We start from the raw sequence: 72,089 nt of genomic DNA, 5'->3' as shown, positions 1-72,089 counted from the left end.
GCACAAACAGGTATGATTTCTGTTTCACAACCTATAGGGTTTGAATGGCTAGGCTTAGAAGCTAGGGTTTATGGTTCTAATGGCTAATTGATGTTCAGTTTATGTTAATTGATGTTCAATTTGGTTGAATCTTGTTTTTTTTATTGACAATTTGGTTGATTTATGTTGACTTACAACATGTTTACAAACTACAATTATTATATAGGTAAATATTTGTTGACTTGGTGAACTATTTTTAAGATGTACTTTGGTTGGTTAGAATGAAAGTTTGGCCATTCAGCTTAGTTTAAAAGCTCTGACTAAGCAGATATATTTCAGTAAACACGAAATAGTTCAGAGGGGTAAAATAGTCATTCTGCACAGTCATTCAGAAGTCCAACCAAACAACACTTACTGGTTCAACACTTAATAATTCAGCATCTACCAAACAGCCCCTAAATGAAATAAGCAAAAAGCCCATTCCTTAATGTTCTGGGCCTATTGCAGGCCTTTTCCTCCTCCTTTTAAGTTGTATCTGTCTAATTAGAATACCAAATTAGGGTTGTTCACGAACCGAGCCGACCTGAGCGAATGCTTGCTCGTTTATAACCGAAGCGAACAGCTGAAATTCGAACTGAGCGAAAAACAAAACGAGCCAAAATTGAATCGAGCATTTTTCAATCAAACATCGTGTGATTTCGAGCATTATTTTTTTTTTTCACTTTAAAATTTTTAATAAGAAACAAGTTTAAAGGCTATAATAGGTTGTAAATATTTAGTTTATGTAAACTTTTAGTATTTTGAAAACTTGAATCAAACTAATAAAACTATAAAATTGACGGAATAGGAAAAAGTTAAAAGGGTTTAAAAAATTGTATATTTATATTTTGTGTGTTTCTATATATTTATATATTTGTTCATATATAATTATATATAAAATAAATTAAAAATATTTGAGCCGAACCTAACCGAGCAGAGCGGCTCGTTTACAAAATCGAGCAAAAAAATGAGCGAACATTTTCTGAGCAGTTTCCAAACGAGTGACGAACAAATTCGAGCGACGAGCAATTTGGACGGCCTTAAGACAAATAATCAAATTGCCAATACTATGAAGGATATATGAACTTTGACCAACAATCATCACAAACTTAACATCTTTTTTATAAAGTATATGCATTAAGAGATTATATATGTCTATATCATGTATTTGCAAGTATACCTTCATTAAAAACACTATCAAATCAATCATCTTTGGTATTACCATAACCTTGAAGAGCATCACCAGTAAGCCTACAAACCCTAAACTCCTTCATAACATTAGCCCCCATTTGCTCATAAAACTTGATGGCATTCACATTCCAATCCGACACCACCCACTCGACCCGCCCGAGCCCCATCGCCACCGCCTGTTTCGCCACGGCCGCCAACATCAACTTCCCCAACCCCTTCCTCCTATAACATTCCCTCACAAACAAATCCTCAACGTAAAACCCCGGTTTCGTCAAAAGCGTTGAGTAATTAGGGAAAAACAAGATGAAACCAGCTACGATAACCGCGTCCTCATTGGTTGATGATTTGAATATGTCTGATTCAGGATCGGAGATTGGGGAACCGAGATTTAGAGTTTTGTGAACGGGTGTGAATTTGGGGTGGTGGGTGATGGACGTCGAAGAGAATGGTTTTGTCGAGGTTTCGATTAGGAAGACGGTGAAGGATTCGAAGGGGGTGTCTTTGGAGAAGAGGGTGGCGGAGAGGAAGGGTTCAGTGGCGGATAATTGGTCGGTGAAGCGTTCGAAAACCGCCATTTGGAGGATCATTTTGTGGATGACGGGGACGTCGGGGTTGCCGGCAAGGCGGATTCTGGTGAAGAGATGGTGGTTGGCGGTGGTGGTGGCCATTTATTTTTTTTTCTTTGTAATTTTTTTTTGTGTTTTATTTTTACTTTTTACGTTTCTATACAACGCATGCAAGAGAAAATCTAGAGAGCTATATATAATGTACTGTCACGTGCATGAACTTGGTTAAAACTTAAAAGTGGACTTCTGTTCTCACGTGTGCATGTAGTTGGCTGTTTTTTGTGTTGACTCGTGTTTGTTTAATTCCATTAGAACATCTCTAAGAGCGTTCGCTATGGGTGGGTTGGAGGCAGGTTTGAGATTTCTCTGGTAAATGGATATTAAACTACAGAGAGGTGTTATGGAAAGAGGCAACAAATCTATGTGGCGATGACATGGCAATAATATGGCACTATGAAGGAACATTAAAGCCCCCTCCATAATGAACAGCCTAATAAGGCGTTTTTAGGGAGTGCTTTTAGACTTTTGTTTACTTCACTCGTTTTAGCTTATTGTGGATGTAGTTTTTAGCAAACATTTTTTAGTGGAATTTTTCCACAAGTACAAAAGACGTACCTTTTTTTGCAGGTGGGGGGTTGGGGTTGGGTCATGAATTAAAAATAATAATATAAAAGGTATTGATAATGTGACAAAGTTTTGTTTTTTTTGTTTTTAGTGTGTTTTTAGGATTCCTTATTGGGCTTAGGGTTTGGGTGTTTTAAAAAAAATGATGTTTTTATGATATGACGGGTGATTAGGCATGTATTTTTGTGTTTTTTGAAGTCCTTATTGTGGATGCTCTTATTTACCACCAGAGTTGTAAATAAACCGAGCACCGGACCGTTTGACAGAAAGTTAATTTATGTTTGTTCGTTTAATAAATTAAAGAGCATGAGCAACAAAACTTTGTTTGTTTAATCGAACGTATATGAATAAAGGTTGCGTTCGTTCATTCGTGTTTGTTAACGTTTAGTAATGTGTTTATTTATGACCGTTTACATTTGTTTGTTTATATTTTTAAAGCATTTTAATTGTAATAACAACCCAACATTTAAATTTTATATTTTTATATTATTTATGTTCAATTCGTTTCGTTAGTGGTTTATTTTATGAAGTCACACTTTAACTAACAACAAATCTAATTTGTGCTTCGTTGACATTATCAGAATAAAACCGTCGATTGGGGATGGTTATGTTTTTTTTATTATTATCTTGAATTATTGTCTCAAGTCCTTTGATTTTATATTTAATGTTTTGGATTAAGAGTGCTGTTTTTTTCTTAAATAGTGCATGTTCGTTTGCGTTTGTGAACACGTTCAATTTCTTATATACCGAATATAAATACGATTTTTCGTTCATTTAGCATTTATGAACCATTCATGAACAACCCTATTTTATAATTTAGTAAAAATACTAGGGTAGTGTTTGGTATGCAGAAATGACAGTATGAATGGAATGATTCATTACGTGGGAATGGAAAAAGTGGTGTTTGGTTGCTCAATAGAATGGAATCATTCATTACACATGGAATCCTATTCCATCAAAATCATTCCTTCCAACCCCCTTCTTTTTTCATTTCATTCCTCTTTCACCATACTTTCTCAACAACATTACCACTTAACAACCACCACCACCACTACCATTGGCACCACCACCAACTCCGCCGCCACAACCACCGCCACCGCCACCACCATTTTCGTCGCCGAAGCTACCACCGTCACCATCGTAGGTTTTTTTTTTGTTAAAAAGTATTTTGAGATATGAGTGTTTTTATTATTTCTATTTCATTTCTATAATTTTTTTGGATACCAAACAATAAAAATTAATAATTGATTTCATTCATATAGGTTAACCAAACAAGACAAATGAATGGTAATGATCCATTTCATTCCCTTGTCCATTCCATTCCTTCTCCCATTCCATTCCCCCTTCATTCAATTACCTCCAACCAAACATACTCTATGATAGTGGCCCGTGTTACACACGGGTGGAAAAAATTTCAAACGTCATATATATATATATATATAGCTATCATAAGAATTCTTTACATTGTTTTCTGCAAAGGAAAAATATATAGGAAAAATATATGTAGCTATCATAAAAATTCTTTAATTAGTTGAAAATAATTAATTGTAGTCAAAATCGGTTTTTAAATCATTTAGAAGAAAATAGTTGGTTATGATTCTAGAAAACATTAATTAGTGAAGTTAAGATTCTAGAAAATATTAATTAAGGAATTATGTTGTAATTCTAGAGATGGAAACCTTTTAAGCTTATGTGGACGTCCTATTTGATGGTCAGTTGGATATCTTGTTTTGCTTTAATAGTATAGTAAGAAGATTAGCATTAGGATTAAAATTAATTGATTAATTATGTGAAAATTATAAGTATGAAAAGTGGATAACATGAAACATTAGGTGGACACCCTAGAAGAAAGACAAGTGAACTAATTGGTTTTGCTTTAATATATTAGTTAGATATATAAATGGCTATTTGGTATTTTATAAACAAGGTTTTCACTTTATCATGTTTATTGTTTATGCAATTTCACGGCTCTGATTAATTGGAAGTTATAAATAAAGAACAGAAGCACACAAAATATTCCTATTGGAATTAAACGTGAGACAAGATGCACGTTTAATATCAAGTTATCGTAAAAACCTTGCGCATAAAGTTTATAAAATATTTATAAGGAAGTTTATGAGAAAAAGACGTATTATATATGTATGAAATTAGAAAAAGATAACTCAGCGTCAATTTCATCTTATCGAACGCACTACTGGTCACTAGTGGATGGTGAAGTGTAAAGTTTGAATCGTGACTTATATATGACTATGATGTTCGAACTAAAAATCTTTAATTGGTGTAACATTCGTGGCGAAACTTGGGCTTCGTCACGGTGGTGACCGAAGTCACTAACCCAAAAATTTTCGGGTTGATGATTCGGTTCGGGTCGGTGGTTCGGTTCGGATCGGATCAAACAACATGACATCTATATATCTAATTTTTTTTTCATTCATTCAAAAACGATTGTTCTTATAATTACAAAAAACCAGACCTAAAATATTCATAATAATATGAGAGCAGAGATGAGGAATGAGTACCTTAGAAGAAGAAATACAGAGCAGCTTGACGACCTTTAAGATTTTTGAATTCCTCAATTATGGATTCCGAATCAAACGTTTACTTGTTTTTTCATGATTTACCTAATTAAGAAGATTCAATAGAGTGAGTTAAAGTAAAATTTCACCATACAATACCAATTACAAGCTTAGTTGATTAATTTCTTCAAATCCCCAATTCACAATTACAAACCTTAATTTTATAATCCTTGAACATAAAGATGAACAGTGTTTAACAACACAAAGATAGAACTATTACCTTGCTAAAAGGTCTGAGTAAAGAGCGCAGGTGGTCAAGCAGTGGACAGTCGGCGATGAGCAAATGAGAACAGAAGGGGCGCAGATTGGGGAAGAGCAAAAAATCGGTATGGTACCGATTTGGTACCGACGGTATAAAAAGTATTATTTAATTAAACAGGAGAGAGGAAAAACAGTAAATTTTAGTGTATTATATATATATATATGCGGCAGAGAATGAGTTGGGAATGCTCTAAGAGCATTCTCATCCGGTTCTCTATCCCTATCTCTATAATTACACTAAAAACACTACATTTTTTTCTTCTGTTTAATTAAATAATATTATTTTGTACTTTAATTATTACAGTTTTCTCTCACCACCTTATAATTTACAAAAAATCACTGCCCTTTCCCTAAATTTACAAACAATCACTACATTTTCTCTTTCCACCATATAATTTACACTCAGAATCACTTAAAACCTCATCCTATAATTTACAAAATCCACTCACAGGAACCTGATGAGAATGCTCTAATAAAACCAAACTTCAAATCATCCAAGGAACTGAACTTGGAGTTATGTTATACAAACTAGGATTAACAGTTTACATTAAGGCCTTAACTAAAGTGTCAAATTCTAGCAACACTCATCAATTTAGTACCCAATAATCGTTTTTTAAATCGTTTTTTCATTACGTTCGTTACGGTAGTAGAACTAAAACAAAATGTGGTAAGTTTATGCAAATTTGGTCGGTTTCGTCACGCTCGTTACGATACCAGAACTAAAACAAAACAAAAACAAAATTTATTTTCGGTCGATTTTTGTCACATACGTTACAAACCGGAACTAAAATAAATATAAAATACCACTGATAATGTGTCGCAAAGTGGCCTAGTAGGTACTTTGCGGCACCAAAGTTCTAAAATATTCTATATAATAATTTTTAGCTAGTTAGCTAATTGTTAAATTTAGTATTTTAATTAATTAAACTTAACATTTATAAGATAGTTGTTACTCTTCAGTGAATTCGTAAGCAGTGGTTTGATTAAAGGCCAAACATACTGAGGTTTGATATAAAATATCTTTGTATGTCAACATCAATAATTAATTGAGAAGGGAGTGAGTGAACTAAAGAAAGGGGTTATCCCACGTGTTCAGGTTAGTGTGCATTAAAAGTTTATACATGATGCATTAAAAAGACTATGAGTACAATAGTGTACAAATGTAAGTAAAGAGAAATCTCACATTAATATATATATATATATAGAGTAGGGTTAGATTAAAATAAAAACTCACTTAAGTTGTGAAAACTGTAGAAACTTATTCTCAACAACATGTTTTTAATTAAAGTTTGAATCATGTGGTCCACAATTAAAGTTAATAAAAAATATAAACATAAATATAACATAAAAAAATTAGTAAAAAAATGTTAAAAAATAACAAAACATTTTTTTTATGTTTCGATATTTTGTATTAAATGTTACATATATTACGTATGCAAAGAAAAAAAAAACGTTGTTACATAGGGTTTTCACGGGTTTTCACAAGTTTTCATTCTATACTTCTCCTATATATATATATATATATATAATTTATTAGTTAAACATTTAGTAATAGGGGCAAAATGACAATTCACAATATCCACTCGGGATGGATGATTTAGCACCAATTGTTAATAAATGGCCAAACCACAAAAACAATGAGGTGATCGCTAGTTTCTTCCGCTTCGTCACAAAGTCAGCAACCCTGCGAGCCCACATGAACGTTTCTTTTTGATAAACCACAAGTGTCTAAACCCTTTCCATTTTCGCCTTTCAAAAAAAAAAATGTTGATTTTATACAAGAGGGACTATTTGAATTCAAGGTAAACGAGACAAATAAATAAATAAAATAAAACTTGTTTTTATTAACAATGGAAGGCTTATATAATCTAATCTAATCTAATGTAACTAATATATTAAACAACTAGTTTTTAGAGCCCGTGTCACACACGGGATAATTCAAATTATAAAATTATTTTTTAATGAACTTAATAAAAAAACTGCGGGTGCAAAATCGTACCCGAGAATGCTTCTTTCTATTGAAAAATTCATTCTCGGTGTAATATATGTATAATTGAAAGAATTTTGGTTATGAACCAATTTCAAAATTAAAACTTCTCATACGATAGTAGCTCTAACCACTCAGCCTAAATACAAAAGAGGCGCTATCTTTATTGATATATTTATTAATTTACCACCCATCAAAGGAAAGTAGGATATTAAATTGTAGTAATGGATGTTATTCAAGAACTATGTTTCTCTGATCTACACCATAAAAATTTTTTTGATAAGTTTCAGAGGGCTTCTCGACTTTGTCATAATGACAACATAAAAAATAACATGCTAACCCATTCAATTCTGTAAATATTTTATTTCATTTGAGCATAGTTTTGGATGACATGCTTCTCATACAACGTTCTGATCACCATTGAAGGAAAAATTAATGTTGCCATAAATATTTCAAATTTGATAAAAGTTAGAAGCATTGATAGGCATGGGTGTGGCATGTTGAAAGTGTTCGCAATCTTTCCTTAAATTTTAATAGTTGAGGGAAAAACAATCAATTTGCCAAATCCAGAACATTTTGATTATTTCAAAAAATTTCCTTAAAAATAAACTTGAAACCTGAATCATGTTTAAAATTCTAACTTTCATACTTTTGACATTTTAAAGTCAACACTTTGAACCCATAACAAATTTGACGATAAATCTATTTTGCATTCTCAAACTTTTAAAAATACTCAAAATTTTTATTTTTGACCCGTAACAAATTTTGACCTAAATGTAGTTAACTTGTACCAAACAATCTATTTACCAACTTTTGACCCATAAAATCAAATTTAACTTTCATAAAAAACCCGAAACAATTTTTATTTGAGAAATATGATTTGTTGTTGATTTTTAAAATTCACTAAGTATTTTGAAATATATAGTAAAATAATATGTTAATATTTATATTTATAAAAATATATAGATATTATATAAATATAGTGTAAAAGGAAAGTGAATAATTATTGATTTATTACATATATTAGGGTATATCAGTTTTGGAGAGAAAAAATTATAAGAATTAACCAAAACATTACAAGTGTCCACATTTATTTTTATTTTATTACAATAGGTAGATACATGTTACACATGGCTTTCAAATATGCCATCCACATGGGATGCCAACTAATCAATTTCCATTTATACATATTCCACCTAATTAACTAATTTTTTAATTACCATTCATTCAATCATTAATAATTTTTTTATGTTAAATGATATAACAATTAATAAATTTATTACTATTTAATATTAATTAACTCAATTAAACCAATTATTACTTTCTTAAAATTATATTATTAACAATTTCTAATAATAAAATTATAATTGTTACTAAATTATTTGGCATTATGGATTTTTTTAAATAATTATAATTGTTTTATATGTTTGATTTCACTTTTAACTTGTATCAAATATGTAAATATTTCACTACTAGAAAACTAGGCATTTGAGACCATCTTTCCGGTCACAAAACGGTCGTAATTGCCCTGTTGCGACCGTTTTGCTACTAAAAATGCTGTGGGAAAAATGCAGGTCGGAATTACTCTGTTGCGACCATTTTCCGACTGCTATTACATTTTGCGATCAACAACTAAAGCGGTTGTAAAACATGCAACCACCGCTGTGGTCGGAATTCTTGCAACTACCGATGCGGTCGGAATTCTTGCAACCACCTGTCACACCCCGACCAAGACGGAAACGTCGGGGCGCAACCGATTGTTCATCGCACACGACACTATTAAGTGACAATGTTTAATCAACTCATTTAAATTCATAAAAACACAAAGAGTCACATAACTTGTTCATACAATAACCGAATTCAAATCATAGTAAATAATATATTGTTCGTTTTGCTAATATCCTAATAGTCTTGATAACGTTTTTTCTTCAAGTCCTCGAGTCAACCTAAAGTCAAACTTGTAACATTGCATAAATAGAATTTGTCAACACAAAGGTTGGTGAGCAATTTCATAGTTTTTGAACAATAGATATATAATATGAAATTCCACAACTTGTATACAAAACAATAAATACTAGCAACAATTTAGATAAATGAAATCGTTAATAAGAATACATTAACGACACCTTTCTATAAGGGGATGCCAAATATATTCGGATTTTGTATGAAATCGTTAATAAGAATACATTAACGACACCTTTCTATAAGGGGATGCCAGATATACTCGGATTTTGTGAATCAACCATCCAAAAGTGGTAAACACAACTTAAGCATATAAGCATATAACACCAAATCGAGCATTTATTTAAGTAAAGTATACAATAAAGTTTGTGGTTTAAGACTCAAGTATAAATCATTTGGATTTGAATAAGTTTGCAATGTCACCCCCAAAATATAAAAGAGTGAGAACGGGGGATGAAAGTACTCACGTTAAAGTTTTGATGATTTGGAGATTAACCGGAACGATGAGTTTAACGAACGAAGCCTAAAGGAGAAGAAGTCTTGTATTAGAAAAGTTGTCTTGGAAGTCTTTAAATGAAAATAAATGATAAGAAATGTAAACAATTTAAAGTTTAAGGTTTAAAATGAAAATATTTAAGAAATTATAATAATAGTCATTTAAAAATGTAAGTTTGCTCGAAACCGGGTTAAAGTATCTAGCCCTTAATTTTACTCAACCTATGTTAAGTAATAAGGTGGGTAAAAATGCAAGAAAGCAAGTCCCTTTATAATATAGATACTAAAACGGGTTTTAACGAGTGTTCGGACGGTTGGTTCGGGTCTTGGTGACTTGACCAAACCCAGGGTCAACTTTCCCAAAATAATAAATGTATGAGATAACTCAATAAATCTTAAAGAGACTTAACCAAGTATGTAGTTCTATTGTTTTAGAACTAACAACGTTCGTTAAGCGAGTGTTCGGTTTAATCGGTCCAAACTTTGTTCTAAGATCAAGTTGGATTCAACATTCCGAGTACTTTGTGAAAATAATTAAAATCAGTATATAAAGTATTTTTAAAGAAATATATAAGCTTTAATGGTTAAAAACACACTTGTGTGTCTTAAGCAAGTAAACTTGGTTTAGTTCGGTTTGGTTCGGTTTTTATCTTGGAATAAGGCCAAGAATGGTTACCACATGTCCAAACATCATAGAACTTGTAAAATAATGTATAAATAATAATACCAAAGTTTTACATACAAAAGTCAACAACAAAGTCTTTAAACGGAAGTTCGGTTTCCGGTTCGGATCTTGTTTCGGGATAAGACCGAGGTTAGATTCTACAAACACATAACCATGGAACTAATTAAAATGATTTAAGAAACTCAAATCTTACATAAAACATGTTTATACAACTATTTAAACAAACTAGTAAACAAGAGTTCGGCTTCCGGTTTGGAGCTATTTACGGAATAACTGAGGCTAGTCTCTACAAACCCATAACCATGGAACTCAAAATGTAAAATAGAACTAGGATGAGCAGAAGTTAAACAAGTATAACAAGTTAGATGGTTAGATGCGAAAAATATATAATCAAGGACTGCTACGTGTCCTCCATGTAGCTTTGTCTTATGGGGACACTTAACCGACCGAGACCAGGGAAATGCCTGCTGAAGGTACAAAGGTTGCTATTATATATATGTTGTATAACAATCTTCAAGTATTAATAAGTGTTAACAAGTTGATTATAATTAAGACTATGGTCAGTTTGATTTTGGAAAGTCAAACTGCAAAAAAAAATATGAAGAACACCTTTGAATGCTTGAGGATTAGGAGAGAAAGAGATGAATGAGCATGGATTAATGAAGGGGATAGAGGTGTATATATAGGGTGGGTTGAAAGGGTCAAGCATGGGGTTAAATATCAAGGTTTGCATGCAAAAGGGGGGTCAAGACAAGTCACAAAACAACAAAAAAAAAGGAGATGAAGCTGCTGGTCTGCTGCTGGTTCGCTGCGAGTCGGTTCGTGTCCGGAAGTTCGTTTTTGATGTATTTTGAGCGTTTTAAGTCCGTTTTCGAATCCGTAAAAGGGGTTTTTCAAATTAGACAAGCGGGAATGTTTTAGTAACATAAAATCCAATATTTTATATATTTGAAATGTTCGGGATATAAATCGGGTCGGTTTACAACATAAAAACAAATACAAAATAAATACAATTTGACCCGAAATCGAGGGATGTCACACCACCGCTGCGGTCGGAATTCTTGCAACCACCGATGCGGTCGGAATTCTTGCAATCACCGATGCGGTCGCAATTGCTATAGCTGCCAATTTAATTTGTGATATTTGGACCACATTTTATAAAAAAAAGTATATAAATAAAAATATCCACAAATAACCCAAATTAAAGTGTCTAATATAAAATCCAAACGCACATCCAAATGTTCAAAATAAGGCGTGTTAACGTGGCTTCAAAATATTGACATTGCTTATCGAACCACAGATTTTAACAAAGTTTCAATGTTAGTCATCCTATTAAGAATTGCATCTTTCTCCGCCTTATCCTTTTCCTTTTCAACCATCAACTCCTTAATAATTCCATTTAATCTTTCTTTATCTTCTTCTTTTCCCTTCACAAGCTCCTTGATAACCAAGTGCAACTTTTCAATCTACAAAACAATTGATAACGGGTCAGAAAAAAAAAAAAAAGAAATGGACCGATGGTATATAATAATACTATTAACGGGCTGTGACAAACATGTTTAACGAGTTATAAACAATGGGTCTTTTGACTAAGCCTATGCAAGTAAGTTTTGATCCATGCCAAAACAAATTTTAACTTTTCGAACTAGCTTGGACATGGCAAAAAAATCGACCCATGTCAAAATAAAATCTAACCAACCCATTTGCAGCTTGTCCAAAACGACTTGTAATCTCAAACAACCAGTTACTAACAAACCTGAACTATAATTGAAGTCGTTGTATTAGGATGAACATTCAAAAGACAGATGCTTTGCAAGGTCTTCTTTAGCGCCATTTCATATTCCCTCTCTTGCTTCCCTAACCATCAAAACCGATCTCAATCAAGTATTTTGTTATAAAAAGAACCTCGTGAATTAAATGGTAACAAGATGCATCAACAAATGTAAAAAACTCACCACTTTGTCCTGTTTTTGGCTTCCAAATGACTTCAATACAAGCCTTTTTAGGATTTTCATTTTTCTTAATCCCAGCTTTCGGTCCATAAACAGCAGCAATCACCTTTGTATCACCTAATTTCATAAAAACACGACATATGATTCTGAATCCAAATTGAAGATTTACAATCTATTTGTAGATATTTTTTAATTTTTGAAACTGAAACTAGGTGTGCAAACGAGCCAAGCTGCTCACAAGTTACTCGAGCTCGGATTGATAAAAAGCTCGAAAGAAGCTGAGGTTTTTCGAGCTCAAGCCAAGCCTCAAATAAAGCTCTTTTATTTATCCAGCTCGAGCTTGAGCCTTGTATGGGAAGCTCATTTAGGCTTGTCGAGCCTTAACAAGCCTGGTGTATTACTAAGTTTAACCTCTTTTGGACTTCTTTGTTTTAGTTTCACACTGCAATGCCGAGCTCGAGCCAAGCTTTGGCCCATTTAAGGTACTGCACACTAGAGAAGCACAAACCGGTTCAGTTGAAACCTGGTTGGGTTGGTTAAGAAACCGAGTTGAGTACAAATCGGTTTCTAGACTGGAATATGATAGGTTTCGAGACCGATTTTGATCAGTTTTTGGCCAGTTTGGTTCGGTTTGACCGGTTTCAACGGTGAGAATTATAAACCGATCCTAAACCTATGGTTTTTATCACCGGTTCGGTTCTCAGGTCGGGCCGGTTAATCGGTTTCTATGTGCGCCTCTACTGCACACGAGCTTGAGCCAAGCTTAGGCTCATTAAAGGTTTTCACAACATATATAAAAACAACTATAAATGCATATAATTATTTAATAAATACTAAAATCACTTTATGAAACCAAATGATTACAGATTTGGCCTAAAGTGTATATGCCATAACCTAATTGTACCTAAAATCAAAATTCATTCATGTCAATTCTGAATCTAGGTTCCACCATCACTCAACTTCACTTTATCAATCTCCATGTGTATGAACCTTTTTCAAAACCTAGATTCAACGAACTATCATCACAAACCTAGACTAGAAAGCAATCAATCGGTAGTCAACATACACTCCAATGCATGAAATCAAGTCAAAACATTCAAGTCAGATCATTAATTTAGGTCAATAATCGACACTAACAATCGTTAATACTAACAATATAACCTAATCATTAATACTAAAAATCATTAATACTAACAATCGTGAGAGTTTGTGATTCAGAGTCAAAATCACCCTAAACAAACGACCTCAATTCATATCCAGTTCAGGTCCAATTGACTCACAACTGACTCAATTCAAATCCAGTTCACATTACAAATCAATCAATTACAACATAATCGTTCAAATTTGTAATTGATTTGTAGAAACGTATCTTCATGAAATCAATACAAATAACCTAATCGTTTAAAATCCGTGAGAGTGAGTGATGAGAAAACGAACCAGACGAATTAACCGATGAATCTAGCAAAACCTAATTAACCGATGAATCTAGCAAAACCTAATTAACCAAGGAGTGATGAGAAAATGAACAGTGGAGTACTATTGAGTGATCATCGGAGCAGTGGAGATGAAGTGGTGGAGATGATCGTCGGAGCGATGAAGCGATGGCAGTCGGAGGAGATGATTGTCGAAGCAATGAAGAGATGGCAGTTGGAGGAATGAATTTTTGTACAGTAAAGGTTTAAGAGATTAGGTTAGAATGATATAAGCGATGGCAGTTGGAATATAATAATATTTTTTTGAATAAATTAATTTTGATTTGATTATTTTATATAATTTTACTTTCTCATAACGAGTGATTTTTGTTGTAAAGTTTCGCGGGTTTGTAAGGATCTTAAATTTTCACACCAGTTAAATATGAACCTGGCGAATTCCTGCTCGGAACTGAACCTGACCCACGTGCACGGACCAGGCTTCGGTTCCGCAGGAAATCGTACCCAAGAACTGACTTGAATAGCTTAAATTTTTTCATTAACTCTTAAAATATGACAAGGTTAAATTTTTTGAATAGCTTGGACATAAATTAGATGATATTGAATCCTTTTTGTTTTAATGCACGCCACTAGATATATGATATGTTTACCCGAATATTAACAAAATCCTGCTTGTTAATATTCATTATGGTTTTCAATCAATGTAAAACACTATTTTATCAATCAATGTAAAACACTATTTTATTTTTTGTCTTGCTTCAATGAAATTGTTTAACACGCTTTAACGAAAAAGACTTTTATTAAATTGTTTGACATGCCAACCTGTGAAATCAAACCGTAACGAAACTGTTAGTGACGGTTTGGCTTGGTTTGGTGTGGTTCGGTTTTAATTTTCAACCGCTTAAATTGTTAGCAATTTTTATAAATTTAATGCTTCAACGTTCACACACAAAGCAATGGTATGAACATAAGAAGTTATGGAAAATTAAAATCCATGACATCATGATCCACATTATGATTATAATGGATTAAATAGGAGACATGCCTATTTGTGATAGAATTCATTTTGAAACATCACAGGTGACAATTTCAATATGCTTTATATCTTAAACGGGCAAAAACAAATTTAGGTTAAAAGGTAGTGAGTCAAAAGAATTTAATTTGTTAACATGTAGTGTTTTGTGATTAAATATGTGCAGCTGCAGCCATTGCCACTGCACAAAACCTGCAAATCTTTGCAGGGGCATTTTGGTCAAATATGTGCAGAAGAATTTTTGCAGTAAAATGTTTAAAAATAACAAGTAGAAAATTGGTAGACGGGGGATTTTTTTTTTTTTGGGGGGGGGGGGGGGGTGATGGTTGTTCAAGGTTTGGGTCGGAACAGATAAATTTCAGTAAGCAAATCTCGAGTAGCTCTGTATGTTCATAAATTTCAGCCTTCTCCACAATAACCTGCAGAAAACAAATCATAAACAACAAACACAAAGCTAAAAGTGATGTGATTTATCCCATAACCGAAAACATTCAATACCGATCGTATATATAATAATCGGTAAGTGGAAGAACGTATACGATTGATTAATGATATTAATAATAATAATAAGATTAAAAGTAATTAGAGAGGTGAGAAAGAGAACCAAGGGGGTGTACATGCAGCTGATGCAGTTTCTGCAGAATGTACAGTTGATGCTGCAGGGATATATCGGTTAATATATGGCTGACGGCACGAGCTGATGTTGCAGGGGCGCTATCGTGATTGTACTGCTGATATGAACAAATAGCTATAACGGGTCACAAATCAGAATAGTAATTACAATTGCAGCAGGGGCAATTAAATAATTAGCTGCTGCAATATAAATTTATCATGTGCTCGAGTTATGAGCTGTTGATGCCTATTTCTCACAAGCAGTGCATTTGAGATTATATAGCAGGGTCAAATGTTACAAGGGACTGTCTGGCAATTGTGATGATTCTGCAAGGGTATTATGGTCCCAAACACCAAGTTGCTGTTAATGTTAGTTATTAATTTGTTTGCTGCAACAATAAAAGTTTAAAAAACTTCGACCGTTTAATAACCGGTTGCAAAAACTCCGACCGCCTGCCGGTTGCAAAAAAACTCCGACCTGCTAGCCAGCGGTTGCAAAAACTCCGACCAGGTTGCAAAAAAACTCCGACCTGCGCTTCATTGGAAATTAACAGTTCTGACAGAAAATTAACGGTTGCAAAAACTCCGACCGGTTAGCCAACGGTTGCAAAAACTCCGACCGCCTAGCCAATGGTTGCAAAAAAACTCCGACCGTCTAGCCAACGGTTGCAAAAACTCCAACCGCTTAGCCACCGAAAATTAATGGTTGCAAAAACTCCGACCGCTTAGGTAACGGTTGCAAAAACTCCGACTGACTAGCCAACGGTTGCAAAAAAACTCCGACCGTCTAGCCAACAGTTGCAAAAACTCTGACCGCTTAGCCATCGAAAATTAGTGGTTGCAAAAACTCCGACCGCTTAGCCACCGTGTCAAGTAATTCGCATTTTCGGTAGCAAATTTGCTAAATCGGTCGCTAAATTTGCTACCGTTTTTTTTCGATAGCAAATTTTGGTAGCAATTGCTCAATTTTCTAGTAGTGTTTTTTTATTAACATTATATCATTTTTCAGCCTATGTAATACACGGGTTATTAACCTAGTACAAATATAAAGAGAAAATGTATGCCTATTCACCCGTTTGCACAACATTTTCTTCAGGAAGAGACATAGCTAACAAGTTTTGTATAAATTTAAGAACGTATAGATTATTGTGTTGATATATGCCGAAAATTTCAAAAACATATTCTTAAAACTTCATGCAAAAAGCATAAGTATAAACACCATATGAATCATTTGCAAGTTAATGCAATTCGTCTAATCAATTGAAATAATGATTAAAGGTCTCGGTACAAAAGTCAACTTGAAGGGCAGCATATGAAACGTATGAATTCGAATATGTTTCGTATAAATTTTCGTATGATTCATATTCGATTACATGAAAATGACTTATTTGGATATAACTTGCAAACAATTTAGCATTATTAAAGTTATACAATTTGTATGCTTGGCATACGAATCGTATGATTTGGGGGGAGTTAGCAACATCTAAAAGAAATGTACGTGGTGGTAAAAAATTCAAAGGAAATATGCAAAGGTTGATGGGCGTAAAATTGCTAATTCAGTGACGTTCGAAAAGAAGAAAAAGACTACCGAAGTTAGTGAGGTAGGTGCTGCCGTCATAAAAAAGAAAGAAAGGCGGTGACCGTAACTCATATATATGTGCACAAATGTCTCCAAAAAAAGACATGATTGAGAAGGAAAACACAACAATACTAAGGCTCTAATATCACGTTGAATAATGAAAATCTCATGACATATTATGTAGTTACTTAACTATATACAGAACTAAAATGAAGTTATTTTTAAAAGACGAAGAAAATTTGTCTTTATCATGCAGGGTGTAGGATTCCTAAAAGCGGTGTATGAAATACGAATAAGCAAATGGGCACCGGTACGGCGGTACCAAACCAATATTGAATTCAATACCGTCAGTAACAATTCGGTACCGACATTTTAATGTTTCGGGATTGGTACAGTACCAGTACGGTTCGATCAGTACCGAGCTATCCTTAGTATGAAACCACAACCCCTATGGAGGAAAAAGACCAAAAAAGAAAAAAAATGCACTCACAAGTCACAAGAGTAGGGCCATCTCCGAGAAACTCTTAAAAGTTTGAGCCCGGGACGAGTAAAAAAACAACGGACCTCTAAAATCAACTTCTCAATCATGTAATAGATAATTTGACAATTTTACCAATAAGATTGCTTTTCAAAAACCCAAAACAAACAAATAATAATAAACATGTTACTAAAATGACACATAAGAAACAAATGAACGTTTTTTTTCTATTAAAAAAACAGAATACTAAATGTGAGAATTAAACCCATAACCTTTGTCTCCGTAGTCAAGGAAACTTTCCATTTAACCAAAGAGTTATTTTGTAGAGTTTTGTGTTAAAACAAAACTATATATAAAATATAAGTTTTATTTTTTTAATAATTATGGGCCTCTCGGAAGAGTGGGCCTGGATCCATTGCCCTCCTCATCCTCCCCTTGGGCCGGGCCTGCACAAGAGGGTGCATGAATCTAATGCTCGGATCAGAAATACAATTAGGGTGCAAACAAGTTGAGCCAAGCCCGAGCTTGACTAGGCTAGAGCTCGGCTCGTTTAACTTGTACAGAGCTCGAGCCCGGCTCGTTTCGAGCTCTATTTTCAAAGCTCAAACTCGGCTTGTGAGTAGATTTTCATGCTCTAGTTCGGCTCGGGCTCGGCTCGTTTACTATATATCAATTATTTTTTTATATAATTATAATTATTTATATACATATTTTTTTTTCTATTATAATTTTATGTATAAAATAATATATATTAGTTATTTTTATTTATTTTTCATAACATTATATATATTAATTAATAATTATTAAATATGTATTTTAAAAAATTATATAAATGACAGGCTGGTGAGCCGACTTGAGCTCGATAAGTGAAGTTTAGGATCGGGCTCGTTTATTAAATGAGTTTACTTTTAGACTCGAGATCGGGATCGAGCTCGGTTAAGCTCGTTTCGATCGAGCTTTTTAGCGAGCCGATCTCGAATAGCTTGCGAGCAGCTCGGCTCGTTTGCACCCCTATATACATTATAGAAACGTGTACATAGTAATGAGCAATAAGAAACGAAGACGTGGCCACCTAGGTCACCATTGCTGTGGTCCAAAAATAAACACACGTTTTTGCTAGTGAACATGAAATGGTGAGTAGGACCTAATGCTTTAATGGGTGAAATGAAATAATGTCTCATCGTACATATAATACAACTTCTCGTCTTAATGGCAAATTAATAAGTCACTGTACCTAACGTGTTCGATAACATGTGGCTACTGCAAAAGTAGATTAGTCGTCACTACATATTCATCAAAACATTGGTGGGGGTCGTGTTGGGAATATATATCTTCCTATATTTATAGGCAAAACTATGTAATAATTCATAATGTTACGTTATTCTATAGGTAAAGATTAGCAGTTAATAGTTCTATTGGCGTCCTTGCTAGGGGCTACAACCCTTAGACCCCGATCAAGAGGGCGTTGCCCCCTTAGATCTCCCTTTCGGTTTAGAGGTTTTGTCCCTTATGAGGTTCCATGATATTAAAGTTAGGATGGTCATGATTGGGTGTGCACTTTGCACGTCTCAACTCAAGCCAATGTATATTCTGACTTCTTAATTGGTCTTAAGTATATTCAATTACCTAAAATCAACAACATTTAAGCCTTATATATATAAGGGTAAATCAAAGCTCCAATAATTTGTAATTTGTGAACCGAAAGATTTCTTAACCTGGAGCAAAGAATGCATATGCACTTGTTCCTTCTACACCATGCTTTCCGTCTATGTAAATTTCAAGGCTCTGCCGTGTCGTACTCAGAGATGAATCGAGTTCTGTCTACATATTTTTCTTGTATTTTTATTTTTTTAGTTGTATAGTATCAATACAATTTCTTATGTAAATTTGGAATGTCTTAAGTTTGACACCAACAAATGATTTTGCAAACAATACTAGCAAAATCGGAGTACGATTATGAGTTCAAACCAATATTTTCATAACCGGTCGGATAGTGAATCGGACGGGTAACTGGTTCATCGGTTCAACCGATTGAAGCGGTCCGACCGACCGAACAACTTTCGTCTAAAAATGGTGGTTAGGGTTAAAAATAAAATTTTTCAAAATTTTTTTTTATAGTAAAAACGGTTTAACCGGTCCGGTTTTCCGGTCGGACCGGTCTGACCTGTTCGGACCAGCTGGTTCTCTAGAAACCGGGCGAACTGCATATTAGAACCTGACCGGTTTTTTTAAAAGATGGTCTTATATTCTAATTTAGTTTAATAACCAGGACCACCCTAGTCACTGTTATTGTAGAAAGATGTAGGACAGTAGGAGTACTCAATAATTCGAGAGAAACATTGCAAGCAAATGGTTCTCTTTATATAATAATAAATTAATAATAGCTTAAATCTCATGTATTACACATTTACACATACTGAGTAGATGTAATGCTATATAGTTATAGTAATAAAAAGGTTATATATATCCTTAAAAAAACCTGTGTATTGCATGGTTTGAATAAATCACTACATTACACAAAATCTACATATTCTAATAAAGTAAAATAAATATAGACACTTGTAATGTTTTGTTAATTTTTACAATTTCTTCCCTTTAAAACTAATTTACCCTAATATATGTAATAAATCAATAATTATTTACTTTCCTTTTACTCTATATTTATATAATATCTATATATTTTATAAATATAAATATTAACATATTAGTTTACTACATATTTCAAAATACTTGGTGAATTTTAAAAATCAATAATAAATCATGTTTCTTAAATGAAAATTGTTTCGGGTTTTTTATGGAACTTAAATTTGATATTATGGGTCAAAAGTTGGTAAATAGATTATTTGGTACAGGTTAACTACATTTAGGTCAAAATTTGTTACGGGTCAAAAATGAAAATTTTGAGTATTTTTAAAAGTTTGAAAATGCAAAATAGATTTATCGTCAAATTTTTTATGAGTTCAAAGTGTTGACTTTGAAATGTCAAAAATATGAAAGTCAGAATTTTAAACATGATTATGGTTTCAAATTTATTTTTAAGGGCATTTTTTTAAAATAATCAAAAGGTTCGGGATTTGACAAACTGACTATTTTTCCCTCAACTATTAAAATGTAAGAAAAGACTGTGAACACTTTCGACTTACCACCCTCGTGCCTATTAATGCTTCTAACTTTTATCAATTTTGAAATATTTATGTTAACATTAATTTTTCCTTAAACGGTGATCAGAATGTTATATGGGAAGCATGTCATGGAAAACTATGCTCAAATGAAACAAAATATTCACAAAATTGGATTGGTTAACATGTTATTTTTTATGTTGTCATTATGACAAAGTCGAGAAGCCTTTTGAAACTTATCAGAATCCTTTTCATGGTGTAGCTCAGAAAAGCATAGTTCTTGAAAAACATTCATTGTTACAATTTAATGTTCTACTTTCCTTTAATAAGTGGGAAATTGATAAATATATCAATAAAGGTAACAATCCTTTTGTATTTAGAATGAGTGGTTAGAATTACTATCGTATGAGAAACTTTATTTCCGAAATTGGTTCATAAAGTATTTCAATTATACATATATGGCACCGAGAATGAATTTTTCAATATAAAGAAATATTCTTGGGTACGTTTTTACACGAGCATTTTTTTATTAAGTTCATTTACAATAATAATTTTGTGATATAAATAAAATCAATTTATGTACACATTGAATAGATACAAGTATAGATGTAATACATTTTTTTTCATATACGATATGTAATTATTTGTTTTACTTATAATTTTATAATTTGAATTATCCCGTGTGTGGCACGAACTCTAAAACTATTTATATAAATATAATGTAACATGTTTACACAAATGATCAAAGTATATTTTTTTTATATAAAAATGAACTTTGACGTGACAATTATACATTCTATTAAGTCAATTTTAAAATTTTCAAATCCCCTACAAATGTAAAATAAAGTCACAAAACAATTGCCTCCTAAAGCTTGAAAACAAGGTATTTCTACTTGCTAATTATGGATATTATTAGCATCACATGTATTAGAAATATTGTATAGGATCGAGTAAATATGATGATCATATTTACTCGATCCTATACAATATTTCTAATACATGTGATGCTAATATAGTAAATATTGTATAGGATTGTTTCTATACAATGTTTACTAATATATGTGATGCTAGTATTTCATGTTTCTAAATCTAAAAAACGTAAATTCACTTCTTCAACCTTGAATCAAATGGTTAAGCAGTGAAGCACCTTGTGTTCTTGGTGAATGCTTAACCTTTGTGGCCATGATGACTTGGTGGTTCCGCAGTTGAGTGTTGATAAACCAAGATTTTGAAACAACTAAAACATCAGAAGAAATTCAAATTAATAACTAGCAAAACCAAAACAATAAAACAATATGGAAGTGAACAACGTTTGTGTCCATTAGTTTAGGCCTAGTTGATGCATGTGACATCCAGATTCTCGTATCAGCCAATATACTCCGCTTTACTTACAATAATTTCACAATTTGTTTTTGTTTGTCCAAGTGAATAGAGGAGATCACAAAACCTAGGATTACTCCCAACGAGCTTACTTAGCCATACATGTAGTTCTTCTCATCCTGCATAGTCATCACACAAAATTAATGCGTTTGGTTATATTTGAGGCGAAGAATACCTTATCGCAAGTGTTTATGCTATGTACATGTACAGAACAAAACTGAAGGATTTGTGATTTGTCTAAAGTGTCACAATGTAGATTCACCTTCTTGACTGGGGGTGAGCAAGAAACGGTTCGAAACCATCAGATTCGAGGAACGGGAACTGAACCGGTGCTTCAGAACCGCTAACGTGTGTTACCTTACCATTCTCGGTTCTTACTATTTGCATTAAACTGTTTGCGGGTAGGTTCCGGGTAAAACCGGCGGTTCTAGATGTGGAACCGAATAACCAGAATAGTAAAAACTTTTTAAACAAAATTACCAATCCCGATTTTTTATAGGGTAACTTATTAGTCGTCATCCATTCAATCATTCTTTAATTCAACATCTTCCTTCTTTGCTTTCAATACCTAGCAGCCAAAATCGATTTTGATTCAAGCTTTCAAGCTAATATATAATATATAATGATATGATATTTCTTTAATTAATCGTCACTAATGATTTATTTAACTTCAACAAATAGTTTTTAATAAAAAAATATAATGGACGTTCATGTTACAATCTAAATTAATTTTATTATGAAAGAAAACACAGAATTATATAAAATTGTCTTGCAATTTTCAAAGTTTGCACAACCGATTTGTTAAATATATGACCGAACCAGTTCTGACATAAAACTGATTAGCGAGAATCGACTTTACTGGGTTTGAAACCGAACCGGTTAACTATAATAGGTTCCGGTCCCGATTCTATTTTTTAATCATTTTCGGTTTCGGTTGGGTTCTTGCGGTTCTGAAATGCTGCACAACCCTTGATGCTAATCTAAGGTTTTAAGTTGTAGTTAGAATCATTATTTTTATGAGCCATTTAATTTACTCTTAATTTGTTCTAGCTCAATCATATAGGGTTTTGATATGGGGGTCTAGAGACATCATCCCATTTTTGCTAAAAAAAACATCAATAAGTCCCGTATAGTTTTATACGGGGCGGGGCATATAGGATCCGTATAACCCCCGTATAACCCTATAAAGAACGTATTGTGATGTTTTGTTGTCCATAGTAATACTGATATACATATTGTTTAGTATGTATAAGTTTCAATTTCACTACAAACAAAAAGAGCACAAACCCTTGAAACGGACAACCTGAAAAGAAAGATTCTCTCTTATTTTTTTATTTTATTATTTTTAGTCAAAATTAATACAAAAGTTTCGAATATTCAGTTTTTTTCAAGATGCACAGGTAATTTTCAACTTGAAATACAAACTAAAAGTTTAAATGGTCAAAACATGCACACAGCCACTCATGGTGCATGCACGCATCAGGTTCGAATTAAGAGGTGAGTTTGCATAGAATCCGAACCTGGCCACGACAAGGTTCGTCATCGATCCATTCAACGGTAGAATTGGCGAACAGTCTATTGATTTCTGATGCAGCATCATCAAGATTCTCATTCACCAAAGTAATAACAGCCATGTGAATCTTGATGATACCGCACCAGTAAACAATGACATGTTTCCCTGAAAGCAAACCGATTCAAGTTGGATGAACTAATCTTTGTTCTTTTTTGATGTGAACCTAGCTGAACTAGGTCAAGAAAACCCTATAGTTTTGTAGCCAAGAAAGAAAGAAAAGTACTCACAAATACTTTACGAACAAATATTTGATTTTCGATTAGTGTTTCATCCCTAAGAACGACCACTACTGAACAAATGAGTATCACTGACTTGGTAATATCTAGTTTGTAATATGTATGGATATCCGTGGTAAGCAACTTCACCAACATAATATCGACCGATAAGCCCGCTTGTGATACTAGTTTGTTTTGTAGAAAGAGGAGGGGGATGATGATGATGAAACCAACAAAAGAAAATGGTGATGAAGGGTTTAATTGGGTTGGAGACTTGGAGTAAGTATATAGTATATAAGGGCGAGAATGGGTCACATGTGAATTAATGGAATCCAAATTGGTTCGAATAACCTCTTAATCATTTAGACTTAATGCTTCATTTTAACAATTAAGATATTATAAGTTATTAAGAGATAGCTTCTTAATAACTATTAAGAGACTACCAAACAACCTTTAAATTGGATCTACAAGATTATCCCGCTAAAAAAATATTGATTATAGAACGATGTTATGGACCTCCATCACCTCATTTCATTAATTAATATTCTTTAGTGAATAATAAACCATCGATTTTAGAATGTGAAAAATGATAGGTTATCCGAAATATATATCTTTAAAATAAAAACATGTTGATCACACCACCACCGACAGTCCAACATGATCATAAATGATTTTTTGTTTTCTGTCACCTTTTTTTATATATCTTTTCCATCGTGATTTGTAGGTAAAAGTCCACAATTCCGGTTTGTTGGCTAATATGTTGTTGATCATTAGAGGCAGAATTCAATATAAACCAAAGAAGGTACAGAAATGGATATTAAAATAACCGTAAATATGTTGTTGATTACTGATGGATACCATAACTCGTGAAAGAAAGCTTATTACTGATAGACACTGAAGGTGGGTAATTCCAGATCTGGTCGTCATATGTGAGAATTATTTGTAGACGGAAATCCAAAGGTCATCCGTCGCTAGTTAGAAGATGAATTTCGGATAAGATTCCCTCATACGCTTTTTCGTTGTTTACAGTGAAGGCCTGTTGCGACATAAATGCCAACTCGACATCAACCATTTCAAACACATAAATGGTAACAAAGAAAAAAGAGTCATTTTTTCAATCAATACCTATAATTTCCTTAGTCCGTTGACCAAGCTTCCCTACTGTCTTACCTCTTAGTTTATAAGGTGATAACTAATCATCTGTGTAATACGTTTAGGTTATGGGGTGTGGGTCATTCCCCCACCCTTCAAGGATCCTGCATAAATAATCCTTCCTTAAAAATGAATGAGGAACACCGTGCTGCCCCTTAAATGATCATGCATGACGGGGTTCAAATGATCATGATCATGCGGGTCATTCACACCTACACCTAATAATTTTTTTTTATTTCATTGTTATTAAATAAAATAGAATGATGGTGAATGAGGAGTGAAGACAACATGGGTTGAGTGATGATGATGAATGATGGAGAAAAAACTAAGTTATTAACACTAAATGACGCAAACATTACAAATAATAGAAAATGAAGAGAATGCACCTTAACATATATTCTTACTTATGAAGCCTTGTATACAAATAAACATACAATTTTGAACAATAAACAAATAAATATTTTTTTTGTTAGGGCTTCTTTTTTGGGGGCCAGGTTCGTATCTCGATTCATGCGCGTGCTCTAAAATACAGACAGTATCATTGATAAGACTAGGTGTAGCTGGACGCTTCTAACACCCAAAAGCCCCACAGCACCGGGGAGCACTGCCCCTTCGGAGTGCTTGGAGGGGGAGGGTGTATTCCATATAGTGTCATAATGGGGGTGGGAATGATTGGTGGGAAACTACTTTTTTGTAGATTACAGAAATGTCCATTCAAAACCTTTTGTACCAAATCCATCTTCACCGATGAATTTTGAACCAAATCCGTCTTCAAACAACTTTTAAACCAAACCCATCTACTCAAATAACTTTTTGACCTGATCCGCCAACTCCAATAATTTTTTAAACAAATTCATCGTTTTTAAAAACGTGTTTTTTGAAATTTGACAAATTTGAAAATTTGTTTTACTTTTAATATTTTATAACTATAATTAATTTTACTCATATTTAGCTTTTCTTTTAGAACTTTTAAAATATAAAGTTTTATAAATTTCGAATATACCATTTAGACGAGTTTATTTTTATCTACGTGCCAATATAAATTTTACTCAAAACTGATTCGAGTCAAATTTATGTCGAAGCATTCAATAAAAACTTGACCCGACTCGGTTTTGAATAAAATTTATGTTGACACGTAAATAAAAATAAGCACATCTCAAATCTCAATCTCAAATCTCAACGGTATATTCAAAATTTTATAAAACTTTATGTTTTAAAAGTCGTGAAAGAAAAACTAAATATGAGAAAAATTAATTATGATAATAAAATATTAAAACACAAATAAGTTAGTTTGGAGAAGTTTCATCTACAACGCCAAACTTTGGTTCAAAATGGTCTGGGTGCCCATTAGTTGGTATATTCTCATTGGTTGTTGAAATCCGTCAGCTCGTTTACAAATACGTTGCCTTAGACGGATTTCGCATGAACCTTTTGGGACTATTCAATAAATGAGGATTATAAATGGATTATTTTGAAAATCTCTCTTATTAAATGGACTATTTTGGGAACTTTCCTATGATGGATGGTTGCTTTATTTGTTTTCTTTTTTAATTTTAAAATAATAATAAAAAATAATAATGAGGTAATGATCGAAAAATGAAAATGACTATCTATTACACTCTTTTTTGTCAAAAAAAACCCCTATGATGACGTGACATCACATGACACAAACACTTATTCTATCGGGGTTCCATTAACGACACACAATCTAAGAGGAATTCAAACTTGAGTAATAAAGTATGACAAATGTTATGACCTTTTGTAAGAGACACCGCCCCCGCTAGAGAGACGCCTTAACCTTTACGTATTTTACAAGATATTATTATTATTATTATTATTATTATTATTATTTAGAACAAAAAATAAAATAGTTTGTGGTGAAAGTATCAATCACAACACAACCAACTGAAGGAAACCGACGAAGCTTCAGATCAAACAACCACTTAATTTCATACTTGAAATCACACACAATACATATCAAACTTGAATGAATTCATCTTAAAGATATCCAATCCAATCCAATCCAATCACAGCTGGTTGTTGTACCATGGGCTGCTCCTCCTCCCTTCCAGGTATGATCCCCAATTTCCCCAAATTAGGGTTTTACTAATTCAATTAATCATTCAATTCTCGATTCTGAGCTTTAATTAGTTTCATTTTCACTTCCAATTCGTTATTGGTTTGCAGATAGGAGTGCGGGTCGGGTAGGTGGACTTAATCCGGCTAACGCTGCTGATTCTGATGCCAAAAATCTACGTGTCAAGGTATGTAATTGATGCAGCTTTATTGGATGTTCATGTCGCAATAATCTGTTATTTCATAGATTTTGTTGTTAGTTGATGATACTGAATATATATTGTAAATATACTGAGCTATTTTATTTTACATGAAACTTTGCTATATGTTTACTGTTATTTTTATTCAGTAGTGCACTAATGGGCTGAGCTTTATATTGTTCCACACTCACCAAATTTATCAACAACATTAAGTTTGTTTGTTTGTTTGTTTTTTTAAATTACAGCTTGTGCTATTAGGGGACTCTGGTGTTGGAAAAACCTGCATTGTTCTTCGTTTTGTTCGTGGTCAGTTTGATCCGACATCCAAGGTTACTATACGCTTTTACTTTTCAGTTAATATGTAGGTTAAGATTTTATATTGATGTTTTTTATTTTATTGCTAGTTTAAATAACAAATTAAGCATCTGCAAGCAGGCATGAAAAATGTGAGATTTATCTATAATTTGTTGAAATCTATCATTCTTGGCTTCTTGCCCACCCTGAAATGAAAGATAACCAAATATTGTTATTTGTTAGGCTTGTAAACGAATCGAATGGACACGAACGAAGCATGCTCGTGTTCGTTTGTTTAACTTTAACTGAACAAACGATCGACCACGAACAAATAAGCGAACGGGGTTTTCTTCTTTGTGTTCGTTTGATAAGAAAATTAACGTGTTTGTGTTCGTTTATGGTCGGCTGACAGTATAAACGAACAGTTCACAAACGTAAAGGAACGAACATATCTGAACATAGATGAACGAGCATAGCTGATCTAAAATCAATTAGAAATAAATGTGAACAACAGTGTGTTGAGCTTAAAAATATATTAAAACCAGACTTAACTGTAACGTGCTTAAAAAAAGTTTAAATGAATTTGTCGACAAACGTAAAGGAATGAACTTAAGCAAACACAAAGTAACGAACATGAATGAATGCTAACAAACTAACATAATCAAACACAAATGAACGAAAGTAAATGAATGAACTTGTGCTGAACGGTGTAAGAATGGTTCACTGAATGTTCGGTTCATTTACGTGCCTAAATAATAATGTGATTCACATACATTAACAGTCCTATCGAACTATTTCAGGTGACAGTTGGAGCTTCATTTTTGTCACAAACAATAGCTTTGCAGGACTCGACAACGGTTAAATTTGAAATCTGGGACACTGCTGGTCAGGAGAGGTAAATTTGCATGATTTAATTCTATTTTATCATTAACACTTTTCATGTTCTTGGTTTTGTTGACTTGGTCAACAGTTAGTCCCATCTTTTTATTTATCCTTGTAAATTCTTTAGATATGCAGCACTGGCCCCACTATATTACCGAGGTGCGGCTGTTGCAGTTATTGCATATGATATAACTAATCCCGACTCGTTCCATAAAGCTCAACATTGGGTCAAGGTTTTGACCATTAGCTTTTCTAATTAATTCTTTAATAAAATGTAAATACATTTAACTAAAGTTGTGTTATGCAGGAGCTACAAAAACATGGGAGCGTGGATATTGTCATGGCTTTAGTTGGTAACAAGGCCGATCTTCAAGAAAAACGGGAGGTATCAGTTCAGGTAAGAAACTGAAAAACTGATTCGTAATCAGAAAAACGGAACCACAATAACCTAAACCAAACAAAAAGCCGACGGGCTTGTCTTATGTTTTCGTAAAAAACAAACTTTTGGTTTGGTTTTGCATGCAACTAAAACAGAAAAAAACAAATTTATGGATTTTCATATATAATTTTGAATTTTAAGTAGGTTATAAGAATTTAGTAAATAGTGTTAATAGTTTAGCCAAATTAATATGATGTATTAAATTAAATAACAAAAAGATTCAGACCCAAATTCATTATTTTGGGCCATTTTTTTTCAGACTCACATTTCACGCCTAAAAGGTAAAACCGAAAAAATCAGAACTGAACTTATGGATTTTCTTTTTTATTTTGAATTTCAAGTCATTTATAAGATTTTAATTAATAGTGTTATGCAAATATTTTAGCCAAAATTATGATGATTAATTAATTTTTACCAACCAAAAATTTTAGGTCCAAATTTTATTATTTGGCTAAATTCTTTTGGCCCAAAAATTTCAAGCCCAACCAGTAAACCTAAATAGAAAACTGAAAAAAACTGCAACCGGAAAAGTCAAACTGGCCTAAAGTCATATTATATATTATTTAACTTCAAAAATTTAGATTATTATTATAGTAATAATATAATTTTTATTACTATATTTGAGATGCTCTAATCTTTTTATTGAAAATAATGGAGAAATCATGTCTAAATTGCACAAAAACTAACCATTACCCGACCCCGCCAGCTTAACATTGTTTTTTTATTGCGCTAGGATGGAATGGACTATGCAGAAAAGAACGGGATGTTCTTCATAGAAACATCTGCCAAAACCGCTGATAACATTAATCAGTTATTTGAGGTAGAGCAGTAACTTTCATTAATCAGTAAGTCATACTCATCAAGTTGTATATGTATTTGATCTGAGCTTCTTTTTACACTTTTACCACAGGAAATTGCTAAGAGATTACCGCGACCTTCTCCATCATGATAACGCCAAAATATTGAATAAACGTTGTTATCGTGGGCTGTGGTTTAACAAGGGGAATTTACTGTATATTTGTCAAATGATGTTTGGTGTTCACACCTTATATTTGTTGATTCTGTATTGCGTTTGCCAGACGAGAATTGTTATTAAAACTCAAATGCGTGTTTCGCTCCTTTGAACTCGGTTAACTTGTAAAACGAAGAAACCGACATTTAGTTTTATTCTATAAGTAGCATACTTAAATCAATAAGTTCATGAACTTTGTCAAATGCATATGTTAGCAAGAAACTGGCTTTGGACTTGCGAACTCGTTTTGTACGGAGTAGGAGAGTAAGTAGTTAGCACTTTTATAATCCCATAAGAATCAACTATCATAAATATGTTTCAAGGATGAAGCAAATGACAATAAAAAAATTTAAAAGAATAAATAAGACAATGATATGCCAACAAGTCAATAACTAATTAACTATGCCCATCTGAAGGCGACTGGTGAGACTGAGATAAAGTCTTAAAGAAGACCAACTCCATAAATATCTTGCGGTCGGTACAGGGAATCTAGTATCATAAAAAAAAAGTTCAATAAAAAGGTCTAACCTTAATGGTTACACATCCATGCAATGGATTCTTGGTCCATGATTATCCTACTTTCATGTGCTTTATTCTTAATAGGGCCAACTTCTGCAACACTAGACACCATATCTGCAAATCAAACAGTCAAAGATGAAGACACAATAGTTTCAGATGGTAATTTGTATGAACTAGGATTCTTTAGCCCAGGAAAATCCAAGAACAGATACTTGGGGATATGGTACAAGAAGATATCATATGGTACCGTCGTATGGGTTGCAAACAGGGAGACACCAATTACAGATAGATCAGGTACCTTTTATCATTAGAGTAGCTATAATTCTTCGATTTCCTTTTTTGAGTTTTTATAGTCATCTTTTGGTTTTGCATAGTACCATTTTTATTATATTGAGATTTAGATATGTTTTCAATTTTATTTACTTAAACTATTATCAGGCATGCTAAGACTTAGTAGAGATGGAAACTTACAAATTCTCAATGGAGGCAGTACGGTGATCTGGTCGTCCAATACAACAGTGTCCACATGGAGTAACGATACCGCGATGGTGGTCCGGCTTCTGGATACTGGGAATCTTGTTGTGTGGGATAACAGTAGCCGGAATCAAAGCGTGATCTGGCAAAGTTTTGATTATCCAGTTAACACGGTTTTACCAGGAATGAAATTTGGGAAGAACTTGGTAACAGGACGAGAGTCGTCTTTGATACCTTGGAAGAGTCCAGATGATCCTTCCCCGGGTCCGTATCGCCATTGGATGGACCCAAATGGATATCCACAAATTTTTGTGAGAGACGATAAGGTTATACTATTTAGAGTTGGACCATGGAATGGTCTTAAGTTTCAAGGCTTGCTCCTAGCAAACCCAGATCCATTCTATAAGCTTGAATTTGTGTTTAACGAAGAGGAAGTTTATTACAGATTTGAACTTAAGACATCCATATTTCTGCGGATACACGTGATGCCAGATGACACCGCGGCCATGTTGAGTTGGATTGATCAAATTCAAGATTGGGCTGTGTATGGTTTTGCAAAAGCAAAAGATAACTGCGGTCGTTATGGACAGTGTGGGGCTTATGGAAGCTGCAACATCACCAGGTATCCCCTTTGTAAATGTTTGGTAGGCTTTAAGCCACGAGTTCCAGATGAATGGGATAAAGCAAATGGCTCGAGTGGGTGTGTACGTAAACGGGCTTTAGATTGTCGGAGTGGGGATGGCTTCAAGAAGATTTCAGGCGTGATATTTCCAGACACGCGGCGCTCTAGGTATAATCACAGCATGACCCTTCTAGAATGTGAGATGGCTTGCAGAAGGAACTGCAACTGTACGGCTTATGCAAATTCGGATATCAGAAACGGTGGAAGTGGATGCTTGTTGTGGTTTGATGAGCTCATTGACATCACAGAGTATGATGAAAAGCAGGATCTTTACATCAGATTGGCTGCCTCCGAGTTAGTAGGTACACACCCCTTATATAATATAAATAACAGTCATTTCTTCATTTTGCATTCTTCATATTTAAGAACTTCAGAAAATCGAATAGAGTGGATGCTTGTTATATATATATACATACCTCTCGGCAATATTTGAGTCCTTCTATGCATAATTAACCTGTAGCAAAACCGTACTGATTTATAGTTGATGTTTCAATGTAGACTCTCAGCTTAGTTTTAACAAGACGAAAATAGTCACAGCAGCAGTTTCAACTTCATCTGCGGTGCTGCTTTTGTTTGCTGTAGTGTATGCTTGTATAAAGAAGAAGAGAAGGGCTCACATGAAAGAAAGAGGTAATGCAGATCACTTTTTATGCTTCTAAAACCTAAACAGGAACAAATCATTCTTACAGTTTGTCATCTTGTATACTATGCTTTTTGGCACATATTTGTAATCTAGAGAAATTGCATGCGTTATGTTGTAGGAAACTGGTATGGCCGTAATAAAAAGATTAACAGCGTTCATATTGAAGATCTTGACGAGCTACCTTTTTTTAGCCTAAATAAAATAGCTAAGGCTACCAATGACTTTAGCTTCAACAACAAGATTGGAGAAGGTGGATTTGGTCCAGTTTACAAGGTAGTTATTGAGAAACTAATTTAAAACCAATATCATGAATGGTTATATGTAATCTTTATATTTTAGGGCGTGCTGGAAGACGGACAAGAGGTAGCTGTGAAGAAGCTCTCGGAAACATCCCAGCAAGGGCTTGAGGAATTCATGAATGAAATCAGAACTATTGCCAAACTTCAGCACCGAAATCTTGTGAAGCTTCTTGGATACTGCATCCATGGAAATGAACTGATATTGATTTATGAATACATGACCAACAACAGCTTGGACTTAGTTCTATTTGGTTCGATTCCCTCTTTACCATTTCATACAGTAACTTACTTTAGATTTGATGAAGGAAGATGCTTTGCTTCCTGCCAAATTTATCGCTTGACTAAAACCGTTGACCCTTTTCAGATGAAGCTAGAAGTATGATGCTCGACTGGCCTCAGCGTTTTAATATTATAAACGGGATGGCTCGAGGTATTCTCTATCTACATCAAGATTCCCGTCTTCAAATCATCCATAGAGACCTCAAGGCAGGCAATATTCTGTTAGATGCTGACATGAACCCAAAAATCTCTGACTTTGGCCTTGCTAGAAAGTTTGTAGGATTTGATACCGATACTAAGACAAAGAAAGTAGTCGGAACATAGTAAGAATCTTGACCAATGTTTTATTTGATTAATTAACATTTCTATCAAAAGAAGATATTAACACGTATTTCTCTGCAGCGGATACATTCCTCCAGAGTATGCAGTAGGCGGACGGTTCTCTGTAAAGTCAGATGTATATAGCTTTGGTGTTTTGGTGTTGGAGACAGTGAGTGGAAAGCGAAACAGAGAATTCTCTTATGATGGTCACAATGACAACCTTTTAGGACACGTATGTTACTCTGGTCAAACTAGTGTTTTCTTTAAACATTCTTTCAATACACTTATATGTTTTGTCTGATTCAGGCATGGAGACTTTATAGACAAGGTAGGTCCATTGAACTAATGAGCGAATCCTTACGTGGCTCATGCATCGACTCTAAAGTGTTACGCTCTATACAAGTTGGGCTATTGTGTGTGCAACATCATGCCGAAGATAGGCCAACTATGTTGTCGGTAGTTCTGATGTTGGTCAGTGAGGGTGTGTTGCCTCAACCTAAACAACCTGCATTTTTCTCTGAACAGAGCCGTGCTGAACTTGAATCTGTTTCATCAGTTGATGATTACATGATAACACTTTTATATGCTCGGTAGCATGTACATAGTTATTTCAGATTTGCATACAGTCACAATATTCTAATTGCAGATCTATTTTTGTCCTATAGCATCATATGCGCTCAATGAGGGTCAGGTGCACATATACCAGTCTTAGTTGTATTCTATTAAATAGAGTTAACTTGACTTGATTGTTTTACACAAAACAAAGAGAGTTGCTTATCTCCCACCTACAATGGTGGTTTTGGAATCTTGTCTTTGTATGTGATATCTTCATTTATGCATTGTAGATCACCTATATTAAGGGACTAGGCTTATATAGTGTAGAGGTCATCCTGTTTATTTGGCGGTGGGATGTTCATAGTATCGTAAGTCCAAATGCATGTCACGGTTGTGTAGTTCACTCATGATATCATCATTAACCCGTTTTCTTAATTTGTTTGAAGGATTAGGTATGTATTCTGGAGATATCGCTCTGCTTTCGTCCTTTAGGATTATATTGTGTAGAATTCGCACACGTGTACCTCTAGTTTTTATTAAATCAAGCATTCCATTAATTAATTCATTACGTGTTTATTTACTTGTCAAGTGCGAGTTTTAGTTGTCAATTTTAATCTTCCAGATTCCACGCCTAACATCACTTGATGTAATAGTTTTTATTCCGAAATAATATTACTTTTCTTTTTAAATAAGCGTGATTTCAATGTTGAGAGGTTTTTTAATTTAGTGGACCAGTGGGTCATGAGATATGTTTCAAGCTAGGAAGACGCAGATAAAAAAAAAAGAAGAAAAAAAAGCAGCAAAACAATAATTAAGACAATGGAGAACAATTTGAATAATGAAGGCGACTGCCTAGATATTAAATGGTTTTGACTAGTGAAAAAGTCTAAGAAGACTGAAGACTAAAAAACTGGTTTTGTAGGAAAAAGGAATTTATATTATTAAATATTATATTAAAATTTGAATACCAAGTTTCATACTTCTACAGATGTAAAGTTAAGATTTATAATGTCTTGGAATTTTAGTAATATTGGCTTATACATATTCATATTAATATATTATATATAAATTTATTAGTTCTTAATTCTTTACCTACATACTATTTTTCAATGTACAAAGCTCCGATTGGGGCGATTGATAAACTTGATCGAATAAGAAAGGTTTTTTTCTAGAGAGGATCGGAAGTGGAAGCAAAAATTAATTGGGTCGCTTGGGATCGTGTGGGTGACACCGGTAAATAAGGGGGGGGGGGGACAGGATAGGTTCACTACGAGAAACAAATCTCGCCATGCTTGCAAAGTGGTGGTGGAGATTCAAATTGGAGAATGATAGTTTATGGTGGAACGTTGTGTGGGCTCTACACCACTCAGAATGGTCATGGTCTTTCATCTCGGTCAAAGTTTTTTTAACGGGGCCAAGGAAACATATAGTTAAGATCTCTGATGAGATAGTTGAAATGGGGATTGATTTGAACAAGGTAATCAGACGTGAGGTTGGAAATGGAGGCACCACACTATTTTGGATTGAGCGACGGTGCGGCAACACGGCTTTTTATATCTGATTCCCCTTATTGTTTGAACTTGAACATAACAAATGGTGTAAAGTTAATGATCATTTAGGAAAAACCCATATTTATTTTGGGTTAAAGTTGCCAACTTTGAAAGTTGAAGGATTAAAAAATAATTTCAAAGGCAAGTAATGGAAAGAATGAGAAAAACAAAGCATTCTTATGTTAAGGTAATAAGGAAAAATAAGCTAAGAAAATAAAGCCATCTTATCTTAAGAAAGTAAGAAAATCCATCTCATATGGAAAGATGGAAGAAAGTGGAAGCATTCCACATGGGTATAAATAAGGAAAAGGTACTTTCATCCCACATGGAAACAAACAAAGAAATAGAAGCTCTTTATAAGGAAGCAAGTTTCCATAGAGATGTTTTAATGTGGTTAACCACTCTCCATAACGCGCACGGACACGGACTCGGGCGATGGGCGTAATGTGGCGTTTTGATGACGCACTTGGCACTTCGCACGCTCGCATCACCAAGGGCCGCTTTAGTATTTTTGGAAAATGGAAGTATGATCAAGAAGTGACAAGTTATCAAAGACGAGAGACTAAAAATAAAAATCTGAATTCTGGAACCCATCGCGCTACGCGATGAGCCCAGCCTCAAGACCATAGCGCTACGCGACGGTCCATGATGACGCAACAGACACGTGTCACGACGGGATGACACGTGGCAGACGCTAGGGCTGAGTCAGCAGCCACGCGTCAATTTCCTGACATCGCGCTATGCGATGGCTTAAGACAAGGGACCATCGCGCTACGTGATGGATCCCAAATTCGGCTATAAAAGGGAGGGGTCACTGCACATTCAAATCACACCTCCAACACACATTTTCACACACTTTCTCACACACACTAGCCTCGGTTTGCGTGCCGACCTCGTGGAACGTGCCAAGCTCCGAAGCTCTGACGGTTTATGATGTAGTACGCGATATATAGTAGAAGTACCGCTCGATCAGCTGTAGATAACTAACTCCGAATACCCGTACGAGGTAGGGGTTCTGTTTAAATATTATTATTTTATTATTATTATTATTATTATAATCGCTTAGACCATAGTCGGGGGTATAGCCTGAACCTTGATCACTGTTAAATATAATATAGCTTTTCATAAGCAAAGGTTATAGTTAATTATTATTTCTTCACGATTAAGAAACGTAATCATTTATATGCAAAGGGAATAGTTAAATAGTATTTCTTAATGATTAAGAAATATACTGTTCATTCACACATGTTATAATTAAAATGTTTCTTCTTGAAAAAGAAACCTGGTATAGATGTTTCTTCCTGAAGAAGAAACCTGACATATGATTATTAAATAAAAGGACTAAAGGTCCACATGTTTTATACAAACAAATAAATTATCAAGATTACAGCTATACAAAACAGACTACGAGGTCTGAAGCTAGATCGTTGATCTAGATATTTATACAAATGTTATTCTCGTACTATAGGTCCGAGATAACAACAAATCAATCAATCAGAAAGCTGAAAACAGAAACAGGAATCAGTAATAGAAACTGATTTACAGACAGGGGTCAGTAACAAAAACTGATCAATATACAGGAATCAGTGTCAGAAACTGATTTACAATCATATAAGGTGAATACGCCCCAACCTTTTACAACTCTTTTAGAGTCTGAACTGTTTACATAGGATTTACGAATCCTTAAAACTTTGTGTTACAATAATGAGAAATGGCATACTCAAATTAAGAGTATACATGTGTCTGGATCCATACATACATGGTGACTCGGATTTCCCCGAGGCCATGCATATCATCAAACACGCCTCTGGTAGTCTACGGGACTGATCAGATAAATGATATTGTGTATATGATTAATTGTACATGTACTTAGGGTAATTGTAACCCAATTGAGTTGGGTGCCTAATGAGTATTGTCACAAAGGTATTGTTATTGTTTACACACTAGTATTATTGAGTCAGCGTCATTCACCGGTTGTGTGCTGACGTATTTTTCCCCCACATTTCAAGGAAACTGTAAAAGAATAGAACTGACAGGCAGGACTGATAGAAGATTGGAGACATAGTCATTAGAGGTGATCTGATGGCTCAGATATTTATTCAGAATGTTATTAAAGAATTATATTTTCAAAAGGCAGATATTTGAAATATTAAAACCGGTGTTCAACTCCCGAGATTTTAATAATATTTTATCTGAAAAGAATTCCGCTGATATTTTATACATTATTCAACGGGTATTCTGACCCGACATTTTATAAATGAATATTATATTTACAAGACTTCCGCTATAAACTCGCAACTCTGATATATTTTCAAAACCGGATACCAACTAACGGGTGTCACACCTAGGCTCTAATTCAGGGTGTGACAACAACCAACATGTGTTTATTCATTTTGCTTTTGACACTTTTGGTTTCCTCGCGCCTGAAGCTGTGGAGCTACTTACCCGTGTTAAACGGGTCATGCATAGTAATGTTATGTGTAACATCCTGGTTTTGAATATAAATAAAATATTTTAGTTCTTACTCAAGGATAGTTGAAGCATATGCTTGGCAAGTTGAATGAACCTTTAAGATGTTGGAAGTTTATACGAATAAGTAATGAGTAAAATGGTTATCTAAGGTATGAGATATTGAGACAAATGATCAGTATTATGAAATGCCGTATAATAATAATAAAATATATTATTTTTGACCTTGTTCCGTTTTTAATGAAACTTAGGTCGAAACGTAGATAAAAATGAGTACGTTTCAACGACATACTTGTAATTTTATAAGGTTATATTTTGAAAGTTATAAAAAAAAGAGATTTGAGCTAAATTAATTATAACAATATAATAATAATAAAATTATATATTATGAAGATTCTTTTAAGTGCTCGTGTGCAGAAGTAAATATTATTATTAATAATAAAATAATATGAATTATAGTTAAAATAATAATTTAATAATAATTAAATGACAACATTATAAAATTATAAACTTGGGATGCAAGGGTGCATTAGTGCACGCATACACGTTAGAAATTGTGCACGTGTACATGGAATATATAGATATCTGGACTTTGTCTTCATGACGAAGGTATTTTAAGAATACATAATTGACTAAGGCGGCTAAGATTTACTTTAAATACCGAACTAAATTCATCTGTAAATTCACATATAACATTTCCTCACATAAACAAGCCGGCTTATAAGTTAAAGTTGGATAAGCCAGGGTAGCTGAAGAAAGCCTATTCAGGTGAGTTACTTAAACTATTTTCAAATCTCTGGTACATGCTCATAAAATTATTTGGACTGTGATTGATCATGTATTTGCATGGCGCATATGGTGTGGCACCCAAGGTGTTATATATATATTATAATGATCATTATATTTTCCCGAGGGGACATGCACTTAATACAGCAGCAGACGTGCGTAAAGTCTGTATGTGCGAATATATAATGCTGACCCGACTTTAACGTGAAGCGGGCGGGTTATAATTATGGCATGACATGCAATGAGCTCATACTTGATCAATAAAAGTGTTTTAGTATCAGTTTATTAAATGTGTCAGTTTATGTGACTCACCAGCTGTGTGTTGACGTATTTTTATCCCGAGCATGTATTACAGGTTGACAAGGAAGGGAGGTTAGCTGCTAAGTGTTGGACGAGTTTAAATGTTTTACCTTTTGTTGTATTATAATCGTTAGACATGTAACAAATGCTTCAGTTTTTATATAAGATTATATGTTTTCGCTGTAAGTCTGTACTGACTGGTCACAGTAAGTGCCCCATCCTGGGTGGGGTGTGACAAGTTAGTATCAGAGCTCAAGGTTTTAGCGAACTAGGTATTCTTTGAAATACTTAGGCTTTAACCTATCAGTCTTGGAAGATGATGGAAATAGTTATTTTAAGAAATAAAACTAGGGTGTCTTTGTATATGACATGCTTAATAAGATAAGCATACATTAGTCCGTAGCTATAAGCTTTTTAATATATATGATAAATAAAAGCTTTAAATATTGATTGTTTATCAATATAAACTTAAGCCAATAAATTTTAAAAATGTAGATGGAGGGAGGAGGTCATAATGAAACTAATGATTGGGAAAATCCTGGAAATAATGGAGAAGGAGAAATCCGCATAACAAAAGTTGAACTAGATCGGATGGTAGCCGAGCAAGTTGCACAAATACTAGCCAGTCGGGAAGTCAGTAACGAGACTCAAGAAAATGGGATTAAAAAGAAAGAAAGTAGCTATAAAATTTTCAAGTCCTCCCAACCACCCGAGTTCACAGGAACACAAGATGCCATTAATGCCCATGAATGGGTTAGTCAGATGGAGGCATTGTTGACAATATGTGAACGTGATCCCTAAGAAAAAGTGAAACTGGCTACACATACTTTCAAGAGGGAGGCGCTGCACTGGTGGGAATCAATCATTCAGGCCCAAGGAAGGGAAGCTGCGAATCAAATTCCTTGGGAAAGGTTCTTGGAAATGTTCACTCGACAATTTTGCCTAACAAGCGAAAGGAGAAGGATTGAAGCTGAGTTTTTGAGATTGGAATTGGGCAATAGGGCATATCGGGAATATGTCACGAAATTTAATGAAATGGTTTGCTTTGTGCCTCACTTGGTAACACCTGAAGATAATAGAATCCATCGATTCATTTTGGGATTACCGGTGGAATATCGTACTTTTATTAAGTCTACCAACCCTCAGACTTGTTACGAGGCAATTGAGGCTGGCTATAGTATAGCAGCAGAGCTGGATAGGTAAAAGGTAGAAAACAATAAGAGAAAAAAGGAAGAGTATAAGAAGCCAGAAAATCAAAACAAGACTCAAAGGTTAAATCCTAAAAGGGGAAACTTTAAACGAGAACCTAATCAATGTTTAAAATGTAGAAAGCGGCATTTTGGAATATGTGCTTTAGGAAATGTATGTTATCGTTGTCGTAGGCCTGGGCATGTCATCTCAGAATGCCCCGAACCCCCAAGAGATTGCTATGAATGTGGTTCAACTGATCACCTACGAAATACATGTCCCAAACTAAAGAATAAGCCAGCTGAGAATAAGCCTAAGGGGCGAGCATTCCATATGACTGCAGAAGAAGCTAAGCAAGCAGACGATGTGATTACTGGTATGTTTCTCCTTAATAAGTTACCAGCAACCGTACTATTTGATTCTGGTGCAAAGAAGAGTTTCATTTCATATAAGTTTTGTCATGCATTAAGTAATCCTTTAAAGAAACTAGAACAATCATTCACCTTAGAAATAGCCAATGGAAAACAGATAGAAATTAGCGAGGCCATAGATGATTGTTTCCTTAACTTAGAAGGAAAAATCTTTCCCATAAGAATGATGGCTACGATGTTAGGTGAATTTGACCTAGTAATAGGAATGGACTGGTTAGCCACTTATAAAGCTCAAATCAACTGTGACACCAAATCCATCAAACTTCAAGCACCAGATGGGAGTATTGTTACTATTTATGGAGATCGGGAGAAACGGCCAATTAAGATCATTTTAGTAATGAAAGCTACTAAGATGATTCACCATGGGTGTTTTGCCTATTTAGCATATGCAATCGATACTCAAAAGGAAACCAAGAAAGTGGAAGAAGTTTCTATGGTATGTGAGTTTCCCGATGTATTCCCAAATGAATTACCGGGAATTCCACCAGATCGAGAAGTGGAATTTAAAATAGACCTAGTACCAGGAGCAAAACCCATAGCTAAAGCCCCTTACCGTCTAGCACCTTCAGAAATGAAGGAACTAATGACTCAAATACAAGAATTACTTGATAAAGGATTTATTCGACCAAGTATCTCACCATGGGGTGCGCCGGTACTGTTTGTGAAGAAGAAAGACAGTAGTTTTAGAATGTGTATAGATTATCGTGAGTTAAATAAGTTAACTATCAAGAATAAGTATCCTTTACCTAGGATCGATGATTTATTTGACTAGTTACAAGGAGCATGTTGGTTCTCTAAAATCGATCTAAGATCAGGATACCATCAATTGAAGATTAAAAATGAAGATATTCCAAAGACAGCTTTCCGTACTAGGTATGGACATTATGAATTCTTAGTCATGTCCTTTGGGTTAACTAATGCACCGGATGCATTTATGGACATGATGAATCGGGTATGTAAACCAATGTTAGATAAATATGTTATCGTTTTCATCGATGATATTCTGGTTTACTCCAAGACTTAAGAAGAGCATGCACATCACTTACATGAAGTCCTGGAAACCTTAAGGAAGAATAAGTTATTTTCAAAATGTGAATTTTGGTTACAAGAGGTGCAGTTCCTAGGACCTGTAATAAATGCTTAGGGGATACAAGTAGATCCCACAAAGATAGAAGCTATAATCAAATGGGAACAACCTAAGACACCTACTGAAGTAAGAAGCTTCTTAGGACTGGCTGGGTATTACCGACGATTCATTCAAGATTTTGCTAGAATAGCAACACCCCTTACCAAATTATCTAAGAAAGATATTAAGTTTATATGGGGTGATAGTCAAGAAAAAGCTTTCCAAGAATTGAATAAACGCCTCACTCAAGCTCCAGTACTAACCCTACCCGAAGGAATTGAAGATCTGGTAATATATTCATATGCTTCTCATCAAGGATTAGGTTGTGTACTTATGCAGCGAGGTAAGGTCATAGCTTATGCCTCAAGACAGTTAAAACCAAGCGAGGCTAACTACCCAACTCACGATCTGGAATTAGCAGCAGTGGTGTTTGCTTTGAAGATATGGAGACATTACTTATACGGGACCAAATGCATCATCTACTCAGATCACAAAAGTTTAAAGTATTTCTTTGAGCAAAAGGATTTGAATATGAGGCAGCGTAGATGGTTGGAGTTAGTAAAGGATTATGATTGTGAAATCCTATATCATCCCGGGAAGGCAAATGTAGTTGCTGATGCTCTTAGCCGAAAAGAAAAATATCCAACTCTTAAGGTCAGATTGTATAAGTTAATCTTGAGCTCTGAACTAATGACAGAAATAAATGCAACTCAAATCGAGGCTTTAAAAGAAGAAAATGTAAAGAAAGAAAGGATATTTGGGCAAGTTAAGGATTTAACAGAAAATGAAAATGGCGTCAAGTTAAGGTATGATCGAATATGGATTCCAAGAATTGGAGAAGTAAGGAAAAGAATACTGGATGAGGCTCACAAATCTCGATATTCCATCCACCCCAGAGCAACAAAAATGTATTACGATTTAAAGAGAGATTATTGGTGGCCAAGTATGAAACACGACATAGTTAAGTATATAGAAAAGTGTTTAACTTGTCTACTAGTTAAGGCCGAACACCAGAAACCATATGGCAAGTTACAGCCTCTTCAAATTCTTACTTGGAAGTGGGAACACTTGACAATGGATTTCATTACTAAGTTACCTCGTACCCTTAAAAAGTTTGATAGTATCTGGGTGATAGTAGACCGGTTAACAAAAAGCGCGCACTTTCTGCCAACAGGAGAAAGTTACACTTCGGAAAGGCTAGCCGAAATATTCATTAAAGAAATAGTTTCCCGTCATGGAACACCTGTAAGTATAGTTTCGGATAGATATACCCGGTTTACTTCACGATTTTGGAAGAAATTCCATGAGGAGATGGGCACTCGTTTATTGCTTAGTACTGCATACCACCCTCAAACTGATGGCCAAAGTGAAAGGACTATCCAGACTTTAGAAGACATGTTGCGTACATGTGTCTTGGATTTTGGAGGCAGCTGGGATAAATATCTACCACTACTAGAATTTTCTTATAATAACAGTTATCACTCTAGCATTGGTACGCCTCCGTACGAAATGTTATATGGAAGAAAATGCAGAACCCCCATATGTTGGGGAGAGATAGGTCAAAAAGACCTAGGGAGCATTGAGGTGGTGAAACTTACTTCTGAAAAACTTGATCAAATTAGAACTCGATTAAAAGCTGCACAGGACCGACATAAATCATATGCTGATAAGCGTAGGCGCCCAATTGAATTTGAAGTCGGAAATTTAGTCATGCTAAAAGTTTCTCCTTGGAAAGGGATCATCCGATTTCGAAAGGGTGGGAAGCTAAGTCCTCGTTACATAGGACCTTTCAAAATCATCGAACGTGTAGGGAAGGTCGCCTATCGTTTAAACCTACCCCAAGAATTACATGGTATCCATAATACTTTTCACGTATCATATTTGAGAAAATGTTTAAGCGATGAAAGCACCTACGTACCACTAAATGACATTGAGGTGGACAACAAACTCAACTACATAGAAGAGCCTGTGGCTATTCTGGATCAAAAGGTGAAGAAACTCCGAATTAAAGAAATTGCCCAAGTTAAAGTACAATGGAAACATAGAAAAGGATCTGAGGCAACTTGGGAATTAGAAAAAGAGATGCGAGAACACTACCCTCACTTATTCTCTACATAAATGGTTTCGAGGACGAAACCCTTAATTGGTGGGGGATATTTGTAATATCCTGGTTTTGAATATAAATAAAATATTTTAGTTCTTACTTAAGGATAGTTGAAGCATATGCTTGGCAAGTTGAATGAACCTTTAAGATGTTGGAAGTTTATACGAATAAGTAATGAGTAAAATGGTTATCTAAGGTATGAGATATTGAGACAAATGATCAGTATTATGAAATGCCGTATAATAATAATAAAATATATTATTTTTGACCTTGTTCCGTTTTTAATGAAATTTAGGTCGAAACGTAGATAAAAATGAGTACGTTTCAACGACATACTTGTAATTTTATAAGACGTTATATTTTGAAAGTTATAAAAAAAAGAGATTTGAGCTAAATTAATTATAACAATATAATAATAATAAAATTATATATTATGAAGATTCTTTTAAGTGCTTGTGTGCAGAAGTAAATATTATTATTAATAATAAAATAATATGAATTATAGTTAAAATAATAATTTAATAATAATTAAATGACAACATTATAAAATTATAAACTTGGGATGCAAGGGTGCATTAGTGCACGCATACACGTTAGAAATTGTGCACGTGTACATGGAATATATAGATATCTGGACTTTGTCTTCATGACGAAGGTATTTTAAGAATACATAATTGACTAAGGCGGCTAAGATTTACTTTAAATACCGAACTAAATTCATCTGTAAATTCACATATAACATTCCCTCACATAAACAAGCCGGCTTATAAGTTAAAGTTGGATAAGCCAGGGTAGCTGAAGAAAGCCTATTCAGGTGAGTTACTTAAACTATTTTCAAATCTCTGGTACATGCTCATAAAATTATTTGGACTGTGATTGATCATGTATTTGCATGGCGCATATGGTGTGGCACCCAAGGTGTTATATATATTATAATGATCATTATATTTTCCCGAGGGGACATGCACTTAATACAGCAGCAGACGTGCGTAAAGTCTGTATGTGCGAATATATAATGCTGACCCGACTTTAACGTGAAGCGGGCGGGTTATAATTATGGCATGACATGCAATGAGCTCATACTTGATCAATAAAATTGTTTTAGTATCAGTTTATTAAATGTGTCAGTTTATGTGACTCACCAGCTGTGTGTTGACGTATTTTTATCCCGAGCATGTATTACAGGTTGACAAGGAAGGGAGGTTAGCTGCTAAGTGTTGGACGAGTTTAAATGTTTTACCTTTTGTTGTATTATAATCGTTAGACATGTAACAAATGCTTCAGTTTTTATATAAGATTATATGTTTCCGCTGTAAGTCTGTACTGACTGGTCACAGTAAGTGCCCCATCCTGGGTGGGGTGTGACAAGTTAGTATCAGAGCTCAAGGTTTTAGCGAACTAGGTATTCTTTGAAATACTTAGGCTTTAACCTATCAGTCTTGGAAGATGATGGAAATAGTTATTTTAAGAAATAAAGCTAGGGTGTCTTTGTATATGACATGCTTAATAAGATAAGCATACATTAGTCCGTAGCTATAAGCTTTTTAATATATATGATAAATAAAAGCTTTAAATATTGATTGCTTATCATTATAAACTTAAGCCAATAAATTTTAAAAATGTAGATGGAGGGAGGAGGTCATAATGAAACTAATGATTGGGAAAATCCTGTAAATAATGGAGAAGGAGAAATCCGCATAACAAAAGTTGAACTAGATCGGATGGTAGCCGAGCAAGTTGCACAAATACTAGCCAGTCGGGAAGTCAGTAACGAGACTCAAGAAAATGGGATTAAAAAGAAAGAAAGTAGCTATAAAATTTTCAAGTCCTCCCAACCACCCGAGTTCACAGGAACACAAGATGCAAATTTTCAAAACTTGAAAAATTTGAGGGACAAGATTTCAGAAGACGAAAGAAAAAAATGCATTTTCTTCTAAGAACTCTAAAAGTTTTTAAAGAATAAATAAGAATAAGACAATGATATGCCAACAATAAGTCAGTAGCTATGCCCATCTGAAGGAGACTAGTGAGATATTGGTTTCACAAGACTAAGTCTTAAGAAGGTCAACTATAGATATATATTGCAGTTGGTATAAAGAATCTAGTTTCATCATCAAAAAAAATAAGAAAATAAAAAAAGTTCAATAAAAAGGTCTAACCTTAATGGTTACACATCAACGCAATGGATTCTTGTTTCATGATTATCCTACTTTCATGTGCTTTATTCTTAATAGGGTCAACTTATGCAACACTAGACACCATATCTGCAAATCAAACAATCAAAGATGGAGACACAATAGTTTCAGATGGTAATTTGTATGAACTAGGATTCTTTAGCCCAGGAAAATCCAAGAACAGATACTTGGGGATATGGTACAAGAAGATATCATATGGTACCGTCGTATGGGTTGCAAACAGGGAGACACCAATTACAGATAGATCAGGTACCTTTTATCATTAGAGTAGCTATAATTCTTCGATTTCCTTTTTTGAGTTTTTATAGTCATCTTTTGGTTTTGCATAGTACCATTTTTATTATATTGAGATTTAGATATGTTTTCAATTTTATTTACTTAAACTATTATCAGGCATGCTAAGACTTAGTAGAGATGGAAACTTACAAATTCTCAGTGGAGGCAGTACGGTGATCTGGTCGTCCAATACAACAGTGTCCACATGGAGTAACGATACCGCGATGGTGGTCCGGCTTCTGGATACTGGGAATCTTGTTGTGTGGGATAACAGTAGCCGGAATCAAAGCGTGATCTGGCAAAGTTTTGATTATCCAGTTAACACGGTTTTACCAGGAATGAAATTTGGGAAGAACTTGGTAACAGGACGAGAGTCGTCTTTGATACCTTGGAAGAGTCCAGATGATCCTTCCCCGGGTCCGTATCGCCATTGGATGGACCCAAATGGATATCCACAAATTTTTGTGAGAGACGATAAGGTTATACTATTTAGAGTTGGACCATGGAATGGTCTTAAGTTTCAAGGCTTGCTCCTAGCAAACCCAGATCCATTCTATAAGCTTGAATTTGTGTTTAACGAAGAGGAAGTTTATTACAGATTTGAACTTAAGACATCCATATTTCTGCGGATACACGTGATGCCAGATGACACCTCGGCCATGTTGAGTTGGATTGATCAAATTCAAGATTGGGCTGTGTATGGTTTTGCAAAAGCAAAAGATAACTGCGGTCGTTATGGACAGTGTGGGGCTTATGGAAGCTGCAACATCACCAGGTATCCCCTTTGTAAATGTTTGGTAGGTTTTAAGCCACGAGTTCCAGATGAATGGGATAAAGCAAATGGCTCGAGTGGGTGTGTACGTAAACGGGCTTTAGATTGTCGGAGTGGGGATGGCTTCAAGAAGATTTCAGGCGTGATATTTCCAGACGCGCGGCGCTCTAGGTATAATCACATCATGACCCTTCTAGAATGTGAGATGGCTTGCAGAAGGAACTGCAACTGTACGGCTTATGCAAATTCGGATATCAGAAACGGTGGAAGTGGATGCTTGTTGTGGTTTGATGAGCTCATTGACATCACAGAGTATGATGAAAAGCAGGATCTTTACATCAGATTGGCCGCCTCCGAGTTAGTAGGTACACACCCCTTATATAATATAAATAACAGTCATTTCTTTATTTTGCATTCTTCATATTTAAGAACTTCAGAAAATCAAATAGAGTGGATGCTTGTTATATATATACACATACCTCTCGGCAATATTTGAGTCCTTCTATGCATAATTAACCTGTAGCAAAACCATGTTTCAATGTAGACTCTCAGCTTAGTTTTAACAAGATGAAAAGAGTAGTCATAGCGGCAGTTTCAACTTCATCTGCGGTGCTGCTTTTGTTTGCTATAGTGTATGCCTGTATAATGAAGAAGAGAAGGGCTCACTTGAAAGAAAGAGGTAATGCAGATCACTTTTTGTGCTTCTAAAACCTAAACAGGAACAAATCATTCTTACAGTTTGTCATCTTGTATACTTTTTGGCACATATTTGCAATCAAGAGAAATTGCATGCGTTATGTTGTAGGAAACTGGTATGGCCGTAATAAAAAGAGTAACAACGTTCATATTGAAGATCTTGACGAGCTACCTTTTTTTAGCCTAAATAAAATAGCTAAGACTACCAATGACTTTAGCTTCAACAACAAGATTGGAGAAGGTGGATTTGGTCCAGTTTACAAGGTAGTTATTGAGAAACTAATTTAAAACCAATATCATGAATGGTTATATGCAATCTTTATATTTTAGGGTGTGTTGGAAGAACAAGAGGTAGCTGTGAAGAGGCTCTCGGAAACATCCCAGCAAGGGCTTGAGGAATTCATGAATGAAATCAGAACTATTGCCAAACTTCAGCACCGAAATCTTGTGAAGCTTCTTGGATGCTGCATCCATGAAAATGAACTGATGTTGATTTATGAATACATGACCAATAAAAGCTTGGACTTAGTTCTATTTGGTTCGATTCTCTCTTTACCATTTCATACAGTAACTTACTTTAGATTTATGAAGGAAGATGCTTTGCTTCCTGCCAAATTTATCGCTTGACTAAAACCGTTGACCCTTTTCAGATGAAGCCAGAAGTATGATGCTCGACTGGCCTCAGCGTCTTAATATTATAAATGGGATGGCTCGAGGTATTCTCTACCTACATCAAGATTCCCATCTTCAAATCATCCATAGAGACCTCAAGGCAGGTAATATTCTGTTGGATGCTGACATGAACCCAAAAATCTCTGACTTTGGCCTTGCTAGAAACTTTGTAGGATTTGATAGCGATACTAACACAAAGAAAGTAGTTGGAACATAGTAAGAATCTTGACCAATGTTTTATTTGATTAATTAACATTTCTGTCAAAAGAAGCCATTAACGCACATTTCTCTGCAGTGGATACATTCCTCCAGAGTATGCAATATGCGGACGGTTCTCTGTAAAGTCAGATGTATATAGCTTTGGTGTTTTGGTGTTGGAGACATGAGTGGAAAGCGAAACAGGGAATTCTCTTATGATGATCACAATGACAACCTTTTAGGACATGTATGCCACTCTGGTCAAACTAGTGTTTTCTTTAAACATTCTTTCGATATACTTATATGTTTTGTCTAATTCAGGCATGGAGACTTTATAGACAAGGCAGGTCCATTGAACTAATGAGTGAATCCTTACGTGGCTCATGCATCGACTCTGAAGTGTTACGCTCTATACAAGTTGGGCTATTGTGTGTGCAACATCATGCCGAAGATAGGCCAACTATGTTGTCGGTGGTTCTGATGTTGGTCAGTGAGGGTGTGTTGCCTCAACCTAAACAACCTGCATTTTTCTCAGAACAGAGCTGTGCTGAACTTGAATCTGTTTCATCAGTTGATGATTACATGATAACACTTTTATATGCTCGGTAGCAAGTACATAATTATTTCAGATTTGCATACAGTCACAATATTCTACTTGCGGATCTTTTTTGTTGTATAGCATCATGTGAGGGTGAGGAGCACATATACCAATTACATTTTTAGTTGTATTCTCTTAAATAGAGTAAACTTGACTTGATTGTTTTACACAAAACAGAGAGAGTTGCTTATCTCCACATACAATGGTGGTTTTGGAATCTTGTCTTTGTATGCGGTATTCTCATTTATGCATTGCAGATCAATTATATTAAGGGGCGGTGCTTCCATAGTGTTAGAGGTCATTCCGTTTATTTGGTGTGGGATGTTCTTGTATCTCTCTATAAACAAGATTCTACGTGTTAATGTCTAGGTCGGTGTATCTATGAACAGGCAAATATTATAATTTGTAATATTAGGGCTTATACAGTCCCAATCCATCTTTTACCCTTCTTTGTCTCCACGTAAGAGCCACGTTAATTCTCAACCATTCTATCCCTAACCATCTTTCAAGATCTTTCATCATTAAATAAATAAAATCTAAATTTATATTATTTTATATAAATTATCTCTACTACATTTAGAAGAATCCAAGGCACTCCTATTTTCAACCCTTTTTTCACATCATAATTTCATTTAATTATCTATCCGTCTATAATTATGTGTCACATGAAGAGCCATGATGGTTTAATATAAAACCGAATATAATAAAAATAATTGAATTAGGAAAACTATCGTGGACAAAAAGAGGTGTCTTTTCAAGAAATTTTACAAGACCAAACAATAGTAGATCAACCGTTGTGTCTTTCTACTTTCTCCAATAACCGTCTTTCAACCACCATGATCAACCGCCACCACCCCAAACCTATAAACACACCATAACATCCCTCCAATTCTATTCACCCCAACTTCCAATATCGTTATTATATTACAAACCGTTCATATGCAAACATATCAAGCCATTCTCTCTTTTTATATCGCTTATTTGATCATCAACATTCAAATACCGTCGTAATCTTTCCAGCCACCACTTCACCCAGTCGCTTACCACCCTTCAAACCTCATATATATCCTCACCGCCACCCGTCGTTGATGATCAAAATGCTTCGACGTTACAAATACGAGGATGGGAATATTGACCGGCGTGAGTGGGGTTCCGTTTTACAACCCTATCATTACCCAATTTCCATCCAATAACATCCTCTAGCCACGGCGCAATTTGCCTGGAAACACCAATGTTTTCGGCACCACTATGCAATTTGCTACTCCATAACAGCTTCAGAATGCTATCTCTAACCCCTAATTTACAAACAAAAATGTTTTGATGAAATTTTGGGATTGATTTATTGTGATTAAAAAAGGAAAAACGGTAAATACAGAAAATAAAAAAAAAGAGGAGAGCACACACCAATATGGAAGAGGCAAATTGCTTAATTGACTCAATTGTGCATAGTTTGAAAATGTTACCTTTGATGTCGAACGTGATAATGTATGGATTTTGTATTTAAGGATTGAGAACAGGATTTGGAAAAGGATGAATTAGCGGTTATTGAGTCACAAAGTAGGGATGAACAATTTCGGGATTGGTACCGATTCGTACCGGTACCGAAATCGGTACCGTCGGTACCGAATCGGTACCAAAATTTTGAGTTTCGGTATCGGTCCGAACTTTTTTTTACCTTCAGTACCGGTACCGTCCCGGTACCGGTACCAAAAATTTAAGAATTTCGGGACCGGGATTTTTGATACCGGTATGGTACCGATCTCATCCCTATATGAAGTACACCTTTATTAAAATGTTAATGTTCAACATGACAACATGAAATAATATAATATAATCATTTAATTATAACTATGGTTCCAATAATTGCCACTAGCATATGAGTTATTTTTGAATAACGATCAAATGATTAAATATATTACTGCCATTTAAGTAAATCTTACTTTGTGCCGTAACAAAATACTTCAATTTGATCATATCAATAATTGATTACTAACTATAGTTAGAACTTACAAGTTTAATATTTAGATGTTTTAATATATTTTGTGTTTTTTGTTGACTTTTTTTTTAATCTTTTTTTAAACTCATGTCTCGCGTGTTATCTGTCCTAACCACTTAATAACACATTTTTTTTGTGTGCTTTTCCTTTATTACCGGTTGCTCTCTCGCTAGTTCAAAAAAGAAAAAGGAAACAAAAGAACACGTATGAACAAACTTTGGGTAATATTACAAGTCTATTTTAGGTTTTACTTTGATTTACTATATGTTGAATATACATCGAATAGTATAGTGAATATATTAGGTAAATTCTAAAACTACTATACCAACAAAAACTTTAAAAGAAACTAAAGTCAAATAAAACTTTTTTTGTTGCAAGTTCAAGACAAAAACCGACAAAAGAAGCTAAAACATTGATCATCTAATGAAGAACTATACAACTCTTTTATTTTATGAAAAATTAAGTGTTCAGAATATCTCATGAAAATGCTGTAGCAAACTTATTGTCACAATTATTCAAACATAACTATTGTATCACATAAATATCACAAATGAAAATTATGTTTGTAACAAAACACAACTAACACCGTCGCAACGCATGGGTAACAATGCTAGTTAAAAGTATATTAATAAATTAAAAACTATAATGCTAAAAATAACATTAAAAATTAACTACTCTTTGAGGTGGGGTATGTAGGTATTCCAAACAGCGGCGAATTCAGAATTTTAGTAAGTGGGTGTCAAAAATGGCCAACCTATAACTATAAGGCTATAATGAGTCAAATCAAAATTGTTCAAACTAAAATGGGTTAAACCAAAATAGGTCATGTTAAAAAAAAGTACATTAAATAAATCACGTATAGAAATGTAAGCAACAAATTTCATCAGAACATAATATATATATATATATATATTACAATTGACGAAAACGTTTTTGTAGTTATCATAGCACAAAGCTCTTACTATACCAATAAAAAAATTACAAAGTTAAATAGTGTAGAACTAGAAAAAGGAAATGATATTACGAATATCTCATGTTTGGTCTAATTTTCATAATGGTCTAATTAAACTCAAGAATTTATCACTAATAACTAATAATTAATGAAGTAGTTAGATAATTAAATAATTAATCTGGGCTTAATTGTTATTTTGTGAAAAACAAAATTAAACCTGGTTTGACAAGTTGGGCTAAGAAAGTTGGATTTGGGGCATTAGAAAAAAATGAATGGGGCATTTGGGGCGTTAGAAAAAAATGAATGGGGCATTTGGGGTTTTTAAACCTAATATATTAGAAGTTTATTAAAGAAAATACGAATTTGAGGGGATGCCTACTCCCCCTGACCCAACACCGAAAATACGATTATGCAGTTCACTCATATTCTGGAGACATCACTCTGCTTTCGTTCTTTAGGATTATATATTGTGTAGAACTAGTTTTTCACCCGGCGCGTTGCTGGGGCAGATTATTAAACCCAGGGTGGTAGTAAATCACAAGGGTTGTCGGTCTCGGGTGTTGAAGTTGTAAGTCGATGTGAATTCGGTTTTTTCGGTTACGTGCGTTATGGTATCGGAGCTAAAATAAAAAATAAAACGAAAAAAAATATAAAAATTGAGGTGGACCAATGGGGTGGTGTCGGTTGGTAAAATTTGGGCGTTGGTAAAACTCGAGCGTTGTTGATTCCGGGTGTTGAGGCGGTTAGTCTAGGCAAATTTGGACGGTCTCCGTTACATTTGTTAAGGTACCGGAACTAAAAAACAAAAACAAAAGCAAATTTGTCATTCGTTCGTTTACGTTGTGTGCGTTGTCATAACTAAAACAACATGTGGTGAATCTACGCGAATTCGGTCGGTTCCGTCACATTTGTTACGGTACCGAAACTAAAACAAAAACAAAAACGAAAAAATTGGCATTCCGTCAATTTACGTTATGTTTGTAACGATACCGAAACTAAAAAAAAAAAAAACGGCTTCAACCACTAAGGTGCCGCCAAATGACTAAAGAGAGCACTTGCGGCACCAAAATTCTAATTTGTATATATCAGTAATATCATTCCCACACATGTACCACTAATTATTATATATATTAAATTACAAAGTTGGTTTGGGTATAGAAATTGTACAACATGTTCTCTATGTTGTAATGTCACATTGGTTTCTATATGTTGCCACGTTTCTTTACTTTACAGCTCATAAGCTGACATTAGTTTCATATGTTGCCACCTATCTTTCGTTTGAGCTTCATTCTCAAATATCCAATGAAAGGAACCGTTGCTTTCTCCATTTACATCTTCCAGATTCAAGCTCAAGCCGTCCAGTCTCGTCCCTACTAGTTTTTATTAAATCATGCATTCCATTACTTAATTCATATACGTGTTTATTTACTTGTCAAGTGTGAATTTTAGCTGTCAATTTTAATCTTCCTGATTCCACCCATAAACATCACTTGATGTAATGGTTTTTATTCCGAAATAATTAATATTACTTTCCTTTTCAAATAATTTGTGTAAAAAGAAGTTCGTGATATTATATGTCTTATTTATAAATATTTTCATAATGATTAAAAAGATATTTTTGATTACATCGAAACAGGCAAGCGGGCAACAAGTTGCGCCACACCTCCTTTTAAATTGCAAAACCCAATTTTTTAAAAACTAGATTTACTGATCTTGAGTCATAACATTACTATGCATGACCTGTTGAACACGGGTTAGCAATTTCACAGCTTCAGGCGTGAGGAAACCAAAAGTGTCAAAAGCAAAAAGAAATAAATACATATCGGTTGTCAAGACATGTTTTCTTATGCTTAGTCACTTTGTCCGAAGCAGCTTGACCGTACTAGACTTTCAAATTGAAGCGTGTTTCAATGTGACTTTTTTTAATTATTTTTTTATTTTTATTTTTAATGAGATATGTTTCAAGCAGGAAGTTGCAGATAAACAAAAATGAAAAAAAAAAGCAAAACAATAATTAAGACAGTGAATTTGACAACAATTTGAATAATGATACATCTAACATTTGAATGCGGCTTCCTAGATATTAAATGGTTTTGACTAGAGAAAAAGTCTTCTTTTTGACTAGAGAAAAAGTCTAAGAAGACTGAAGACAAAAAAATGGTACTGCTGGAACAAAGAAATTTATATTATTAAAGATTATATTAAAATTTCAATATTCCACACTTCTACAGACGTAAAGTTAATATTTATAATGCATCTACCATCATCGGTCAAGTATCCCACCTTTATGAGACCACATCAATGGATTTTCATTGCATGATTACACACGTTTCATTTTCTTTATTCTTGCTGGTACTATCAACTTCTGCAACACTAGACAGCATATCCTCAAATCATGCACTCACAGATGGTGACACAATAGTTTCAGATGGTAAAATGTATGAACTTGGATTCTTTAGCCCAGGAAAGTCCGAGAATCGGTACTTGGGGATATGGTACAAGAAAATATCATTGGGCACGGTCGTATGGGTTGCTAACAGGGAGACACCAATTACAGACAAGTCAGGTATTATAGTTATTATGATCCTTTGAGATTTTATTGATGTTATATTAGTTTGTTTCTTTTTTATTGAATGTATGAAGAAAGAGAATTCGATACGTATTTTATTATTATTTATTAATTTGTTCTTTGATTTTATTTCTTAAAACTATCATCAGGCATGCTCAAACTAAGCAGAGATGGAAATTTGCAAATTCTCAGTGGTGGAAGCACAGTGATCTGGTCATCCAATGCAGCAGTATCCACGCGGAGTAACGTTACGATGACAGTGGTGCAGCTGCTGGATACTGGAAATCTTGTTCTGTGGGATAGAAGTGGCAGGAAACAAAGAGTAATCTGGCAAAGTTTTGATTATCCAGTTAACACGGTTTTACCAGGAATGAAATTTGGGAAGAACTTGGTAACAGGACGAGAGTCGGCTTTGATACCATGGAAGAGTCTAGATGATCCTTCCCCGAGTCTGTATTACCATTGGCTAGACACGAATGGATATCCACAAATTTTTGTGAGACATGGTTCGGTTTTAACACGGAGATATGGACCATGGAATGGTCTTAAGTTTCAAGGTTTGCCCTTGGCGAACCCAAATCCAACGTATTCGTTTGAATTTGTGTGTGACGAAGAGGAAGTATATTACAGATTTGAACTTAAGACTTCAGTTTTACAGAGGATACTCGTGAGGCCGGATGACACCACAGTGCTGTTGCATTGGATTGATCAAATCGAAGACTGGGCTGTGTATGGTTTTGCAGCAGAAAGAAATCAATGTGGTCGTTATGGACTGTGTGGACCGTATGGAATCTGCAGCATCAACAGATATCCCTCTTGTAAATGTATGGTAGGTTTTACGCCACAAACCCCTGATGAATGGGATAAAGCAAATGGCTCGAGCGGGTGTGTACGTAAACGGGCTTTGGAATGCGGGAATGGCGATGGCTTCAAGAAGATTTCAGGATTGATGTTTCCAGACACGCGACGTTCTTGGTATAATCATAGCACGACCCTAAAAGAATGTGAGATGGTCTGCAGAAGGAACTGCAACTGTACGGCTTATGCAAATTCGGATATCAGAAACGGTGGAAGTGGATGTTTGTTGTGGTTTGGTGAGCTCATTGACATCACAGAGTATGATGAAAAGCAAGATCTTTACATCAGACTGGCTGCCTCTGAGTTAGCAGGCACGTACTCGATCCTTTTGATCAGAATGATAGTCAGTGTTCTTTGTATTGCATTCTTTATGTTTAAGCTTCTTTGTAAATAAAATAGAATGGATGCTTGATATATAGATACATACCTCTTGGCGATATTTGACTCTTTCTATGCATAATTAATTTGTAGCAAAACCATACTGATTCATAGTTGATGGTTCAATGTAGACTCTCAGCCTAGTTTCAAAAAGACAAAAAGGGTAGTCACAGCGGTAATTTCAACTTCATCTGCGGTGCTGCTTTTGTTTGCTGTAGTGTATGCCTGTATAAAGAAGAAGAGAAGGGATCACATGAAAGAAAGAGGTAATGTAGATCACTTTTCTTACAGTTTGCTATCTTGTATAATTTTTGGTACATTTGTGTAATCAATTGAATCAAACACATCATGTTGTAGGAAATCGGTATGGCCTTAATAAAAAGAGTAATAGTGTTCGGATGGAAAATTTTGACGAGCTACCTTTTTTTAGCCTAAATAAAATAGCTAAGGCTACCAATGACTTTTGCATCAACAACAAGATTGGAGAAGGTGGATTTGGTCCTGTTTACAAGGTAGTTATTAAGAAACTAATAAAAATTAATATCATGAAACGTAATGTGCAATCCTTTTGTTTTAGGGTGTGTTTGAAGGCGGACAAGAGGTAGCTGTGAAGAGGCTCTCGGAAACATCCCAACAAGGGCTTGATGAATTCATGAACGAAATCAGAACTATTGCCAAACTTCAGCACCGGAATCTTGTGAAGCTTCTTGGATGCTGCATCCATGAAAATGAATTGATATTGATTTATGAATATATGACCAACAAAAGCTTGGACTTCATTTTATTTGGTTTGATTCTGTCTCTATGATTTCATATAGTAATTTACTTAATTTCATACTTTGTGTAGTAATTTAAGCTATGCTGCTTCGTGCCAAGATAATGCTTGTCTAAGTCGTTACCCTTTGTCAGATGAAAGTAGAAGTATGATGCTTGACTGGCCTCAACGCTTTAATATAATACATGGGATGGCTCGAGGTATTCTCTATCTACATCAAGATTCCCGTCTTCAAATCATCCATAGAGACCTCAAGGCAGGTAATATTCTGCTGGATGCTGACATGAACCCAAAAATTTCTGACTTTGGCCTTGCTAGAAAGTTTGTTGGATTCGATACCACTACTAAGACTAAGAAAGTAGTTGGAACATAGTAAGAATCTTAACCAATGTTTTATTAGATTAATTAACAATTATCCCAAAAGACGACCTTAATGCGTACTTCTCTATAGTGGATACATTTCTCCAGAGTATGCACTATATGGACGGTTCTCTGTAAAGTCAGACGCATTTAGCTTTGGTGTTTTGGTGTTGGAGATAGTGAGTGGAAAGCGAAATAGAGAATTCTCTTATGATGGTCACAATGACAACCTTCTGGGACATGTATGTTACTCTGGTCAAATTAGTTTTTTCTCTAGACATTCTTTCGATATGCTTATATGTTTTGCTTGATTCAGGCATGGCGACTTTATAGACAAGGCAGATCCATTGAACTAATGAGCGAATCATTACGCGACTCTTGCAATGTCACTGAAGTCTTACGATCAATACAAGTTGGGTTATTGTGTGTGCAACATCATGCCAAAGATAGGCCAACTATGTTGTCGGTTGTTCTGATGTTGGTCAGCGAGGGTGCCTTGCCACAACCTAAACAACCTGCATTTTTCTCTGAAGAAAGTCATCTTGAACTTGACTCTGTTTCATCTGTTGATGAATATATGATAACACTTTTATATGCTCGATAGATAATTATTCAGATTGCATACTACCACAAAATTTACTTGCAGATATGTTTTGCTGTGTAACATCAAGTGTGCTCAATAGAGATTAGGTGCAGATGTACTAGTTACATTTTTAGTAGTATTCTCTCAAGAATGAGTTGATATAGCTCACCAAAACAAAAAACACACAATCGATTATGGTGAATAATTCTCATGTATATTAATCAGCCAATATAACTCAAAAACTGATTCCAATCCCTCAAACCATAAGTTGGTTTCTCTTTAGAACAAAAAACATACCACAAATGGCAACCCAACATCTATCAAACCTAAAAATGTTTATTTGCTTTTGTTTCATCTCCCTGCCAAACTTCCTTATTTTACACTATCTGTGCTTATTTCATGGTAAATAAAATGTTGAAATTGGGGTTTTCGGAAGTAAATGCAGCAAAATGAGGTGTTGGTGTAGCTTACTAAATCCTACAATTAGGGATGAGACAGGTACTTATTTAGCGGTACCATACGTAAAAAAATGTCGATACCAGTGAAAGTATTAATTGAATACCATACCAGATTTATTTGTCCAGTATTGGTACCATTGAAAATACTGAAACTAAATGGTACTGATACCTAAAACTTGACAAAATATCGGTACCGATTGTGTTGGATCGGTATTGGTTCGGTATGGCATGTAACCTCGGTATAAAATTACTCACCCTACATACGATGGTGGTTTTGGAAGTCTGTGTATGTGGTATTCTCATTTATGCATTGTAGATCACCTATGCTAACTATTAATGATGATCTAGAGATTAAGTCTACCCAAAAGTGGTGTGGTTGTGGACGAGGCTTCAAGTTACATTTCGTTAAGAGGCCAAATAGTTATTTGGTGTGGGATGTTTTTACACCTTGAACAATGTGTCTGAGAAATTGTACAAGCCTCCTCAATATTATTTGAAGTCACCCTAGGAGGCGAGTGGCGTGCTAGCGCTACCAATTCATGGACTGAATATACAATTCAAATTGGTTGCATGTTGCAGCAGAGATGTACACTTCTGGCAAGTTCTTCGATTCTCATGACTCATGCTTCAGTGTCTCTATACATTGAATTTCAGTTGTTTAATCTTTTTTTTTTTGCTACACACATAATAACTTAACTTGTATACATCGTAACACTTAATGTGAATTTAGGCTTTTTTAGATAGGACTATGTCTTACCAGAATTTTGTAATTTCTCTGGCTATTTATACTTATGCAATTTTACCTATATAAGTCGTTTTCTCAAACCATTACGATGATGCCTGGTTAGTTTACAAAAAACATACCCCGTTTTAGCCGTCCATATTAGTTGCACTTTGGGTCCGGCTCATTATGCCTTGTGGTTGCTTCGAATACGTTTATGGGGTCTTAGCCCTTCACAAAATTACCCCTAGAACTATCTATTATTTAAAAACTGTAATAAATTTAACGCGTAAAGTAGTTGTGATAACAAGTAGTTGACTCTCATAAAATCATTGGCAAGACTATGCTAGTCCACTCAGCTTGTAGGATGGTGTGGCATTATGTCCATTTAATAAACTAGTACTTTACCCGTCCGGTGGACGGGAACATTAACGCGGGAATCTTTAAACACTATTGATGCTAACTTTGATGTTACGCTTTAAGTAACTACATAGCAAGTGTAACATATAAAACAAACAATCAACCCAAGTTTGAACATATAAAACTAACTCAATAAACACCCTAATGGTTAACAATATCAAAACATTTTTCGGTCTAGATGAAACGGGGTTGACTTGGAAAATCAAAACTGGTTTGCGAATGGCAACACTATTTTTCTTTGACTTTTAAAGTGAGTAGTTTTTGCTAATTATCATTGAATAGCAAGTTAAAACTTGCAATTCACACTATCTATATTATTAAAAAATTTTAAAGGAAAACTACACATGAAGATAGTCACAATACTATATCTAAGTTTTCATAGAAGTCTCGATTGCAATCTTTTGTGGAAGACCAGCATCTAATGACTTGCTTAACCAATTTCCATAGCTATGGCCAGTAAGGATGGCATGAAATTCACAGGTTTGGGTTTGGCATATACAGTTCAACAAGACATTTATACAAAAGAATCAATCAAACAGATAGATTTATACAAAAGATTGATCTGAACATGACCAAATAAAACATCATGTGAAGATACATAATATATAATCTATTCTTCTACCTTTATCTATATTCTATATACATATGCATGTCTTGCCTAATGATCTAAATAATTGGGTCAACATTTGTTAACATAGCTCAGCTTTCACCTGACACACCCATTGTTCCAGTATTAGATCAAAGAGTTTACACATAAAATTAAATTGAACTTTTATAAGCTGTCTTTATGGAAATGTCAACTCACCATGGAAGCTTGGTCCTTGATATTGGCTAAAACCTGGCTGTACAACACTCCGAATATCATTTTGCCAGAATGTTGAAGCCTGAAATTTGGATACTAACATTAATTAACAACGAAAATCTTGCAAGATAAGTTGTTTTTATGTACATAAACTATTATTACCAAACCATAATCATTGGAGGTGTAACCTCAGAATTGATGATTCATGACTTTGAAATCTAAACCCCAAGAGAGGTTTAAGTATCTCCAATCAACACCGTGCTGCCCTGTGAAACAGAATGGAACGCCGGTGATGTGCTAAGCTGTCTAAAAGGTAGGAATCAAAGTTCCAGTGAGAAACGGTTTCAATAGGAATTTGGCACATCCAGTGTAAAGTTTTAATGTGAAAAAGTAAAATTCTAATGTGGAGTGACCTGTGATAATTCAGCAATTGATGCTAGAGCAGTCAATGCCCCTTCTTGTACCATTTGTTTACCACTCTACAAAACAAAGAAAACATTATTAATTCAATTTAAAAATATTCAATATCATATTTAGGTAATAAAAATAGCAACATCCAACCCCGACAAATATAGAAATATACCTGTAACAATACACGCAGTTTGCTCCCGGTACAACACAGCTTAAATATACTTACAAAATAATCAATTAGATGATTTTCTATAGATAATAGTATAAATGGAACACTCACCATGTGGTTGAACTGCAATTTAGCAAACATGAAATGAGGTTAATAATGTAAGCAAAAGATCAAGATTGAAACTTCCTTAGTTACGCCAACAACAATCAAGCATCATGAATAAATGCATACTAATCTTTAAAACCTTTTGAGAACAACCTTAATTTAAAAACTAAAACCACAACAATCATCGAAACCCTCTCGGGATTCTCACATTACAAAGAACATACATGAGCAAGTCATTCCAATGCTGCAACACAGCTTATTGTTATTCTAACTTCTACTAAAGAAAATATAGCCACATCGCATTACTTTGACAGACCAAAATCATTATGGAGTAGGTATGCATAAGCTTCAATGTTTGTTTAAATTGATCACATACGCAAACATGATAAATATAGAAGCTCAATACTTCGAATATGAAATGAAATTTTGGAGGCTCAATCACTCAAAATCACAACGCTAAGTTAGAGAAACGATGAACCAATGATAGATTTAAGGTAACTTAAACTGAAATTAATGATTTTATTCAAGTGGTGACCTGCTCTTTTTTTTTTAATTTAGCTCAACTGACCCGTAAGATTTATTTATTTATTTATTTATTTTTTGTGTGTGTTTAAACTCAATCTGACCCATATTTTCTTTTTGTTTTTTTTTAAACTTTCAAGTGTGCCCAATTATACCCCCTGTTGAAAAAATCAATCATTTGTTTAGGCTGGATCTGCCAAGGCTACAAGTGAAATTGATTTCAGTAATACAAACTTGGTTGGTAAAAGTGTAAAACTATATCAACTTAAAACAGACTCCGTGACCACATGTGCGAGGAGCTAATAAACTACAGTAAGCTGAGTAAGTGTTCAGTCCTGACTTCTAGGCTTCTGTCTATTCACTTCTAAATAGCTGGATCGTATAAAGCAGATTTCAAGTATAGACTTTATAGGTGTGTTATTAGTAGATATATCTGTGACCACTTGCAAGCAACATTTCCTGGAACACAAAGCCTCTTCTTTTGGAGTGTTAGTTCTATCATATTACATAGATTGTAGATTCAAAAGATAACTCCATAAATTCCCTACCAGTAGATTTGCATGCCACATTATGTAATTACTACTACTCTATATGACTTAGAACTTTGGTGTCACAAGTGTTCAATTGGGCCACTTGACGACACCTTATTATTTCTAGAAATTTTTTTGTTTAGTTCAGTCACCATAACGAACATAAGGGAAGTCGACTAAATGTCAATTTTTTATTTATTTTAGTTCCGCTACCATAACGAAGTTGATTGAAACCGACCAAATTCTAGTAGACTCGCCTCTTCAACGCCTGTGACTTACAACGCTCGGGTTTTACTAACGCGCAAGTTTACCGTTCGACCCCACCCTCCCATTAGCCATTGGTCCACCTTCATATTTATATAATATTTTTTTCATTTTTTATCACCAATACCATAACGAGCGTAATCAAAACCGATCGAATTAGTGTCGAATTACTACCACAATGACAGAGACCGACAACGCTTGTATTTTCCACCGCCCGGGTTTCCCGACAAAATAAATGTTGTATATATTGTGTAGTCTATAACCCAAAATCAATCAATTAAACAAACAAACAAACCTGGTAATCTTGTATGTCATTGTAAATGAAGAAATTGCAACATGGATTATTCTCTGAATCGTGTAATCACTATCAGATAAACCTATTTGTGGGTTATACATAATGATTTATCGGATAAGACAGAGAATTCTATTCATGGAATTGAATTTATTGTTTCTTGTATATGGATGAAGAACTAGAGAACCCTGTAACCGTTGTTTCCTCCTGTCTTTGATCGATCGAGAACCCTCAAAACAAAGAAAAAACCCATTGCCAAAATAATAACCATAGGCCTTTTTATAAATAATCCATCATATTGTTTTTATTAAAACAATAAGGCCAAAATCAATTACACCCAATTAACATAACACTTAAGCCCAAATGTTAAAATAATAAATCCAATGTTATTATAAAGCCCAAATAACATTAGAACTAAATCGAGCCCGCACTCCGCGTCACCTAGCTCGTTTAATCTCTAACGTTATTTCCTCAATCGACAAGTTAATCCAATAACACTAAAATAACCAACAATCCTCCCCCATTTTAGTGATATCCATGATTAACTTAACCATCCTCACAAAAACACAAACACTATGCATAAATGAAAATGTCCTATGGATTGAATTTTCATCTTAGTATTTACACGTTACAAATATTAGAATATCTTGGGTGTTGCTATGGATTGAACCCAAGTTATCCATTTTTAATACTTGTAGGTAAATACACATGCGTTTCAAATCTAAATTCCACTTGACACTATATTTTACTAGCCTGTGTCCCAATCCTTCAAAGAATATATCAAAGCTCAAGTCTAAAGCTTCTTGAAGCGGCTAAACTTCATATTCTTATAGGTAGTTCATTATTCTCGCACCCGCACTGCAATTTATCAATGAACTATTAAGAAGCTATACTTTAACCTACTTTATCTTGCAGTCCGAACACATACCTTGGGATGATTATATTAATGTGTTCCAATATCGTTATGACAAGCTTGCCACATTGAATTCAGCATCTAACGTTGTATTAAATGGGAATTGGGTGTCTTGACATAAGATATTAAAGTATGGACTTTAAATCCATCCCCATGACTGATATGTTTACGAGATCTCTTCCTAACTCTTTAGTTAGATCATCAGCCAAATTATACTCATAAATTACAAACTCAACTGATATCACATCTTGCATGATGAGCTCATGAATCATGCTACGTATAATATATAACCGTCTAGACTTTTCATTATGCATCTGACTATTACCCTTAGTCAGCACTATCCCACCTGATAGATTTTGGTGATATCGGCTTTACCACAATGGAATTTGTAATAATAGTTTCTTGGTCATTCAACCACTTTTATAAGTTGTTGCAAATGCTAGAAATTCACATTCCATTATCAAGTGATGCAATACACATCCACTTATATAACTTGTATCATAATACCCTTCTAAAACTGAAGGAAATCCTGAATAACGCAAATCATAGTTCATGGTTTCTTTCAGGTACTTAAGCAGTATGTTTACAGCTTATAAATGTTGAGCACTATTAATTATTAGCATGCATGCTCAACTTACCCACAACATAAACTATGTTAGTCCTTGTGCTAATCATAGCATACAGCAAGCATCATAAGCCTAACACTTGGATCTATGGTAGTACTTACAAGAGAACAATTGAAATGATTAAATTTCTTCAACACTTTCTATATATAATGAGACTGTTTTATGGTTATATCATTGTTACTCCTTTTAATCCTTATACGAAGGATCACATATGCCTCCCCCATATCCTTCATTTCAAAATTAGAAAACAATAATTTCTTATTTACCTAGTGAAGGCATCATGTGAAAATCCCATAAGTCTAAATAAACGAGTTAATTCACATGTATGGCATATCAAAACCGGCATTAAATTCATTTTAGAAATCTCTTTCATTCTAAAATAATTCGCATGACCTAACTTAGCATGTCACAATATATAAATATAATCTACCCTGCTATGAAATGATGATAGCATATAAACAAATTCAATAGCAAACGGGACATTAATATTAAGTTTAAAAACTTCATTACATAAATATCCAAAGTCAAAAGATTTCATGTTGAGATAAGATAAACTTATCCGACTCATTGACCTGTTTAAAGCACAGGTAGTTAAAACAAAATCTCAATACTAACACATAATCCAAAAAATGTTTTCCAAGAGTAAATACAAGTCTCACTTTTACATTTTCATCCTAAATACAGATCCATCTTCAATTGGTTCAAATTCTTCAAACTATTCTAGACCCTTGCATACTTGACTCGTTTCACCCGAGTCTACACACCATGCAAGCATGTTATCCTGTACATACTATAAAGAAATAAATGACAAATAATTCTCAACCGAATTATTTTTAGAAACCATTGACCTTTTTAAGTCCAATAACTAACCCGAGCCCCGGGTTTCGTTTATTTCAAACCCCAAAAGGGTTTCCCGACTTGTATACCTCTAATGGGCATATCGTTACTTGGGTCATGGCCCATCAACCCCATGTGTGTATCATCTAGACAAATAATATTTATTTAATTCAAATTACAAAACAAACTCTTTGTTTCTTTATACAAAATCGAGATTTAGTGTTTTGCAAATAATTAACATGTCCCGAATGACTAGTTGAGCCAACTACAAAACGCATGGTTTTGACAAATTTAAAGTAAAACAGTATGCGTGCTTTATGAAGCATTCAGCCCTTTCGACCCACTTGGCCCTGTCACATTAGGCTTGATTCCACCCATAACTCCCGTTTATTTCCAGTTGCCATAATTATTTAAATAATTTAAAAAACGTTGGAGTCAAAATTTGAACCCAAAAGTTCGAAGGCTGGTATGAATATATTGGAACCCAAAACATACATAATTAAAGAAAATGACCCACGATTTTCTGTTTACCAAAAATGTGTTGGACAGTAACATAACCTTCACACAATAAAGCCAATCATAATGTGCATATAATATTTATTATGTCAACCTTTTCTATTTAGTTGACAATCACAAACATTCTTCAAATGTTTAACCTTCCAGATCATTAAAAAAAATGCCCATGAAGACTGAATCTGGACAAATAAAACCAGCATACCAAATTTTGTAATTTAATCATTTGCCATCAAATTTTGAAGCACTTGCCACTTATCTATTATTTGTACCTTCTCAAAGAGAAACAATCTCAGATAAGTGGCGTTTACGGTCTCCATCAATTCCACGAAATATGAATCATAGAACACCAATGGAATTATTAAAATCATAATTTTAATTTAGTGATCTATGTATATCTTTCAATTAAATATATTCCAAAAAATCAGTTTTACAGATGCTATTTCAATACCAATGAAGAGGTATGTACCCGCCTCAACACCGAGCAAGGCGGGTCAACCCACAAGATAAAGACATTATGAAGGCACAAAGCCAAAACCTATGCGCATGGCGCATACAAAACATGCTCAGGCATCATATGCCCAGGCACACATATGCTCGCGCATCACATATGCGCGTGGCGCATCAGCGCGCGGCGCATATCACATGCCCGTGTATATCGCATCTGCCCAGGCACACATATGCTCGCGCATCACATATGCGCGCAGCGCATCAGCGCGCGGCGCATATCACATGCTCGTGCATATCACATCTGCGCATGAAATATCTGCGCGTGAGAATAAAGAGAAGACCCCGCGCATCCTCAGGGTGAGCGCATATCATACGTGCACATAATCAACCTCGTCCTTATCCAAATCAGGATTAGGGCAACCTTGATTGTGCACATCAGACAACCTTCCAGAAGGCATCTTTTTAAGGAGAAAGAATATGCTGATGTTGATAGCTGCCAAATGAAAGGTCGACAACTCAGCATGACACATGTGTTACCACGTGATTACAACCAACGAGAAAGCGCCAGGTGTCCCAGAGGACACGTGGCGCAGTGCGATTGGAGGAAGCCAACGAGGTTGAGCCCAACCGGTGGTAACCCTAGCACTATAAATACAGCATCAACTCCACTTTGATGACACATTCATACTCAATCATTGACAGTTACAAGCAGTGATAACATATTCAATCATATTGAATCACATTCACTCACAGTCAGTTACATACAAAACAGACAGTCTCACAATCAGAGGGGCATTGAGCAATTAAGCAATACTCTTGAGATTCTCTGACACACATTATTATCTTCTCCACAAATATACTGATTCTCACGCCGGAGGGTTACCCCAAAGAGGACCCCTCTGTCCCTTTCTGAGGGGTAAGTAACGGCGCTGTTCATTTTGTAGGTGGAAGAACACTGATCCAGAAGAACCATCGGTGAAATAGTATAATCACACCCGAGGAAAGTAGATCTGCTACCAGTGAGTAGATCCACGTTTCTTCATTGGCGCCATCCACTGTTACAAACGGCAATCAGATCTCATCAGATCTATAAAAAAAAAAAATCAATCACCATGGTTTCTGGAGTTCGTAACGTTGATCAAGCTCTGGAGGATATTGAACGTGAGGGTGTTAACGACGGACAGTAGGTTCTGAGGGTTCCGCGTGATTCTACGCGTACCACCAGCAACCGTCCCTTCGTCACAACCCCTCACGGCCAGACTGAAACTCCTCCAGACGATCTCACGTTACAAAATATGGCCGGCGCGAAACTGAAAGGACCAATGGGTCCAGAAGAGGAAACAAATGATCCAAATGAATGGCTCATAAACGAGCAGCGGCGTCTGATGGAAAAATACAATGAAATGGTCAAGCAGAAAAAGCTAGCCGACCAAACACAAAGGCAAGCTTTTGATAAGCAGACTACAAAAAGGCCGCGCGCGCCGGAAGAAGGACATTCTGTTCACACTGCACACACTGAGTTCAGTGATGAAGAAGTGCATAGCATGAGGAAGACACGGGATACTCATGCAGGAGGCTCGCAGCTCCGCGCGCCTGTGAACATGGCGCCTGGAGCCAGAGCAGATCTGGATCTGCACATGCCGTACAGCCCACCGGTCAGAGGGCAAGTGGACGTAACCACGCCCTACAGACCAGCCATCCTGGTAAAACACTCAAAGTTTACTGCGCGCATCGCGCAGGCTCCCATCCAGCACAAGACAAAGATGCCAAGTGGTCTGGGCAAATATGATGGCACAACAGATCCAGATGACTTTTTGCAAGGTTTCTATAACACGGGAAACCTAGAGAGCTGGACGATGCCAACATGGTGTCATATGTTTGCTCGCTGCCTCACGGGCGCAGCGCGGGTATGGTTCGAGAGCTTGCCGACAGGGCAAATTGATGGGTTCGAGGAACTATTAGAAAAGTTCCAAGCCCACTTCGTACAGCAGCGCAGGCACACGCGCGATCCTGATGACATCATGCACTGCATACGCAGGAATGATGAAACGATTGAAGATTACATCACTCGTTTCAATCAGGAATCCCTGGCAATCGGGGGTATAACTGAGCAGCTCCTGCGCGTGGCCTTTATACAAGGCGCGCGCAGTGATCAACTCCGCCGGGCTCTCGTAAGCAAAGATGGTATGCCCACCACGTGGGCCAAGTTAATGGAGGCATCGCGAGTTTTCGCGAGAAATGAGAAACAGATTGCCCAAGATAGGGCAAGAGAAAGAGCGCATCAGGCAGAATCACCGCGCAGCAAAGAGAAGAGGGCCAAACAGAACTCTGTATGGTCCAGGTTGCAGCCAACAAGTTTTTCTTCCGCGGAAAAACAAGCGCAACCAACCTCACCCCAGCCCCAAAAAGAAGTTCGTAATCGCGGGGAGGGTGACAAGAGGGAGGGCGGCAGAGATCCTAGCAGACCTCTGCCAAGAATATGGACACCCCTCACTAAAACACCTTCACAGGTGTTAAGTACTGAGAATGTCCAATTCAAGCCCCCCAAGCAGCTACACTACAAGGGACCGCAAAACAGTGGCAAATATTGTGAATTTCACAGGTCCCCGGGCCACAACACCGACGCATGCCATCATTTAAAGGATGCGATCGAGAATGATGTAAAATCTGGCAGGCTGGCTCACTTGGTGAAAAACCAAAGAATAGAAGATGAGCAACCGGAAGGAGCCTCTGCCAGCAAGAAATACAAAAGAATCTGTGTGGCTGAGGGGGGACGACAAGGGCAGACGTCAAAAAAGAGAAGCGCGCAAATCCACGGAGATTGGCGCGAGCAGCAAGTCATCTTCCCAAGAATCAGGGGAGGCCCTTCAATAAGCAGTCCTCTCGTCATCACCACACACATTGCTCATTACGAAGTGTCAAAGGTCCTGGTGGACACTGGAAGCGAATCTGACATTATGTATGAGCAGTGTTTCAGAAAGTTAGACCCGGCAGACCAAGCGCGGCTCAAAATTGTGAACGCACCAATCTGTGGTGTCTCAAATGAAATCATACATCCCCTAGGCCAGATTCAGTTTGAACTAACTATGGGGGATGATGAGCACAAGCGAGCCGAAGTTGTCAACTTCTTGGTCTTGCCCACCACGTCATGCCACAATATGATCCTGGGTAGGGGAACGATTGCCCAATTTAATGCTGTACCGTCGCCAGCGCACGGCGCATTGGGGTTCCCTACACCAACAGGCGTAACATTTGTTTACCGCGATCATTTGTGCGCAGTGACAAGCACGCCGCGGGAAGGGAGAATGAAACTTCCAATGGCTGACAATGCGCCAGAGAAGTGGATTTTAAACCCAAAATTCCCAGAGCAAACGGTCACAATTGGCGCTACCATTTCAGACAAAACGAGATTGAGAATGAAAAAGTTGCTCACAAAATACACGTCGGTTTTCGCGTGGCAACACTCCGATATGACGGGGGTCCCGCGAGACTTGGAGCAACATTCTCTTAACACGTTCAAGTCGGTAGAGCCAATTGCTCAGAAAAAGAGAATCATGGGGGATGAAAAGGCGAAGGCCATGAATGAGCAAGTGGAGGACCTGTTGCGCGCAAACATCATCCGCCCGATCCGATACCAGACATGGGTAGCCAATCCTGTGATGGTAAAGAAAAGCAACGGGTCATGGAGAATGTGTATTGACTTCAAGGACCTCAACAAAGCATGTCCGAAAGACTGTTACCCCCTCCCAAACATCGACGCAAAGGTGGACTCCGTGGCGCCATTCAAGCTCAAATGTTTCCTGGATGCCTACAAAGGCTATCACCAGATTCAAATGGCACCACACGATGAAGACAAGACTGCCTTCAGAACCGACAAGGGTGTTTTTTGTTACACAAAAATGCCCTTTGGTTTAAAGAATGCGGGCGCAACCTATCAGAGACTTATGGATTCGGTTTTCAGTGAACAAATCGGAAGAAATCTAGAAGTCTACGTTGATGATTTGGTGATCAAGAGCAGGGAGGAGAGACAAATGCTCAAAGACATCGAGGAAACTCTTCAGCGCCTAACGGAAGTTAACATGAAGCTCAACCCGAGCAAATGTACTTTCGGCGCAGAAGAGGGGAAATTTCTTGGTGTAATGGTCACTAAGGATGGTTTCAAGGTGAACCCTGAAAAGGTGGAAGCCATCCTTGACATGCCTTCACCATCCACCATGAAAGAGGTTCAGAAGCTGAATGGTAGATTGGTGTCAATCAACAGGTTCCTAGCGAACCACGCCAGCAAATCTACTCCATTCGTTAACACCTTGAGGAACTGCTTGAAGAAGAGCCAATTCAAGTGGACGCCTGAGGCTGAGCAAGCTTTCACTGAGATAAAAGAATGTCTCATAAAGTTGCCAGCGCTCACAGCTCCACTTCCTGGCGAAACCCTTACATTGTACCTGTCAGCTGGAGACCGCGCGATCGGCGCAGTATTATTGGTGGATCGCAAGGGGATCCAAACGCCAATATACTATGTGAGTCGGGTGCTCACAGACCCTGAGACGCGCTATTCCATCATGGAAAAGTTAGTTTTGTCACTAACACACGCGTCGCGCAAGCTCCATAGATACTTCAATGGTCATCCTATTGAAGTTCTGACTGGTTACAACATCCAGCAAGTCTTGCGACGCCCCGCGCTCTCCGGAAGGCTGACAAAGTGGGCGCTGGAATTAGGTGAACACACGATCACTTATAAGCCCCGTCCAGCGATAAAGGGTCAAGTTTTGGCGGATTTCATCACGGAAATCCCAGAGGGAAAGATTGAAGAAGCTCAGCGCGAGGTAGACCCTCCGCGAGCAAATGATGAAGAAGATGTTTGGAGGCTATTCACTGATGGAGCCTCCAACAGCGAAGGGTCCGGCGCAGGCCTCAAACTGGTGGACCCTGATAATCATGAATATACTTATGCTATTAGGTTGGACTTCAAGAGTACCAACAATGAGGCTGAGTATGAAGCCCTGCTGGCTGGTCTGCGCATTGCGCGCAAGTTTGGAGTTAAAAGGCTAGAGGCCCATGTTGATTCTTACTTGGTAGCTGCTCAGGTCAACGGCCTATATGACGCCAAGGACAACACAATGCCTCTATATCTAGAGCAGGCAAAAAAGTTCGTTGAGCAGTTTGACTTCTTCAGAATCATACACATCTCGCGCAGCGAAAACAAGTCCGCTGACGCGTTGAGTAAGATGGCATCAACTAATTTTGATCACTTTGGCAAAGATGTCAGGGTGGAAGTGATGAGCAACCCGTCAGTGCAAACGCAATCGGTCCTTGTAATTCATACAACCCCTTCATCCTGGATAACTCCAATAATGGAATTCCTGAAGGAGGGGACGTTACCGGATGATCGCGCACAGGCGAGAAAGATAAGACACAAGGCGCAGAACTATGAACTACTTGATGGTACATTATATCGGCGCTTTTATCTTGGACCGCTCATGAAATGCCTGGATGCTGAAGAAGCAAGCTATGTGATTAGGGAGATTCATGAAGGAATCTGTGGAATACACGCTGGTCCGCGCATGGTGGTTGCCAAGGCAATGAGCTCAGGCTACTATTGGCCAGGCATGTACTTGGATGCGCTAAAAGAAATCCAAAAATGCAAGGCATGTCAGAGCTACGCGCCAAACACCATGCGTCCAAAGAACAACTTGATTCCAGTGACCTCCGCATGGCCTTTCCACAAATGGGCCATTGATATTGTGGGGTCCCTGCCGCAAGCGCAAGGGCGAGTGAAATTTTTGGTAGTGGCGATAGACTATTTCACAAAATGGGTTGAGGCCAAGCCACTAGCAAAAATCACAGCTGAGGCGATGAAGCAATTTATCTGGAGCCACATCATTTGCCGTTTTGGCCTTCCTATGGAAATTGTGAGCGACAATGGCAAACAATTCACTGACAGGAAGATATCAAGCTAGCTCAAAGAATTGCACATCAACCAAATCTTCACGTCGGTCTACCACCCTCAGGGGAATGGCCAAGTGGAGCGCGCGAATCAAAGTTTGCTAAATGGGCTGAAGAAAAGGTTGGAGGGAGAATCCCATTCTTGGGTCGAAGAGTTACCTAATGTCCTGTGGGCGCACAGGACATTAAGCAAAACTAGCAATGGCGAATCCCCGTTCAGCCTAACCTATGGGACAGAGGCTATGATCCCAGCAGAAATTGGATGCCCATCCCATAGGGTACTCATGATGAGCAAAACTGATAACGAGCGCGAAAGAAGATTGGACCTTAACTTGCTTGAAGGGCGCAGAGAAGCGGCTATCATCAATGAAGCCAGATACAAGAAAAAGCTGGAAAAATATTATAATCAGCGCGTTAAAGAGTGCCACTTCAAGAAAAATGATTTTGTCCTTCGAAACAATGAAGCTAGTCGCGCAATACCCCCAGGAAAAATGTCCCCCAATTGGGAGGGACCTTATCAAATTTCAGAAGATTTGGGGAAAGGCGCGTACACTTTAAAAGATTTGAATGGAAAAAAGATACCGCGCGCGTGGAACGCGGCACAACTTAGAAAATGCTTCATGTAAAAAGTTCAAATATGTAATCAAGGCTTTTAAGCCATCATGAATGATGATTCGCGCTATCTTTCAATATTTGTCGCGCTATCTTTCAATATTTG

At 35.7% G+C, this 72,089-nt stretch overlaps 2 protein-coding genes and 3 pseudogenes across 4 annotated transcripts; 4 read left to right on the top strand and 1 right to left on the bottom strand.

Annotated features, from left to right (window-relative positions):
• Positions 1–1,220: 1,220 nt before the first annotated feature.
• On the bottom strand, positions 1,221–1,893 carry LOC143565199 (GCN5-related N-acetyltransferase 8 pseudogene; annotated as a pseudogene).
• Positions 1,894–26,876: 24,983 nt separating this feature from the next.
• On the top strand, positions 26,877–29,955 carry LOC143565187 (ras-related protein RABF1-like). Its single transcript, XM_077052236.1, has 8 exons — positions 26,877–26,960; positions 27,076–27,152; positions 27,410–27,493; positions 28,259–28,353; positions 28,468–28,573; positions 28,648–28,737; positions 29,513–29,599; positions 29,690–29,955. Exons 1-8 carry the CDS (start codon positions 26,936–26,938, stop codon positions 29,726–29,728), a joined length of 603 nt encoding a protein of 200 aa, XP_076908351.1. The 5' UTR covers positions 26,877–26,935; the 3' UTR covers positions 29,729–29,955.
• A 387-nt stretch (positions 29,956–30,342) lies between these two features.
• LOC143565193 (G-type lectin S-receptor-like serine/threonine-protein kinase At4g27290) lies at positions 30,343–33,602 on the top strand. Its single transcript, XM_077052242.1, has 8 exons — positions 30,343–30,604; positions 30,749–31,768; positions 31,965–32,096; positions 32,228–32,382; positions 32,449–32,659; positions 32,773–33,010; positions 33,090–33,240; positions 33,315–33,602. Exons 1-8 carry the CDS (start codon positions 30,343–30,345, stop codon positions 33,600–33,602), a joined length of 2,457 nt encoding a protein of 818 aa, XP_076908357.1.
• A 12,097-nt stretch (positions 33,603–45,699) lies between these two features.
• Positions 45,700–48,935, top strand: LOC143565195 (G-type lectin S-receptor-like serine/threonine-protein kinase At4g27290; annotated as a pseudogene). The gene is made up of 8 exons (XR_013141018.1): positions 45,700–45,961; positions 46,106–47,125; positions 47,305–47,439; positions 47,566–47,723; positions 47,787–47,994; positions 48,107–48,344; positions 48,424–48,573; positions 48,648–48,935. The product of XR_013141018.1 is annotated as a G-type lectin S-receptor-like serine/threonine-protein kinase At4g27290 (transcript).
• Positions 48,936–54,138: 5,203 nt separating this feature from the next.
• Positions 54,139–57,416, top strand: LOC143565192 (G-type lectin S-receptor-like serine/threonine-protein kinase At4g27290; annotated as a pseudogene). Its single transcript, XR_013141017.1, has 8 exons — positions 54,139–54,438; positions 54,591–55,614; positions 55,792–55,943; positions 56,035–56,189; positions 56,255–56,465; positions 56,587–56,824; positions 56,904–57,054; positions 57,129–57,416. The product of XR_013141017.1 is annotated as a G-type lectin S-receptor-like serine/threonine-protein kinase At4g27290 (transcript).
• The last annotated feature ends 14,673 nt before the right edge of the window (positions 57,417–72,089 follow it).

Source organism: Bidens hawaiensis, unplaced genomic scaffold (assembly GCF_021521415.1).
Source record: "Bidens hawaiensis isolate Kalapana, Puna unplaced genomic scaffold, B.hawaiensis_p1.1 tig00022300_1, whole genome shotgun sequence".
NCBI lineage: Eukaryota > Viridiplantae > Streptophyta > Magnoliopsida > Asterales > Asteraceae > Bidens > Bidens hawaiensis.
The sequence above is the reverse complement of the archived record's forward strand: the minus strand, read 5'-3'. Positions and strand labels throughout refer to the sequence as shown.

Excerpts from the sequence above, each read along its gene's own strand:
- LOC143565187 (XM_077052236.1), top strand. The coding sequence starts at position 26,936 with ATGGGCTGCTCCTCCTCCCTTCCAG. Across the intron at positions 26,961-27,075 it reads CTGCTCCTCCTCCCTTCCAG|ATAGGAGTGCGGGTCGGGTA; the intron begins GTATGATCCCCA and ends ATTGGTTTGCAG. Across the intron at positions 28,738-29,512 it reads AACGGGAGGTATCAGTTCAG|GATGGAATGGACTATGCAGA; the intron begins GTAAGAAACTGA and ends TTATTGCGCTAG.
- LOC143565193 (XM_077052242.1), top strand. The coding sequence starts at position 30,343 with ATGGATTCTTGGTCCATGATTATCCTACTTTCATGTGCTTTATTCTTA. Across the intron at positions 32,097-32,227 it reads GGCTCACATGAAAGAAAGAG|GAAACTGGTATGGCCGTAAT; the intron begins GTAATGCAGATC and ends GTTATGTTGTAG. Across the intron at positions 32,383-32,448 it reads GATTTGGTCCAGTTTACAAG|GGCGTGCTGGAAGACGGACA; the intron begins GTAGTTATTGAG and ends TTTATATTTTAG.